General features: G+C 37.4%; 1 protein-coding gene and 1 pseudogene across 1 annotated transcript; both read right to left on the bottom strand.

Moving 5' to 3' along the window:
- Positions 1-29195: 29195 nt before the first annotated feature.
- Positions 29196-30130, bottom strand: LOC116877598 (annotated as a pseudogene).
- An 11281-nt stretch (positions 30131-41411) lies between these two features.
- On the bottom strand, positions 41412-42350 carry LOC116877597 (olfactory receptor 6C2-like). Its single transcript, XM_032874356.1, has one exon. The coding sequence runs from the start codon at positions 42348-42350 to the stop codon at positions 41412-41414; it is 939 nt and encodes a 312-aa protein (XP_032730247.1).
- Between the last annotated feature and the right edge of the window lie 15074 nt (positions 42351-57424).

Genomic DNA, 57424 nt, shown 5'->3' with positions numbered 1-57424 from the left:
TCTTAGATTCCACAGGTAGACATTATATTCTTCTCTTAATGAGAGTACCCAAGTGTGTGGGGCTTACCTAGGAAGCATATTACCTTCCATCCTATGAATCCAAACCAGAATCCAATTATAGTACCTGAGAGACATAGTCCTTCACACATATAATGAAAAAGAAATAAACAAATTATCCTCATCCCAGCAATGACAGAAGAGTGGACTTTGATAGATGGAAAATTCCTTAATATTTCTGTTCTAAGGGAGATTATCTTGAAGTCAGAAGGCAGAGTTTGGACTTCTTTGCAGTTTCTATGTTAGGCAGAGTGACACAGATTTTATCTGCTCTTTTGAAAACAGTCACATGGGGATCAATTTCCTGAAGAAGATAAACATGCCCGGTGGACTTAAGTTTAAATGCTTCACATGAACCTCTATTGTTGACAACTTTGTGAACAAGTTGTAAACATATGGCTGAGGAGAGAAGGTCCAGAGAGACCTTAATATGGGTTTCATGAGAGAATGTGTCACAGACATGAGGTTTGTGAAGTTAAGAGCAATGGAGCGAGATCCCTGGGGATTAGTGTGCCTGGCCTACTCATTCTTCCTATTTTCTTTCTCTTTAATAACCCAGTTTGGTCAGTGCCCAAACCCGAAATAAATGAATTCACTTCACAGTGAATTACCGTAATCTTAATGCCATCATGGCCTCCATTAAGATCTGCATGCCTAATTTTACTGAAATAATAGGAATCAGCAACTGGAAAATATTTTACTGTTATAGATTTGGTTGATATGTTCTACTCTGTAAATAGTTCTTTACCTTTGAAGAAATGATACATTTTATTTATCTCCCCATGAGATATTTGGGGAACCTTGCTAATGTCCACACCTTTATAGATCTTAACCATGTTCAACTTATTCCAAGAACACAGGTATGACATTATATCGATAACATCCTCCTGCAAGGATATTCAAACTTTCCAATCGGGATAAGCCACTGCATGCTCCAAAATTCAAGGCACTTCTATTTCAGTAGAATCTCCAGACATGACTTGTCAGCCTGGGGATGATCTATACCTGGTTCAGGAAGGAACCAACTCTTCATTGACATCAGCTCTTACTACTTTAGAGTAGACTCAACATTTAGTGTGTTTATTTGGGTTTCAGAGGTGATATCTTCCTCATTCACAAACTTTCTTTAAATTCATTATGCTGTTACTCACAAATTGGCTCACTTTGAATGGGCCATCTAATGACAAAAAGCTGTAGAGCCTGTCTAAATTGCAATCGAATAGGCACTCCCATTGGTCTCCGCCCAGAAACTCCTTCACTGTAGAGGCTTTAGCAACCTCTTTGCATTCCTTCCAGAGTTTCTGGATCCACCACAGTGGTCATAAATTGTTCATGGGCTTCTGGTGCAAGAAACTGCTTTCCTTGGCTGAATCAACACACCATCAGGATGGCAACTGTTGGTTGTATAGTGTGCTCTTCTTGAGATAAATGCTTTCACAGGCCCTGAGCTTGTGATTCTTTGAACCCAGTTGTCCGTCTTGCCTTTGGTCATTGAGGAAGCACTCCACAAATTTGGCATAGCCATAGAGGCCTCATTAGGAAAAGGAAAATGCTGATTATGGAGCTAAACTGGGCCCTCTGGCATATCCCACCTGTAGGTCCTCAGTCCTTTGCTAGATGCAATGGTGCCAAGAGGTCACCCCTCTCCCATATCTGCTGGCTACTTAGGGACCCCCACGGGATGAACTGAATGATTAAGAAAGGGAGTCTGTAGTTGTTATAGGTGTCAGCACCACTGTCATGCTTGATAGAGCCACTGAAGAGCTGCTGCATCCCATTTCCTAAACTGGGACATCCCTAATCAAGGATGGGACCCACATCCAGCAGTTATCTTAGCACTAGAGGGTGTCCTAGCCAACACTTGGTCCCTTGACATTTTTATGGACTCCAGGCCATTGTCAATGGTGTGGTCATCTGGTCTGACTAATGGCAGCAACAACAATTCCTTATCTAAGGTGTTCCCCCCTCTCTGTTGGGGTAAAGAACTTTGGGAATTTCTTGCCTCCCAGATATCCAAAATACAAATCAAGCCCACACATATTCTCCACATACGAAAATTAACTTTTCAGGGGCTCATTGCAATGCAAAGGCAGATAGATTGGCTTTGATTTCTGAGACACATATTAGCACAACCTCAGATCTGATTTAACTTTGGACTGGTGGGCCTGAAATATCAGGCCACAGAGAAGCCACTGCCCTGAGGTCCTGAGAAGAAGGAAAGGGACTCTCCTTCTGAGCCCTGAATAATGTAGTGACTGATTCATGTACAACACGTGGGAAAATGTGCCACTGTCTATACAGTTGAGGAGACTCATTTCCCTGGGAACTGTCCATTAGTCAATGAAAAATAGATTTTATGGGGTCACTGACTCCGCTACTTACTATTTTTTGACCATGGTGGACACTTAGAGGGAATAGTACTCATCCATCTCTCTAGATATGCTATCATTGAAGCAATAACATGGTCATCAATAAGACACTTCTTATACCCTTCAGAGTTCTAGACATCACTGATAATGACCTCGGTATTTACTTTACTTCTCAAATACACAATGCTGGGCTTTTGAAAAGGCATTCAGTAAAACTCCCCACTTCCTCCCCACCCCCTTTACCAGCGTCAGGGTGTGGGCCTTAGAGAGTGCAGTAGAGGTTTTCTTTAAGAAACCTTGTTAAAATTACAGAACAGTGCATGATCTGCTCACTGACTCTCACTGTCATCAGCAACCTCAACTTCTTATACTTAGACCCCCTTGCTTTGTCTTGATCATTGGGCTTACTAGCATCTTATAAACAGAAACTTCTCCATACAAGATATTCTGTCAAAACAGTCACTTGTGTTAGGCTTTTGGTTTCATTGTTATGTACCCCACTTGTATCTCATACCCAGGCCTTACTCCTAAGATAATCTGTATTCTGTGTACCTTTTACACCAATATTTTATTTTGGCAACAGGATTTCCCCCAGTCTCAACACCAACATACTCTTTTCCTGCTAAGTGCTCACTTTGCTCAGGATCCTTAGAGTCACAGGCATTACTTTAGGTACATGCAACATCCCTGATGAAACTTACATTAGTAATGCCAGCTGGGAAATATATCTAAGATACTTTTTTTTTTTTAGTTTAAACTCAATTAGCCCACATATAGTATCTTATTTGTTTTTGATGTAGTGTTCAATGATTCATTAATTGCATATAACACCAGGTGATCATCAGATCACATGCACTCCTTAATGCCCATCAACCCCTTCCTTATGCAACCCTTAGTTTGTTTCCCAGAGTCAAGAATCTATCATGTTTTGTCTCCCTGTCTGACTTCTTCTTTCATTTTTCCCTCTCTTTCCGTATGGTTCTCTGAGCTTTTCCTTATGTTCCACATATGAGTGAGACCATATGATAATTGTCTCTCTGATTGACTTGTTCACTTAGTATAATACTCCAGTTCCATCCATGTTGACACAAATGGTAGATATCCATCTTTCTGATGGCTGAGTAATACTCTATTCTGTAAACAGACCATGTCTTCTCTGGATGTTGCTGCTGTGAACATTAGGGTACAGATGGTCTTTCTTTTCACTACATCGGTATCTTTGGGGTAAATACCTAGTAGTGCACTTGCTGGGTCATAGGTTAGCTCTATCTCTAACTGCTTGAGGAACCTCCATACTGTTTTCCAGGGTGGCTGTAGCAACTTACATTCCCACCAACAGTGTAAGAGGATTCCCCTTCTCTACATCCTTGCCAACATTGGTTGTTCCCAGTCTTGTTAATTTTAGCCATTCTAACTGGTATCAGGTGGTATTTCATTCTGGTTTTGATTTGTATTTCCCTGGTGGCAAGAAATGTGGAGGATATATTCATGTGTTGGTTGGCCATTTGTATGTCTTCTTTGGAGAAATGTCTGTTCATGTCTTCTGCCTATTTCTTGACTGGATTCTTTGCTTTTTGGGTGTTGAGTTTGATAAACATCACTTATCACTTGCCTGACTTCAAGCTATATTACAAAGCTGTGATCAACAAGACAGGATGGTACTGGCACAAAAACAGACACATAGATCAATGGAAGAGAATAGAGAGCACAAAAATGGACCCTCAACTCTACAGTCAACTAACCTTCAACAAAGCAGGAAAGAAGATTCAATGGAAAAAAGATAGTCTCTTCAATAAATGGTGCTGGGAAAATTAGACCACCACATACAGAAGAATGAAACCAGACCATTCTTTTACACTACACACAAAGATAAACTCAAAATGGATGAAAGACCTCAATATGAGACAGGAATCCATCAAAATCCTAGAGAAGATCACAGGCAGTTACCTCTTTGTCCTCGGCCACAGCAACTTCTTGCAAGACATGTCTCTAAAGGCAAGGGATCTAAAGGCAAAAATGAGTTGTTGGGACTTCATCAAGATAAAAAGCTTCTGCACAGCAAAGGAAACAGCCAACAAAACTGAAAGGTAACCTAAGAATGGGAGAAGATATTTGCCAATGATGTAACAGATAAAGGGCTGATATCCAAGATCTGAGACTGGTGGTGGGTATTAAGGAGGGCATGTATTGCATGGAGCACTGGGTGTTGTACATAAACAATGAATCTTGGAACACTGCATCAAAAACTAATGACATATTTTATGGTGACTAACATAAAACAATAAAAAAATAAAAAAATAAACAATTTAAGATAATTTTTAAACATGTGCAACAGCATTGTTCTGCATTGTATGAATTTACCATTAAAATTATTTAATCACTTTCCTATTGATAGAAATTTAGTTTTTTTTCCATTTCAGGGAAATTTTGTACATGTTGCCATGAGCACTTTTGTATATATATATGCTACAGCGTATGTAGAGAAGTTTGTTCTGGAAATATATTCAGGTTATTTAGGACTGCATTTAAAAATTTGCATACATTATGTTAATATTTGCTGGTTTTATTTTTCATATTGATTTCTGGCTTAATTACATGGTGGACAGAAAATAAATCCATATTTCCAATCTTTTGAAATTTCTTGAGATTTGCATTTTGGTTCTGTGATTATAGAAATGTCCTGTTTGTTTTTTTGTTTTTTATTTCTTTGTTCTTGGATAGAAAGTGAATTCTGAGTTTTTTGGTTGCAGTGTATTTTCTAGATTTTCATTAAGTCCAGATTTTAATCTTATGTCTTAAATCCATATATTTTTTCAGTGTCCTATTATTATTATTATTTTTAAAGATTTTATTTATTTATTTGAAACAGAGAGAGAGAGATCACAAGTATGCAGAGAGGCAGGCATAGAGAGAGAGGAGAAAGCTGAGCAGAGAGCCCGATGCGGGCCTCGATCCCAGGACCCTGAGATCATGACCTGAGCCGAAGGCAGAGTCTTAACCCACTGAGCCACCCAGGCGCCCTGTAGTGTCCTATTATTGATTTTATGGCTAAAAAATCCCAACATGATATTACATTTAACTATCTTTATATGTTTACTGACTTTTATTTTGTTAACTTTGAGGCCTAGTTGTTATATGCACAAAAAATTATCAAAGTCTATAGTTACTTAGTAATTTTACCTTCCTCTCAGTCAGTAAAGGGAATGTAGGGCTTTATCTCCATTTTGTGTATCTTACTTAGCATATTTTTATTTTATATCTTTATGCTCTATGTTTTCTTGAAACACAATACTATGTGTCTATTACTGATTTTGTAGATGTTCACTTAGATTAACCTGCATATTTACATTTTTACTTGTTATCCATTCTTTCTTTTATATAATTTCTTCCATTTTAGACCCTAATACAGAGAAATATCTCAGAGAGATCCTGTATATCTTTTACTAGTTTCCCAAGATAGTAGCATCTTACAAAACCATAGTATAACCAGGATATTGCCATTTTAATCCATTGACCTTTTTAAACTTGTTATAGCCTGGTTCTTCTAATGGCAAATTTTTTTTTATATATGTGAAAATCTCTTTATTTCATCACTTACTTTTTTTTTGTCCTTATTATTATTATTTTTATTTAAAAATATATATTACTGTTCTAAGGATTGTTTTTTTAAAATTTTTTAAAATTTATTTTCAGCGTAACAGTTACTTACTTTTAAATTTAATCTTTTATTTAAATTTAACAAACATAAAAAAGTATATACAAAAAAGAAGTACATAGATTGAGTAAATATCACATATAACTAACCAGCATCCCCAAATTTAATTGTTATGTGTCTTGTTGTGCATTTCTTTGGCTTTATTCTATTTGAAATCTGCTCAACTACTTGAATCTGCAGGCTCATGTGTTTATTTTGATTTTGGGAAGTTTTCAGTAGTTGTTTCTTGGAATCCTCTCAGCTCTACTCTCTTCTTTTCTTCTGGGACTCAAGTTTTACCAATGTTAGCATTTTTCTAATTGTCCCATGGATGACTGAGGCATTCCTCATTAAAAAAATATATATATATGTTTAGCCTCTGTTATTCCAGTTAAGTAAATTCTACTGATCTGTTTTAAATTTACTGACTCAATCTTCAGTCGTCTTTATTAATGAGGTCATCCAATGAGTTTTCAAAATTACTGTTGTTGTTTTTTTAAAATTTATTTTATTTTTTTAAATAAATATATAATGTATTTTTATACCTAGGGGTAAAGGTCTGTGAATTGTCAGGTTTATACACTACACAACATTAACCATAGCACATACCTTCTCCAATGTCCATAACCCCACCCTCTCTCCCAACACCCATTCCCCCAGCAACCCTCAGTTTTTTTTTGTGAGATTAAGAGTCTCTTATGATTTGTCTTCCTCCCGATCCCATCTTGTTTCTTTTATTCTTTCCCTACCCCCCAAACCCCCCATGTTGCAACTCCACTTCCTCATATCAGGGAGATCATGTGATAGTTGTCTTTCTCTGATTGACTTATTTCACTAAGCATAATACCCTCTAGTTCCATCCCTATTGTCGCAAATGGCAAGATTTCATTTCTTTTGATGGCTGCATAGTATTCCATTGTGTATATATACCACATCTTCTTTATCCATTCATCTGTTGATGGATATCTAGGTTCTTTCCATAGTTTGGCTATTGTAGACATTGCTGCTATAAACATTCGGGTGCACGTGCCCCTTCGGATCACTACGTTTGTATCTTTAGGGTAAATACCCAATAGTGCAATTGCTGGGTCATAGGGTAGTTCTATTTTCAACTTTTTGAGGAACCTCCATGCTGTTTTCCAGAGTGGTTGCACCAGCTTGCATTCCCACCAACAGTGTAGGAGGGTTCCCCTTTCTCCACATCCTCTCCAGCATCTGTCATTTCCTGACTTATTAATTTTAGCCATTCTGACTGGTGTGAGGTGATATCTTATTGTGGTTTTGATTTGTATTTCCCTGATGCCAAGTGATGTGGAGCACTTTTTCATGTGTCTGTTGGCCTTATGGATGTCTTCTTTTTTTTTTTTTTTAAATTTTTTATTTCTTTTCAGCGTAACAGTATTCATTGTTTTTGCACCACACCCAGTGCTCCATGCAATCCATGCCCTCTCTAATACCCACCACCTGGTTCTCCCAACCTCCCACCCCTCTCCCCTTCAAAACCCTCAGATTGTTTTTCTCATGGTTCACCTCCCCTTCCAATTTCCTTCAACTCCCTTCTCCTCTCCATTACCCTTGTCCTCCATGCTATTTTTTATGCTCCACAAATAAGTGAAACCATTTGATAATTGACTCTCTCTGCTTGACTTATTTCACTCAACATCATCTCTTCTAGTCCCATCCATGTTGCTACAAAAGTTGGGTATTCATCGTTTCTGATGGAGGCATAATACTCCATAGTGTATATGGACAACATCTTCCTTATCCATTCGTCGTTGAAGGGCATCTTGGTTCTTTCCACAGTTTGGCGACTGTGGCCATTGCTGCTATAAACATTGGGGTACAGATGGGCCTTCTTTTCACTCCATCTGTATCTTTGGGGTAAATACCCAGTAGTGCAATTGCAGGGTCATAGGGAAGCTCTATTTTTAATTTCTTGGGGAATCTCCACACTGTTTTCCAAAGTGGCTGCACCAACTTGCATTCCTACCAACAGTGGAAGGGGGTTCCCGTTTCTCCACATCCTCTCCAACACATGTTGTTTCCTGTCTTGCTAATTTTGGCCATTCTAAGTGGTGTAAGGTGGTATCTCAATGTGGTTTTAATTTGAATCTCCCTGATGGCTAGTGATGATGAACATTTTTTCACGTGTCTGATAGCCATTTGTATGACTTCATTGGAGAAGTGTCTGTTCATATCTTCTGCCCATTTTTTTTTTATATGATTGTCTGTTTCATGTGTGTTGAGTTTGAGGAGTTCTTTATAGATCCTGGATATCAACCTTTTGTCTGTACTGTCATTTGCAAATATCTTCTCCCATTCTGTGGGTTGCCTCATGTTTTGTTGACTGTTCCCTTTGCTGTGCAGAAGCTTTTGATCTTGGTGAAGTCCCAAAAGTTAACCTTCGCTTTTGTTTCCTTTGCCGTTGGAGACATGTCTTGAAAGAAGTTGCCGTGGCTGATATCGAAGAGGTTACTGCCCATGTTCTCCTCTAGGATTCTGATGGATTCCTGTCTCATGTTGAGGCCTTTTATCCATTTTGAGTTTATCTTTGTGTCCAGTGTAAGAGAATGGTCGAGTTTCATTCTTCTACATATAGCTGCCCAGTTTTCCCAGCACCATTTATTGAAGAGACTGTCTTTTTTCCACTGTATATTTTTTCCTGCTTTGTCAAAGATTATTTGACTATAGAATTGAGGGTCCATATCTGGTCTCTCTACTCTGTTCCACTGGTCTATGTGTCTGTTTTTATGCCAGTACCATGCTGTCTTGGTGATAACAGCTTTGTAGTAACCTAGATGAAATGGATGCATTCCTGGAAAAATATAAACTCCCAAAATTGAACCAGGAAGAAATTGACAACCCGAACAGACCTATATCTAGTAACGAGATTGAAGCAGTGATCAAAAACCTCCCAAAAAACAAGAGCCCAGGACCTGACGGATTCCCTGGGGAATTCTACCAAACTTTCAAAGAAGAAATAACACCTATTCTCCTGAAGCTGTTTCAAAAACTTGAAGCAGAAGCAAAACTTCCAGACTCTTTCTATGAAGCCAGCATTACCCTGATCCCCAAACCAGGCAAAGACCCCACCAAAAAGGAGAATTTCAGACCAATATCACTGATGAATATGGATGCTAGGATTCTCAACAATATCCTAGCAAACAGGATCCAACAACACATTAAAAAGATTATCCACCATGACCAGGTGGGATTCATCCCTGGGCTACAAGGATGGTTCAACATTCGCAAATCAATCAATGTGATAGAACAAATTAATAAGAGAAGAGAGAAGAACCACATGGTCCTCTCAATTGATGCAGAAATAGCAATTGACAAAATCCAGCATCCGTTCCTGATTAAAACACTTCAAAGTATAGGGAGAGAGGGAACATTCCTGAACTTCATAAAATCTATCTATGAAAGACCCAGAGAAAATATCCTCCTCAATGGGAAAAAGCTCGCAGCCTTCCCGTTGAGATCAGGAACATGACAAGGATATCCACTCTCACCACTCTTGTTCAACATAGTATTAGAAGTCCTAGCAACAGCAATCAGACAATAAAGAGAAATAAAAGGTATCCAAATTGGCAATGAAGAAGTCAAACTCTCTTCGCAGATGACATGATTCTTTATATGGAAAACCCAAAAGACTCCACCCCCAAACTACTAGAACTCATATAGCAATTCAGCAACGTGGCAGGATACAAAGCCAATGTACAGAAATCAGTGGCTTTCTTATACACTAACAATGAAAATACAGAAAGTGAAATTAGAGAATCGATTCCATTTACTATAGCACCAAGAACCATAAGATACCTGGGAATAAACCTAACCAAAGAGGTAAAGGAACTGTACTCGAGGAACTACAGAATACTCATGAAAGAAATTGAGAAGACACAAAAAGATGGAAGACCATTCCATGCTCTTGAATCGGAAGAATAAACATTGTTAAAATGTCTATACTGCCTAGAGCAATCTATACTTTTAATGCCATTCTGATCAAAATTCCACTGGTATTTTTCAGAGCTGGAGCAAATAATCCAAAAATTTGTATGGAATCAGAAGAGACCCCGAATCGCTAAGGAAATGTTGAAAAACAAAAATAAAACTGCGGGCATCACATTACCATCTGGATGTATTCTTTGCAGAAATGTCTGTTTATGTCTTCTGCCCATTCCTTGATTGGATTATTTGTTCTTTGGGTTTTGACTTTGCTAAGTTCTTTATAGATTTTGAACACTAGCCCTTTATTTGATACGTTGTTTGCAAATATCTTCTCCCATTCTGTCAGTTGTTTTTTGGTTTTGTTCACTGTTTCCTTTGCTGTGCAAAAGCTTTTGATCCTGATGAAGTCCCAATAGTTCATTTTTGCCCTTGCTTCCCTTTCCTTTGGCAACGTTCCTAGGAAGAAGTTACTGTGGCTGAGGTCGAAGAGGTTGTTGCCGGTGTTCTTCTCATGGATTTTGATGGATTCTTTTCTCACATTGAGGTCCTTCATCCATTTTGAGTCTATTTTCATGTGTGGTGTAAGGAAATGGTCCAATTTCATTTTTCTGCATGTGGCTGTCCAATTTTCCCAACACCATTTATTGAAGAGGTTGTCTTTTTTCCAGTGGACATTTTTTACTGCTTTGTCAAAGATTAGTTGACCATAGAGTTGAGGGTCTATTTCTGGGCTGTCTATTCTGTTCCATTGATCTATGTGTCTGTTTTTGTGCCAGTACCATGCTGTCTTGATGATGACTGCTTTGTAAAAGAGCTTGAAGTCCGGAATTGTGATGCCACCAACTTTAGCTTTCTTTTTCAATATTCCTTTGGCTATTCGAGATCTTTTCTGGTTCCATATACATTTTAGGATTATTTGTTCCATTTCTTTGAAAAAAATGGGTGGGATTTTGATAGGGATTGCATTAAATGTGTAGATTGCTTTGGGTAGCATAGACATTTTCACAGTATTTGTTCTTCCAATCCAGGAGCATGGAACATTTTTCTATTTCTTTGTGTCTTCCTCCATTTCTTTCATGAGTACTTTATAGTTTTCTGAGTATAGATTCTTTGCCTCTTTGGTTAGGTTTATTCCTAGGTATCTTATAGTTTTGGGTGCCATTGTAAATGGGATGGACTCCTTAATTTCTCTTTCTTCTGTCTTGTTGTTGGTGTAGAGAAATGCAACTGATTTCTGTGGATTGTTTTTTATCCTGACACTTTACTAAATTCCTGTACATATTCTAGCAGATTTGGAGTGGAGTATTTTGGGTTTTCCATGTATAGTATCATATCATCTGTGAAGAGTGATAGTTTGACTTCTTCTTTGCCGATATGGATGCCTTTAATTTCTTTTTGTCGTCTGATTGCTGAGGTTAGGACTTCTAGTACTATGTTGAATAGCAGTGGTGATAATGGACATTCCTGCCGTGTTCCTGACCTTAGCAGAAAAGCTTTCAGTTTTTCTCCATTGAGAATGATATTAGCGGTGGGGTTTTCATAGATGGCTTTGATGATATTGAGATATGCGCCCTCTATCCCTACACTTTGAAGAGTTTTGATCAGGAAGGGATGCTGTACTTTGTCAAATGCTTTTTCAGCATCTATTGAGAGTATCATTTGATTCTTGTTCTTTCTTTTATTAATGTGTTGTATCACATTGATTGATTTGCAGATGTTGAACCAACCTTGCAGCCCAGGAATAAATCCCACTTGGTCGTGGTGAATAATCCTTTTAATGTACTGCTGAATCATTTTGGCTAGTATTTTAGTGAGAATTTTTGCATCTGTGTTCATCAAGGATATTGGTCTGTAATTCTCTTTTTTGATGGGATCCTTGTCTGGGTTTGGGATCAAGGTGATGCTGGCCTCATAAAATGAGTTTGGAAGTTTTCCTTCCATTTCTATTTTTTGACACAGTTTCAGGAGAATAGGAATTAATTCTTCTTTAAATGTTTGGTAGAATTCCCCTGGGCAGCTGTCTGGCCCTGGGCTTTTGTTTGTTTGGAGGTTTTTGATGACTGTTTCAATCTCCTTACTGGTTATGGGTCTGTTCGGGTTTTCTATTTCTTCCTGGTTCAGTTGTGGTAGTTTATATGTCTCTAGGAATGCATCCATTTCTTCCAGATTGTCAAATTTGTTGGCATAGAGTTGCTCATAGTATGTTCTTATAATTGTTTGCATTTCTTTGTTGTTGGTTTTGATCTCTCCTCTTTCATTTATGATTTTATTTATTTGAGTCCTTTCTCTTTTCTTTTTTATACATCTGGCCAGGGGTTTATCAATCTTATTAATTCTTTCAAGGAACCAGCTCCTAGTTCTGTTGATTTGTTCTATTGTTTTTTTGGTTTCTATTTCATTGATTTCTGCTCTGATCTTTATGATTTCTCTTCTCCTGCTGGGTTTAGGGTTTCTTTCTTGTTCTTTCTCCAGCTCCTTTAGGTGTAGGGTAAGGTTGTGTATTTGAGACCTTTCTTGTTTCTTGAGAAAGGCTTGTACTGCTATATATGTTCCTCTCAGGACTGCCTTTGCTGTGTCCCACAGATTTTGAGCCGTTGTGTTTCATTATCATTTGTTTCCATAAATTTTTTCAATTCTTCTTTAATTTCCTGGTTGACCCATTCATTCTTTAGAAGGATGCTGTTTAGTCTCCATGTATTTGGGTTCTTTCCAAATTTCCTCTTGTGATTGAGTTCTAGCTTCAGAGCATTGTGGTCTGAAAAAATGCAGGAAATGATCCCAATCTTTTGATACCGGTTGAGACCTGATTTAGGACCGAGGATGTGATCTATTCTGGAGAATGTTCCATGTGCACTAGAGAAGAAAGTGTATTCTGTTGCTTTGGGATGAAATGTTCTGAATATATCTGTGATGTCCATCTGATCATGTGTGTCATTTAAGGCCTTTATTTCCTTGTTGATCTTTTGCTTGGATGATCTGTCCATTTCAGTGAGGGGAGTGTTGAAGTCCCCTACTATTATTGTATTATTGTTGATGTGTTTCTTTGATTTTGTTATTAATTGTTTTATATAGTTGGCTGGTCCCACGTTAGGGGCATAGATATTTAAAATTGTTAGATCTTCTTGTTGGACAGACCCTTTGAGTATGATATAGTGTCCCTTCCTCATCTCTTATAATAGTCTTTGGCTTAAAATATAATTGATCTAAGGATTGCCACCCCTGCTTTCTTCTGATGTCCATTGGCATGGTAAATTGTTTTCCACCCCCTCACTTTAAATCTGGAGGTGTCTTCGGGTTTAAAATGAGTTTCTTGTAGGCAACATATTGATGTTTTTTTTTTTTTATCCATTCTGATACCCTGTGTCTTTTGATTGGGGCATTTAGCCCATTAACATTCAGGGTAACTATTGAGAGATGTGAATTTAGTGCCATCGTATTGCCTGTAATGTGACTGTTACTGTATATTGTCTCTGTTCCTTTCTGTTCTACTACTTTTAGGGTCTCTTTTTGCTTAGAGGACCCCTTTCAATATTTCCTGTAGAGCTGGTTTGGTGTTTGCAAATTCTTTCAGTTTTTGTTTGTCCTGGAAGCTTTTTATCTCTCCTTCTATTTTCAATGATAGCCTAGCTGGATCTAGTATTCTTGGCTGCATGTTTTTCTCATTTAGTGCTCTGAATATGTCATGCCAGTTCTTTCTGGCTTGCCAGGTCTCTGTGGTTAAGTCTGCTGCCAATCTAATATTTTTACCATTGTATATTACAGACTTCTTTTCCTGGACTGATTTCAGGATTTTCTCTTTGTTGCTAAGTCTCGTAAATTTTACTATTAGATGATTGGGTGTGAATCTATTCTTATTGATTTTGAGGGGGTTCTGTGCACCTCCTGGATTTTGATGCTTGTTCCCTTTGCCATATTAGGGAAATTCTCTACAATAATGCTCTCCAATATATGTTCTGCTCCCCTCTCTCTTTCTTCTTCTTCTGGAATCCCAATTATTCTAATGTTGTTTCGTCTTATGGTGTCACTTATCTCTCAAATTCTCCCCTCGTGGTCCAGTAGCTGTTGTCCCTCTTTTGCTCAGCTTCTTTATTCTCTGTCATTTGGTCTTCTATATCACTAATTCTTTCTTCTATCTCATTTATCCTAGCAGTGAGAGCCTCCATTTTTGATTGCACCTCATTAATAGCTTTTTATGATTTCAACGTGGTTAGATTTTAGTTCTTTTATTTCTCCAGAAAGGGCTTTTATATCTCCAGAGAGGTTTTCTCTAATATCTTCCATGCCTTTTTTGAGCCCGGCTAGCACCTTGAGAATCATCATTCTGAACTTTACATCTGACATATTACCAATGTCTGTATTGATTAGGTCCCTGGCCTTTGGTACTGCCTCTTGTTGTTGTATTTTTTTTCCCATCTTTATTTTTATTTTTATTTTTTTATAAACATATAATGTATTTTTACCCCCAGGGGTACAGGTCTGTGAATCACCAGGTTTACACACTTCACAGCACTGACCATAGCACATACCGTCCCCAATGTCCATAACCCCACCCCCCCTCCGACCCCCCTCCCCCAGCAACTTTCAGTTTGTTTTGTGACATTAAGGGTCACTTATGGTTTGTCTCCTTCCCGATCCATATTTTTAAGTTCTATAATCTCCTTTTCTTTTTATAACTTTCTTTGTGAGATTTTCTATTTTTCCCCATTTATTTAAAGAGAAGTGACAATTTTATTGAAGCATTTTTATGATGTTTGCTTTAAAATCCTTGTGAGATAATCTCAAAATTTGATTAATCTCAACATTGGCATCTATTGATTGTGTTTTCTCATTGACGTTTTGGTATTTCTGGTTCTCTCTGTGATTAGAATTTTTTTTTACTGTTTTCTTGACATTTTGGATACTTTAGTATAATATTTTGAATTCTATGTAATATATGTTTTCTTTAGCAGCTGGTCTCTTTGTTGAGGTATAGCACAAGGCCACATGAGTTCATCATTTCAATCTCTTGCTCAGCTCTGCCAACACTGTCCTGGCAAAAGTGGAGCACTCTATCCATGCTACTGAAAATAGGGCACAGATTCACACTCTTTTTTGCCTTTAAGTGGGAGTGTACACTCAGCAGGGAAGGGCAAGCAGAGATCTGATTCACCCCACTTTGTTGCTGCAGTGTTAGGTTTCCTGGTACCCTACTACTTTTTGCTGGCCAGGGAAAATGGGCAAGTGGGGGCCAATTGGCCCGCCTGACTCCACTTTATACCACATCGTGATGACAGGTAGAGGTGGAGGGTCAGCTCTCCACTAGGCCCTGCTCACACAGGGAAGGGGAAGTGGAATACACACTACCTCTACCTCACACAGCATTATTCTGTCTTGTTAATGCCAGATGGGACTGGAGGGTCGGCTCTCCACTGCCCCACTTATACTGCAGGGGATCAGGGTGTTTACTAGCCCTATTTTGCACAGCCTCATCCAGTTTTGTTGCTCCTAGGTAGATGTGGATATTTAATTTTCCATCAGACCCCATGACAGTAAGGGTGGAATAATGTAGTATGTAGGTCCAAATAACACCACCTCCATGTGGAAGTGGAGGCCGGCTCACCACTGGATCCTGCTGGTCCTACCCTGTAGGGGGAATTGAAGCATTGACTATTTCCACTGGACGAGAATGAAAGATCAGTTCCCCACTCAGCTCACTGATGGCACCCTGTTTGGCAGATCAGAGAGTGAGCTGTTTTCATGGATCAGGGAATGGAAGATCTGCTCCCTCTTGGTCCTGCTCACACCACTTGGTGGAGGAGTTAGAGAGCCACCTGTTACAACCAGCTGCCTCCTCAGGTCCAGCAACACTGCTTCATAGAGTAAATTAGTGCAGTGCCACTTATTTATGCAGAGTGACAAGGTAGAGTCAAAGAGAAGCTCCCTGGCTGGTTCCCCTGAAGCTGCAGAAGATGGGGTGTGCATTTTTTTCTGTTGATGTTTGGCTGGAGGAGAGCAGCTATTATGCAAAGTTTCTCTCCACTGTTATGCCACCTTTTCCCTAGTGCTTTGGTTAGGAGAAACAGGCCTTTTTTGGAATTTTTATACTTTTGTGCCTGTTGGTGGTTCTGGATCGAAAGCTTCTGAAGTTCCCTGTCTGGGATATATAAGTAATAGTAAACCCAGGGGTCTCACTGCCATATTGTCCCTCTATTCCTGAGGTTCCTAGATAAGTCTTCCTTTACTTTCACCTTTCAGACTATTCTTATGCTTGTTTGTTGTGTTATCTCCAGTTTTTTTTTCTTTTTCTCTTATTATTATTATTTTTTTTTTTTTTGGTTGTAAGATCTGCAAGGAATGCTTCTCCTTCATCTTTGCTGGAAACAGAAGCAAACTTTAGTTTTTTTTTTTTTAAGATTTTATTTATTCATTTGACACACAGAGAGAGATCACAAGTAGACAGGCAGGCAGAGGGAGAGGGGTAAGCAGGCTCCCTTCTGAGCAGAGAGCCCAATGTGGGGCTTGATCCCAGGACCCTGAGACCATGACCTGAGGCTGAAGGCAGAGGCTTTAACCCACTGAGCCACCCAGGTGCCCTTCATTGAGTATAGATTCTAAGGTGGCAGTTTATTTATTTATTCATCTTTGTGTGCTGATTTATTTACTTATGCTGAGGTGTGATGGGCATACAAAAATGCTGTATGTATTTAATGTATTCATCTTGATGAATTTGAAGTATATACTTATGAAAATGTAATCATAAAGAATGACATAAACTTAACTATCACCTCTAAAAGGACCCTGTTTCCCTCTTTTTCTCCCTTGTGATAAGAATATTTAACATAAGATCTACTGTCTTAACAAATTTTTAAGTATTGTTAACTGTAGGTAATGTACTCTATAGTAATCTCTAGGACTTATTCATCTTCCATAACTGAAACCATGTACTGTTTGATAAACACTCCCCCATTCTCCCTCCTCCAAGCCCCTGGCAACCATCATTCTACTCTCTGTGTCTATTAATTCAGTTTTTTTAGATTCCACATATAAATGAGATCGAACAGTATTTGTCTTTCTCTTTGTGACTTAACATATTTATATATGTTTATATATATGTGTTTGTGTATATATACATATATATATGTATATATACTCATACCAAAATCAGTAACCATTTATTATAGCATTACTTTACAGTAATTGCATAAAGACATTACTTTCAGGAGGAATTAGCATTTTCCCACTTAAAGAACTACCCCTTGCCATATCCAGCTTATAAAGGTAAATCTTAACATCTACAAAGCTCTTGTTGGATGCTTGTCAAGGCAGAGTGCTAGAAAATTCCCGACTTTAATCAATGATGCCAAGCATGACTATCCTAGAATAATTTGCCAAAAATGTTTCTTGGCTTTTACTGTGCATAAAAATAGTCTCTCTTATACTCAGCACAAGTTGAACATGTTTCCACAATTTGCCATATCAAATGTTGCGTTGTTTAATATCCATCTGAGATTTTTTTTTTCTGCCAGAAATATGTCCTTTACTAATGCTTATAATCTGGGCCTTCAAGGTGGCAAAGTATTTATTTTTTTTGTCTGAAAAATCTTTAATTTGCTTTGATTTCTTTGCTTTGAAATAAACTTTTAAATTTAATTATGACATATATAAGAAAAGTGCTGAAAATGTAATTATTGCAAAGTGAACTTATTTGTATAATTGCCACTAGATAAACAGAATTGACTAATACCCTGAAAGTTTCCCATCTCCCTAAACAAATGATTATGCTCTCTGTCTTACCCAAAGGTAATCCATATCCCGACTTTTAATACCATTGATTAATCTTTCCTAAGCACTTTACAAGTGAAATCTTATGTATTTCCTTGTGTTTGGTTTCACTCATTATTATATTCATGAGATTAATATATGTTTCTGCATGTGGCATTATGGTGTTTATTTTCATTGCACAGAGTACTCCATTGTATGGATATACTTCATTCATATGTGTATTAACCATTTGGATGTTCTTTTTTGTGAAGAACTGTTCAAATGTCCTGACAGTTGTTTTAGAGTCATCTATCTTCTTAGTGATTTGTAAGCATTTAAAATATATTCTATGAGATCTTTGTAAGTTGTATATTTTGTATATATTTTTTGTATATATTCTTCCACTCTCTGGGTTGCCTTCTATTCTCTAATGTTTCTTGATGAGTGAATTTGACAAGTTGTAAATTGATGTAATTGTAAAGTAGTCCAACTTACCAGGCTTTTCTTTAATATTTTGTGCTTTTTGTTTTCAGTTTGAAAAATATTCTTTATCCTAAGATTGTGGAGATACTCTCCTAGTTTTCATCTAGAAGCTTTTCTATTTTTTCCACATTTTTTTACAGTCAAGATTATTTATTAAGGAGACTGCATTGAAATGTTATAATAAGTTAATTGTCATACTCACTTTTCCAGATATATAGTCATCAATATCAAAGCAGCAGGTGTGTATGTACTTGACAAGAAGCATATTCTAGAAGGAAATAAGTCTGTGCATAGAACTTCAGATATTATTTCTTTTTTTAAAACAACTTTATTGAAGTATAATTGATATATAAAAAACTGCATGTATTTAATGTATACAATTTGATGTGTTTGGACATAGGCATATACTCATGAGACCATCACCACAATCAAGGTAGAAAACCTAATCCATCACATCCAAAAGTTTCCTTATGCCACTTTAGGTTTTTAAAAAATGTGGTAAGTGCTTAATTAACAGGAAACCTACCCTCTTAATAATTTTTTAAGTGCATAATACAATATTGTTAACTATAAGCATTATGTTGTACAGCAGATCTCTAGAGCTTATTCATGTGCATAAATGAAAATTCATACCCATAAACAACTCCCTTTTCCCACCCCCTAGACCCTGATAAGCCCCATTCTATTCTCTACTTCTATGAGTTTGATTATTTATTTATCCCACATAAATGAGATTACACAGTGTTTGTTTTTCTGCGACTGGCTTATTTTATTTAGGGTAATATCCTCCAGGTTCATCCGTGTTGTCCCATAGGGCAGGTTTTCCTCCTCTTCCTCCTTCTCTATTGGTTTCAGGAACAGAATTCAGTGGTTCATCACTTACAACATCCAGTGCTCTTCATAAATTCCCTCCTAAAACCCATCACCCATCTAGCCAATCTCACCCACCTTCTTCCATCAACCCGCAGTTTGTTCTCTATTTTTAAGAGTCATTTATGACTTGTTTCCTTTTCTCCTTTCTGTGCCTTTCTCATATGTTCATCTGTTTTATTTATTAAACTCCACATATGAGTGAAATCATATGGTATTTGTCTTTTTCTGACAGCCTTATTTCACTTAGTGTAATATACTCTAGTTCCATCCACGTCATTGCAAAAGGTTAGATAGAATTCATTCTCTCTGATGGCTGAGTAATATTTCATTGTATATATGTGTATACACACATCTTCTTTATTCATTCATCAGTTGGTGGACACTTGGGCTCTTTCCATAATTTGACTATTGTTGATAATGCTGCTATAAACATCAGGGTCCATGTGTCCCTTTGTACCAGTATCCTTTGGGTAAATACCTAGTAGAGCAATTGCTGGATCATAGAATAGTTCTATTTTTAACTTTTTGAAGAACCTCCACAGTTTCCAGTTTCCATTACCACCAGCAGTGTAAGAGGATTCCCCTTTCTCTGCACCCTCACCAACATCTGTTGTTTCCTGTGTTATTAATTTTAGCCATTCTGACAGGTGTGAGGTGGTTTCTCATCATGGCTTTTATTTGTATTTCCTTGATTATGAGTGATATTGGCCATCTTTTCATGTGTCTGTTAGCCATGTGTATATCTTCTTTGGAAAAATATCTAACCATGTCTTCTGCCCATTTCTTACTGGATTATTGATTTTTTGGTTGTTGAGATAAGTTCTTTTTTTTTTTAAGATTTTTAAAAAAACTTATTTGTGGGGCGCCTGGGTCGCTCAGTGGGTTAAAGCCTCTGCCTTCGGCTCAGGTCATGATCTCAGGGTCCTGGGATCGAGCCCCGCATCGGGCTCTCTGCTCTGCGGGGAGTCTGCTTCCCTGGCTCTCTCTGCCTGCCTCTCTGCCTACTTGTGATCTCTCTGTCAAATAAATAAATAAAATCTTAAAAAAAAAACTTATTTGTTAGAGAGAGAGAGAGAGATTGAGAGAGTGAGCACAGGCAGACAGAGTGGTAGGCAGAGGCAGAGGGAGAAGCAGGCTCCCCGCTGAGCAAGGACTCAGTGGGACTCAATCCCAGGATGCTGGGATTATGACCTGAGCTGAAGGCAGCCGCTTAACCAACTGAGCCACCCAGGCATCCCAAGATAAATTCTTTATAGATCTTGGATACTAACCCTGTATCTTATGTCATTTGCATATATCTTCTCCCATTCTGTAGGATGCTTTTTAGTTTTGTTGATTGTTTCCTTTATTGTGCAGAAGCTTTTTATCTTTTTTAAAAAATTTATTTTAGTTTTTAAAATTTTTTCAGTGTCCCAAGATTCATTGTTTATGCACCACACCCAGTGCTCCATGCAATATGTACCCTCCTTAATACCCACCACCAGGCTCACCCAACCACTCACCCTCCTCCACTCCAAAACCCTCAGTTTGTTTCACCATTGAGGATGGTATTAGCTGTGGGTCTTCTTTACATGTTTGGTAGAATGCTCCTGGGAAGACATCCAGTCCTGAACTTTTATTTGTTGGGAGATTTTTGATTCCTGATTCAATTTCTTTGCTGGTTATTCATCTGTTCAAATTTTCTATTTCTTCCTGTTTCAGTTTTGGTGGTTTATATGTTTCTAGGAATTTCTCCCTTTCTTCCAGATTCTTATACTTGGTGACCTAATTTTTCATAACATTCTCTTACAGTTGTTTGTGTTTCTGTGGTATTGGTTGTGATCTCTCCCCTTTCATTCATGATTTTACTTATTTGGGTCATTTCTCTTTTCTTTTTGATAAGTCTGGCTAATGGTTTATGAATTTTATTAATTCTTTCAATGAACCACCTTCTAGTTTTATTGATATCCTACTGTTTTGTTTGTTTCTATATTGTTTATTTCTGGTCTAATCTTATTATTTCCCTTCCTCTGCTGGCTTTAGGCTTTATTTGCTGATCCTTTTCTAGCTCCTTTAGGTGTAAGGTTAGATTGTGTATTTGAAATTTTCTTACTTCTTGAGGTAGGCTTGTATTGCTATATACTTACCTCTTATAACCACTTTTGTTGCATCCCAAAGGTTTGGGGCTGTCATATTTTCATTTTCATTTGTTTCCATGTATTTTTAAAATTTCTCTTTTAATTCCTTAATTTCCATTCATTTGTTCTAGCATGTTCTTTAACCTTCATGTATTTGTGGTCTTTCCAATTTTTTCTTGTGGTGGACTTTAAGTTTCATAGCATTGTGGTCTGAAAATATGCATGGTAGTGATTTCAGTCTTTTTGTACTTCTTGAGGCCTGATTGTGACCTAGTATGTGATCTATTCTGGAGAATGTCCCTTGTGCACTCAAAAAGAATGTGTGTTGCTATGAACATCAACAGATGAATGGATAAAGAAGATGTGGTCCATATATACAATGGAATATTATGCCTCTATGAGAAAGGATGAATACCCAACTTTTGTAGCAACATGGACAGGACTGGAGGAGATTATGCTGAGTGAAATAAGTCAAGCAGAGAGAGTCAATTATCATATGGTTTCACTTACTTGTGGAGTATAAGGAAAAACATGAAGAAGGAAAGGAAAAGTGAATTAGGGGAAATTGGAGGGGAAGACTGAAGCATGAGAGACTATGGACTCTGAGAAACAAACTGAGGGTTTTGGAGGGGTCGGGGTGGAGATTGGGTGAGCCTGGTGGTGGGTCTTAAGGCGGTGAGTATTGCATGAAGCACTGGGTGTGGTGCATGAACAATGAATCTTGGAATACTGAAAAAAATAAAATTAAGATATTAAAAAAATGAAAAAAATGTGTATTCTGCTGTTTTAGGATGAAGTGTTCTGAATGTACCTGTTAAGTCCATCTGGTCCAATGTGTCATTCAAAGCCATTATTTCCTTATTGATTTTCTGCTTTAATGATGTGTCCATTGCTTTAAGTGTGGGTGTTAGTCTCCTACTATTATTCTATTGTTATCAGTGCATTTCTTTATGTTTGTTATTAATTGATTGATATATTTGGGTGTTCCGAAGTTGGGGCATAAATATTTACAATTGTTAGATATTCTTGTTGGACAGATCCCTTTATTATGATATAGTGCCCTTCTTCATCTTTTGTTGTAGTCTTTGTTTTAACATCAAATTTGTCCAATATAAATATGGCTACTCTGGCTTTCTTTTGACATCTGATAGCATGATAGATGGTTGGTTCTTCATCCACTCACTTTCACTCTACAGGTAACTTTAGGTCTAAAATTAGCCTCTTGTAGGGATCATATAGATGGGTCTTGTTTTTTTATCCATTTTCATACCCTGTGTCTTTTGATTGGAACATTTAGTCCATTTATATTCAGAGTGATTATTGGTAGAGGTTTTTAGTGCCATTGTTTTACCTATAAAGTCAGTGTTTCTGGAGATTTTCTCTGTTCCTTTCTAGTCTGTTGCTTATGGTCTTTCTTTCCCTCTCAAAGAGTCCCTTTAATATAACTTGCAGGGATGGCTTAGTCGTCATGAACTCCTTTAGTTTTCATTTGTCAAGGAAACTCTTTATCTCTCCTTCTATTCTGAATGATAGCTTTGTCTGAAAATGTATTCTTGGGTGCATATTTTTTCCCTTCAGCACATTGAATATATCATGCCACTGCCTTCTGACCTGCCAAGTGTTTGTGGAGAGATCTGCGGCCAACCTTACTTGTCTTCCTTTATAGGTTAGGGTTTTCTTTTCTCTTGTTGCTTTCAGGATTCTTTCCTTATCTCTGTAGTTTTCAAATTTTACTATAATATGTCTTGGGGTTGGCTTGTTTTAATTGGTTTTGATGGGAGTTCTGTGTGCTTCCTGGATTTGGATGTATTTTTCCTTCCCCCATTAGGGAAGTTCTCAGCTATAATTTGCTCAAATAAAACCTCTGCTCCATTTCCACCTTTTCTTCTGGGACTCCTATGATATGAATGTTATTTTTTTTTTTTTTAAGATTTTATTTATTTATTTGACAGACAGAGATCACAGGTAGGCAGAGAGGCAGGCAGAGAGAGGAGGAAGAAGGCTCCCTGCTGAGCAGACAGCCTGATGCGGGGCTTGATCCCAGGACCCTGAGATCATGACCTGAGCTGAAGGCAGAGGCTTTAACCCACTGAGCCACCCAGGTGCCCTATGAATGTTATGTTTTATGGAGTCACTGATTTCCCTAAGTCTACATTGATGGTCCAATACTTTTCTTTTCCTCTTCTTTTTAGCTTCATAATAATGTTCAAAATGATATTCCATAATTTTATATTCTATCTCACTTATTTGTTCTTCTGCTTCTTCCATCCTTGTTGTTATTATATCCAGATGATTTTGCATCTCAGTTATAGCATTTTTTTTTTTTAAATTTCAGCCAGACTAGTTTTTAGGTCTTTTATCTCTGCATTAAAGGATTCCCTGGTATCTTCTATGTTTTTCTCTTGTCCAGCTAGTATCTTTTTTTTTTAAAATTTTTATTTCTTTTCAGTGCAACAGTATTCATTGTTTTTGCACAACACCCAGTGCTCCATGCAATCCGTGCCCTCTCTAATACCCACCACCTGGTTCCCCCAACTTCCCAGCCCCCACCCCTTCAAGACCCTCAGGTTGTTTTTCAGAGTCCATAGTCTCTCATGATTCACCTCCCCTTCTAATTTCCCTCAACTCCCTTCTCCTCTCCATCTCCCCTTGTCCTCCATGTTATTTGTTATGCTCCACAAATAAGTGAAACCATATGATAATTGATTCTCTCTGCTTGACTTATTTCACTCAGCATAATCTCTTCCAGTCCCGTCCATGTTGCTACAAAAGTTGGGTATTCATCCTTTCTGATGGAGGCACAATACTCCATAGTGTATTCCAGCTAGTATCTTTATGATTGTTGTTTTAAATTCCAATTCAGGCATATTAATTATGTCTGTTTTGATTAGATCTTTGGCTGTGACCTCTTCTTGTTCTTCCTTTTGAATAATTTTTCTGTCATGGCATTTTATCTAGATCTCTGTTTTCCTAGTGTTGGAAAAGCCAAGTTTCCAACTGTTATATTCCTGCTCCTGAGAGTAATGGCTATATTAAGAAGCAGTCACATACTATCCAAGGCCTGACGCTTCAGGAAGTGTTTTTGGTGTGTGTTATGTGCAGTCTGCTGTTGTGTTTGGCTGCTGTTTTCTGCAGGTTAGTCCTTTGCAGAATTTCTCCTTACCTGCAGCTGGGAGCGTCTGGATCTTGTCCACTGTGTGGTGAGTTTTAAATAGGTGTGCTTTGGTCTGCTTGATGAGAGGCTAGATTCTATTTTTCTTAGTGCTGAACTTCCAACAGTCTATGATCAGCAGACTTAGAGCATGCAAAGGGTTTGTGCTGGTCTTCTGGGGGAGGGCTCCACTGCTGCTCTGAGTCTCAGGCACACTTGCCCTGGTTCAGAAGCACTCGCAGATTGCAGGGTGGTGGGGCTTGTATGTAAGTGACTCAAGTCTCCACTGTGGGGTGCTGTTATGCACACTGAGGTTTATCTATGCTTATGGGCAGGGGTTGGGTGGGAGAATGACATCATCCAGCTCTCTTGTCCCCAGAGAAGGGAGTCCATGCCCACTTCTGTTCATGATGCCTTCACAGAAGAGTGAAAAATGTCTCCTTATTTGTCCTAGGTTTCTCTCAGATCACTGCCTCCAACCTCTCTGTATCTGAACTGTCTGCTACCTGGCAGCACAGTGCTCCTGTTTTATCTCAGGCATGCTGGCTGGGTTTCAAAACTCTAAATTTTAGAGACCTGGCTGTGATTCTCTGAGGGACGGTTTTTCTGGGCTGTGGCTGGTGCCAGTTTGTCCCAGAAGAACAGTCACATTAATGTGCAGGGGCTTGGAATTTATGGTAATGTACAGGAAAAAGCTGGTATCCAGAGTAGTGCACTCAGCATGAGTCTCTGCTCCTATGCTAATGAACTGTACAGGGCAATGGAACCCACTGGTTCTTTTGTTCTGAAAGGCAGTGCCACCTCTCCAAAATGCACTCCAAGAAGTGCTACTGTCTTGACCAGTGTGACCCAGGGAAACCTCAGACCACACTGTCTGCTCCCAGGGCTTTACACTCTTCCTCCACAGGAGAACCTCTGTACCACCAGGCTCTACTCCAGTGATGGTGTGTACTTCTAAAACTTCAGACTTTGAGCTCCACTGCTTGTAAAACTTGTGGTGATCATCCCCTCTCATTTTCCCTGTCAGTGGCTTTGGGGAAGTATTTTTCTTGCTCAATGCTCTGGGCTCTGCGCTCTCTCTCTCTCTTTCTCTCTCTATCATCTCTGTCTATCTGTATCTCTATCTATCTTTCTCTTCTCTCCTGTCTTTCTCTCCATCATCAGGGCTCCCTCCCCTGTCTAGACTCTTTTCTCCCCTAAATCAATCTCTGCACCTTCTACCTTCCATGATGTGTCCTTTTTTCTCCCTCTAGTTGTGCAGTTTTTTCTCTCAGTCCTCAGATGAAGACTTTTTTGGGTGTTCAGAATGATTTGATATTTACCTAGCTGTGTTCAAGGGATGAGGCAAGCATAAGGCCCACCTACTACTATGCCATCTTAACTCTCCAGGTCAAATTCACAATTTGGGTATCCAAAATATATGTTTATTCCAGGGAGCATGAATCTCTGCACTCTGTGGGATAGTATATATATTAATGTGATAATCTTTAGAGGATGTATAGCCTACTACATAGTCTAATTGTTAAAACTTTCAGTATTGGTGAATTGATGTGGTATATTCCCAGCGAGGGACATAAACCAGCTGGTGACATGTATCAGGTGTTTGAGAAATATGATGTAAATGATTTCTATAAGGCCAATGGGATGGGACAATGTAGGGGTTAATAATATATGTCAGTTGGTTGGGCCATGATACCCAGATATTTAGTGACACATTATTTTGGGTGTTTCTGTGGATGTGTTTTTTTGGAAGAGATTAACAATTAAATTAGTAGACTTTGAGTAAAGCAGATTACCCTCCATAATGTGGGTGGATTTCATCCAGCCAGTCGAAGGCCTTAATAGAACAAAGATTGACCTCTCTGAGCAAGAAGGAATGGTGCTAGCAGACTCCCTTCAGACTTGAACTGCAATTTTACCTGGAGTCTCCAGCTTGCTAGCTTACCCTTCAAATTTTGGACTTATCATACCTCCACAATTTGTGAACCAATTCCTTATAATTAATCCCTTTCTCTCTATACACATCTTATTGCTTCTGTTTCTCTGGAGAACCCTAATGCACATGATATGGAAAACAGACCCTAGTATGGCACTCAATAATTTCCATCTCTTGCTTCCCATGCCTTTGTGTAGTTCCCTCTCTTTGAGAACAGAAAGAACCATTTACTTGATTCTAACCAACAGATATGAAAAATATAGTGGGACTGCTACTCCTTTGATTTGGTTGTGTTATGTAACAAAACTAATGGGATGCCACTCCCATGATTATGTTATATCATATAAGACTCTATCTTAACAGGCTGAAGCAAAATATTCTCTTGCTGGCCTTTAAGAAGAAAGCTGCGTCCAGACTGCTGACCCATAGAAACTGTGAGATAATAAATGTGTGCTGTATTAAATTTAAAAAAGTTGTGGTAATTTGCCTGAGAGACAAGGCCAAACCATCTTCACTGGAGAGTTACACACCTTTTGAAAAAAAAAAAAAAACCAAAATCCTGGTGTGCTAATGGGCCTTGGTAGATACAGAGTATATGACCATGGGATAGCAAGTGGTCATTCTTCTGGAATCACCAATCAAGAGCTGGGTTTGGACAGACCAACCATGTTTTAATGTTGAAGAGCCTGACAGCAATCCATCATAAGATGCAAGTGCTGCATCTTGGATTGAGCAAGAGCTTCTCTTACACAAGGGGGGTCAGGGAGGACTGGATGACACTCATGTCCTTGATCAGGAGGGGTCATCTAATCATATGGCAGGAATACAGAAGGAAGGTGTGGACAAATATTTTTTTCTCTTTTTCCTTTAACTTATTTCATTCCACATGTGGTTTCACCATTTGAGGTACTTACTAAGTTATGAATTAAAAAAAATTATGAATTTTAAATATATACTTTCTTACTTCCATAGCAATCTTGAACTACATTCTTTTCCCCACCTTACTATTGACATGTATAAAAGCTAGTTTAACTATATCTTAGCATAGAGAATCACTAATCACTCATACATTAATAAATATTAGTGTAGAATAAAATCTAAGTAATATCAAGTTATCAATATTAATATTAAATTTATATTATATTATATTAATATATTAAAGTTATATCACTTTAACTCTAATTGCCTGGACAAGCTTCTCCATGGCTTTGGTAATACCACGAGACCTTTGTATTACCTGGGTTGGGGCTAGGGTGACAATGGTTGAGGCTATCTTCAGCTCAGTGGAAGAGGTACACAGAGTTTAACTCTATTTGAAATGCAGGTGGCAAGTAAAAGTAGACACAATCTTGGACTTTATGGAGTTTCATATTTAGTGAAGAACAGACCCTAGTGTCTAGAGAAGGAGAAATCAATTAATAAAATAATAGGAACAAATATGTCATATGGTTAGGAGATTATTCATTCTCAAAGTTAGGTGAAAAAGATAAAAATATCATTATCTTCAGCTATACCTTTATTTTTACCTAACCTTAGCAAACTGAATATATCCTTTAATTGTTCTTTTAGCTTGCTAATCTGACTTAAGAACCAAGCTTTGCTTAGTGCACAGTTCAGAATTCCCACAAATCTTTCTTTCTCATTTTATTTTAAAAAGCATTTTTCTGCAGCTGGTGGGTGATTTCCAGTGGACAGACTGTGAATAGGATTGGGGGAATGAAGGTTCATTTCCCTTCATGTAATTTTTAGTATAAGATAAGACTCATTAATTGTTTACCTCTGGTTCCATAAGGCCCAGCTTTTTAGTCTTATGAATCAGCATGGGACAGTGCCCCCAAATATAACTGGGAATTCTTTCCTGTTTTCTAGCTACCTTACTCCCCCAACTTATTACATCCTGAAATAGAAAGGGATGAGGAAAGTTAAAAGATTTGTCTGAAGTGGTGGTAGTAAAAGCCTGACTGCAACCTGGACTTTCTGATTCCTGATACAACATGTATCTTTCTTGAGCATCAGGTAAACAGAAAATTATGATGGAAGAAGGAGGTAGTGGGGACAAGGCACTAAGTTGAAAGGTAAAAACTGGGGACTTAATTATTCTTTCTTCATTGGTTCATTTTATAAGCTTTTGTGATTGAGTTTGAAATTTTTATACCTAGAAAAGTCATTATAGTGAATAACTTGGATTGCAAGAACAGAATGCAAGCATAAGCTGTCATTTACATTTTGTCTGTTCCATCAATCTTTTTAAGCCTGTTAAGCTGACATTCTAAATATGGAAACAAGTGCACATGGACATACACAGAGACACACAGATGATAAGAATATGAAATTCTATTTAGAAAAAGAACTTGTACAACTTTTAAGCAAATATTATTAGAGGAAAGTTTTAGCCTATATTTAAATCTCCCTGAAAAGTGGGAGAGATAGAATAATGGTTTTTATCTAGTGGAGTGATCATTAGGCCATTCCTGTAGACATAGATCATCCTCAATGATGTTCCTGGGAAATTTGGTACTCAGATCAGGACATATCAGTGCAAGAAGGGTAGCTGAGTACTAACATTGTAGTAAATTGATACCATCTAAATTTCTTGGTTCTGTAAGTAATAACAGGTGTATTCTTAAAGTGTTTACTGCATATTTATTCCCATCTATTTCAGGGAATAGATTAAGCTAAGAATTTAATATGCGTATTATAGTGGGCACTAGGTGTAACAGAATGGGGCTGTGATATATGTAAAACTATGAACAAAATACAATTAGGGAAAAATAAAATGGAGATCAGGAATTCTTTTATAATTTGTTATTCTGTCCTCACTAGTCGTTTAGTTCTTTGAGATAGATGCAACCCTTTTGATCATGTCTTTGAAAGCTTGTACCACTTGCTTGTTCCTCAGAGTATGAATGGAGGGATTCATCACTGGAGCAACTGAGGTGGTAAGCACTGACACCACCTTATTAATAACAACCCCTTCTTTTGCATGAGGTTTGATATAAAGATGCAGCTTCCGTAAGTGTTTGAAACCACAATTACATGGGAAGAACAAGTAGAAAAAGCCTTTATCCTTTGCTGGGGGGAAGGGAATCTGAGAATGGTCCTGATGATGTATGTGTAGGACATAATTACACACACCAAGGTGAAAATGAGTGTCAACACGGCCAGGAGCAAGACAAATCACTCTATAAACTCTGTGTCTGAGCAGGTAATCTTTGGGATGCGAGCAGCATCACCCCCAAAGTGATCTATGACATTTGAGTCACAAAACTCGAGCTCAAAGCCCATGTCAAGTGGCGGGATGTCAATGATTAGAGCAATCATGTAACATCCAATAAGGAACTTGATGCAGACCATTTTGTTCATGATGGTCATGTAATGGAAAGGTTTGCTGATGGCCACATAGTGGTCATAGGACATGGTCTTCAGGAAAAAAATTCAGTCACACCCGGGATGATAACAAAAAATAATGGAGTGGCACATGCATTGTAGGTAGCAGTGTTGTCCCCAGATGCCATTGTGTAGAGGAATCTAGGAATGCAGACCATTGTAAATGACACTTCCAAGATGCAGAAATTCCAGAGGAAAAAATACATGGGTGTTTTAAGTTGGGAATCCACCAAGGTGAGAGTGATGATGGTCAGATTCCCTACCACACTCAACAAGTAGGTTAGAAACAGAAAAACAAAAAGCAGAATTCTATAGATTTGGGTCATCTGCTAGTTCTACCAGGATGAATGTTATTATTGCTGTGTAATTTTTCATCACTGATTCCTGACTATGGCCTCGTCTGTGTGTAAAAATAAAAGACAAATTAGATCAGAGAGAGACTGTCAGCATGTTAGCAGTGGGTTAAAATGCTAGCTAAGCCAAGATTTTATTGTATTTGTCACATGCTAATCAGGAATGTTATTGGTGTGGTATTTGATTGATAATCAATAATGCTATTGGATTCCCACAGTTGACCATTATTTTGGATACCAGCGAGAAGGCTCTTATTAAAGATTTTTATTACTATCTTGATGCAGTGTTAAGTCAGTAGTGAAAGGATTCTTTAACAACCCCAGAAATGAGGCTATTTTACATTATCTGTGTTAATGAATAGAAAAACCCTCACATAAAAATATTCATGGTTTGTAACTTCATGACAATAACTCAAGTTGTGTTTGTCATCTTGGTTGCATGTGAGGCAAATGGGTTGACAATAGTTAAGTTTGTGAAGTTAAATTTTCCTCCTCTCAGCCTCTGGTTATTACTCACTGTGGTAATTCATATTCTCCTCTAAAGTACCTCATGCCCTTCTGCTCTTTTCCCTTTCTAAATTACACAAAAACACTCTTGCAAGCCCATTTTAAAGACAGAACTGGTGATCTTTAAAAGAGTGATCTTTTAAAACCATACATGGGGCCCCTGGTTGGCTCAGTCAGTTGAGCATGTGACTCTTGGTCTTGGGGTTGTGAGTTCAAACTCCATATTGGGTGTAGAGTTTATTTAAAAAAAAAACAACAAAAAACTATGTATAAGATCCATTTCTGTGTTAAAGTCTCTGAATAGGGTTCTATTTCCTGTGGAATAAAATTCAAACTCCTTACTCTGTTTTATATGGTCCTTTATGACTTCATGGCTGTGTAATTATTTTTTAAAATATTTTATTTATTTATTTGACAGAGAGAGAGAAAAGCACAAGTAGACAGAGCGTCAGGCAGAGGGAGAGGGAGAAGCAGGCTTTCTGCTGAGCAGGGAGCCAATGCAAGTCTTGATCCCAGGACCGTTGGGATCATGACCTGAGCCAAAGACAGCTGCTTAACTGACTGAGCCATCCAGGCTCCCCTGGCTGTGTAATTCTAATTCATCTCTTGTTTATCCCGCTGTATTGGTCTTCTTCAGTTCCTTGAATATGTCAAGTTTTTCCCACCCCAGGGCTTTTGCAATGTTTTCTCTCTTCTTGAAATGCTCTGCTTGCATTCTGTCATGGCTGGATCTTATTTTTCAGGTGCCAACTTAAATATAATCCCTTCAAAGATACTTTCCTGGGAAATCCTATCTGTGTTCTCTTCATCCCCCACACTGTGAAAAGAAATGATCCCTTTCTTTCACTCAGAGAACTTATTATAATTGGTAATTATAGATTATTTTACCTTTTTACCTCCATCTCCTAATCAGTAACAAGTTCCATGAGAACACAGACCATATCTATTTTGTAAACCACTGTAAATCCAGGACTAGAGCTTTGTCTGGTACATAGTAGATAATGAGTTTTTACTGAATGAATAAGACCAGGCATTTTATCCTTGACACTGATTGTCTAACTATATTTAAAGTGTAATCTAAAGCTTACATCACCTGTCTATTTACATTTTAGGATTTAAAGCTTCATTTAAGGACCTTGACATATTGAGGCAATTTTAGGAATTAGGATGATAGATGGTCACTTTTAATCGTAATCCCCCATAATTACAGTAAGCTATTTTATCTGTACCTAAGAATAAATAAGAATTAGTCTTTTAAGAGCTGGTTGGGGTTAAGAGTAGTATGGAGGGGAGTTGTAGATGGAAAGGGTAACCTGGAAGTAAGGTTTCCATTTTTGTTCATCCCTTTACACTATTTTCTCTGAAGGAGCTTGGCTGACACTATTTGAGATGTGATCCTTAGGTCTCCTCTGAGAAGGACCATCTGGGTAAACTGTAAGTGGTACAGGGTAAGAGTGTGGGCTCTGGAATAATAGATCAGGACTTGAGACTTGGGTAAAACATTTAATGTCCGTGAAACCTTGGGAAGTTAAGTAATAGATTGTTTCCTGGTCTGTGAATGAAAATAATAAGCGTTATGTTTTTCACAGGTTAGAATAAAGATTAAACAAACTGATTCTTTTAGGCTGTTAGCATTGTGCCTCATACAGGACAGATACTAAGTACATTCTGTTTGCTTCTTCTATTTCTTCTCCCAGGACCTGCTCCCTACATGAAGGAGTTCACATATTCTATATCTTCTTTTACGTTTCCGAGATTTGCCTCCTCCTCCTATATTTCACATATGTATTTTAAGTTTTCTGCTGTCCTTGAAGTTAGATACAAAATTAATGGTTCTCTTACATTCCAAAAAAGTAATATTTGTTGATTGGTCTTTTCATCATGATGAACAACTACATACAACATAGAACTTGTTCTTTCTGAATCTCTTTTGTATTTTCTAACATGATTCCCTGCCAAATCTCTTAGTTCAAACATTGGTCCTTGAGATGTTCTTTCCCTATCTGCTCAGTAACCACAGCTTTCTTTCATAGTCTCTTCTGAGTTTGTCTTAGGGCTCTCTTTCATCATGTTGTATTACTTTAGAATACTGCCATGCAATTCTTTCTTTTAATTTATAAGAAATCTCTTTTATGCCCTAGACATGTTGCCCTGTCTCTCAAAAAAGAAACAAACAAGAAATGAACAAGAAAGAAGCAAATCTCAGCCAAATGGGTTTCAGGTTACTATGAATAAAGTGATCAGGAATTAAGAGAACTATATAAATGGAGAGAGAAAGCTTAGTAGATTATTTTAGCCAATCTCCTAGTTTTGAAGATGGAAATCAGAGGGTCAGCTGTCAGTAAGCTTGTTAGGAACAAAGTCTAAGGAAGAATCCACATTTCCTAAATCCTAATTCCATGCTTTTCCTCCCACTCTGCCAAGTTAGGGGAGAGTTTTAGGAATTTTTTCTGGGTTTTCTTGGTTTCCACTTGTCCATTAGGAAGTTTGCCATTCCTACTCCATTTCTTTGTCTTTTAAAGATACCCAGTCTGTTCCAACTCTTCTCTTAGTCTCTGTATTACTTCTGGGTAAGCTTCCCATCAGTGCTGTAGGAGATCTGGAAAATACATTCACCTAAGATCTTAGAGGGTGATAATCATATTTATGTTATTCGTCACAGGCATATTTCTTTTTAAAATTGAAGAACACATTCTAATGAGTAATTTCCTGGGATAAGAATAGGTTTTCGTGGGAGATAGTAGGACAAAGAATCCCCTTTGGTTGTATTCAGCTTAATTCACAAAACTTTCCAGGATGTTAATGATCATAGGTAACATTTTTAAGGCAGTTACTAAATGTCAGATACAATGTTAAACACTTAGATGAACTCCTTTAATTCTCAAAGCAACTCTCTAAGATTGGCTGTTATTTAATAGTCATTTCACAGTTGAGGAAACTGAGTCCAGAAATATTAAGAATTGTGCCTGAGGTCATTGACTTAGGATGTTGTGAAGCAGGAATATGAATCCGAGCAGTCTGACTACAGAAACTCAGCTCCTGGGTACTACAAAACACAACCATCTCAACTATTTATTTTTCTGATTTATTTCTCTATTTATCTTTTGAGAAAATGACTGACCTCTTCTTGGGTGACCCTATCTGTCAAGTAACTTCTTTAGGGAACTAGATAAATCAACACCCAGGGCTGCCTTATTTCTGAGTTAGGGGCTCTAGTAGATAGTCTTCAACACTAATAATTACATTTGTAGCACCTGAAGTCTTTCCCATTTGCAGTCACTCTATCTAGGATTGACTGTATCCCAATGATTGACCCAAAAGGATTGAACTGTTTCTAAATAACTTAATTGTATCATAGAACAAACCTCAAGAATATTTATAGAAACACAAAAATATTGAGGACCCAAGGTAAAACTTAAAATGTCTAGAATTCAATAAAAGTTATCATACATGCAAAGAAGCAAAATATGTGTGTGTATAAAATATGCACATATGTTTTATTATATATATATATATAAATTTACATATCTAAAACATGAAGAAATAAATTAGTCAGTTGAAAGTGACCCTAACAGACACACGTTAGAACTGGCAAACAAGAACATTGAAACAGCTATTTTAATTTCACTCCAGACATTCAAAAAAGTAAGTAGAAGCAAGGAAAATATAAAGACCCAAACCAAACTTAGAGATGAAAACTATAGCATGTGTAATAAAAACATATACTGGATGGGTTTACATACAGATTATACCTTGCAGAAGAAAATATTGGTAATCTTGAAATCCAAAATGAAACAGAGAGAAAAAAGAATTTTTAGAAAAGATCATCAGTGAGCTGTGTGACAACTTTGAGTGACCTAAAACACATGTAATTGGAGTCCGTGGGGGATTGGATTAAGGGCAGAAAAATGTTTAAAGAAAAAAAGTGGCTGAAAAATTTCCAAATTTTATGAAAACTATAAAACCCTAACCAAGAATGTCAATGAACACTAAGCAGAAGCAGCATAAAGAAAACTCCACCAAGGCACATCATAATCAATTAGTATCTACAAACACAAAGTGAAGCAACCCAGTGTTGATAAGTATGTGAGTAAATATACAAGATATTTTTTGTTCATTTAAAGATCTCTTTAAAGATAATTGCTCATTTAAAATGAGAATTTTTGGGGGGTTTATATCATATGTACAATAAAATGTGTTACAACAATAGCACAAAATATGTGGAAAACAGAAGGGACAAAATCAAAGTATACTGTTATAAGATTCTTACACTATATTTGAAATGGTGTAACATTATTTGAACACAAACTGTCATAAGTTAAATATGCATTAACCCTAAAGATGTGCTGATCCTAGAGTACCCAATTAATAATTAAAACAAAACCTTGAACGCATATTGGTAAGTTAAAGAAGCCAATATGAAAAGACTACATACCACATGACTCCACCTAAATGACAATCTGGAAAAGGCAAAACTATGGAGACAAAAAAATGAACAGTGGTTGTCAGGGATGGGCAGAGGAATTTTTGGACAGTGAAAATAGTGATCAGTGAAATAAGGAAGGAAAATACAAAAACCTTATGAATTGGACATGAAGCACTAAAATAGTTTTATTCTCAGGGTCTTGGGATCGAGCCCCACATGGGGCTCTCTGTTCAGCGGGGAGCCTGCTTCCCCCTCTCTCTCTGCCTGCCTCTCTGCCTACTTGTGATCTTTCTCTCTGTCAATTAAATAAAAAAAAATTTAACAACAAAACAACAACAACAACAACACACACACACACACACACAAAACTATAAATCATTGTAGGAGGATTACAGAAGGCCTAAGTGAATGGAGAGATGAAACTTGTTCATGGATCCAAAGACTTAATAGTGTTAGGATTACAATTTTCCCCAAATTGATATGTGGAGTCATCACAGTCCCAATCAAAATTTTAACAGGGTCTCTTTTCAAGGAGAATTTAACAAGCTGGATTTTAAAATTCATACATAAAAGCAAAGGCCCTAGATACACAAAACAATTTTGAAGAAGCATGAAATTGGAGGGCTTAAGATTCTCCACATTATCTGTTTGTGTCAAGAACAGTGTATTTCCAGTCATCTAGATTTAAACTCTACAAGTGACTTAGACTTTGCTTTCTTCTCACCTAGTCAGTAAATACCACTAACTAGTTCTAATTTTTATATTTACTTTCAGTATTTTGCTTAGATAGAAAAATTTACCCTGGAGTTTTGAACCACATTCTTAGTAGTTTGTTTAATCCAGCGGTTTTTTTTTTTTTTCCTTTTTTGGTAAGAAATGCTCTCTGCTTACTTTTTACATTTCTAAGTTTTTTTTTTTTTCTGGGTGTAAGGAGCATTCTCTCTTCTCATGGGGCCTGCCAGATGGGTAGCAGTATTGTGTTCTGGTCTTATATGGACTCTGGATCCAGATTACTTGGGTTCAAATCTCAGCTTTTCTTTTTTTTTTTTTTTTTTAAAGATTTTATTTATTTATTTGACAGACAGAAATCACAAGTAGGCAGAGAAGCAGGCAGAGAGAGAGGGGGAAGCAGGCTCCCCGCTGAGCAGAGAGCCTGATGCAAGGCTCTATCCCAGGACCTGAGCTGAAGGCAGAGGCTTTAACCTACTGAGCCACCCAGGTGCCCCAAATCTCAGCTTTTCTATCTACTAGTTTTGTGTGTCAGGTTCTGTGCCTGAGTTCCCTTATTTGCAATACAGGAATGATAATGGTAGTTTGTTAATAGTAATTAATAATATATGGATGATAATAAGATATAATATATAGGGATTTTAGTCTATTATTACTATATATATCTTAGAATGATGTTGCACCTAGTAAATAGCATAAATGCAGTTACTATTTCCCTTGACCACAGGGAACTCTCTTCTGTGTTGTAAGCACACATGATCTGTGTCACTTATGTGGGACTTCAGTATATGTTGCCTGATGCATTTCTTGTATTGTCAACTTTTCATGGCTGTATATTTTATATACTGTTTTGCTGTCCTGGGGGCAGATTTACTTTGCTGTATTCTGTATATTGCATAGCAAGATGTTGGACATACATTCAAACATTAATTAAACTATATACAAAACTTGTGTTGAAGGCCAGAGAATTCCTAGAGCTCTTTCTCTTCTTGGAGAAGTGATGACCTGAATAAGAGACATTAGCTTTTGGAGGAGCCTTTTTTTCTTTTTTTGGAGGCTTTTCCTTCTTTTTTTTTTTTTTAAATTAATTTTTTCTCTCTTCAGAGCATCCACTTTGGGATCAATTGTGCTGACAAACAATATGTCCCTGGGGGTCCTGGTTCTGAGAGGCTAATAAAGATCCTTTGTTGCCATCTTTAAGAACAAAAGTTAAGGAGATGTTTAAGAGAGGTCATCCCAGAGGGACTGGTGAGGATGGTGAGGAAGTTGCAATGGGAGATCAAACACAGGTCATCAGCAGGCTAAAGAAAAGAATGAGAGAAATCAAACAATGGGGTGAATGGCATCTTTGTGTTCAGTAGCCTGCAAGAGAGATCTTAAAATTTTCTTTCAAATCCATCACTTAAGTAGCTGTACATTTTTTCAGCATGAAGAAAACAGGTGTCATTTAACTTGAGGACAGTATTTACTTTTTAATAGACCCTTTTTTTTTAGAACAGTTTTAGACTTACAGAAAAATTGAGTTGGTAGTGTAGGTGGTTCCCATACATCATTTGTCCAGTTTACCCTATTATTAACACCTCACATTAGTACAATGCATTTGTTACAATTAATAAACCAATACTGATACATTATTATTAAGTAAAATCCATACTTAATAATTACTCAGATTTTTTGAGTTTTCACCTTTCAAAATCTTTTTTCTATTCCAGGATTCCATTTAGGATATCATATTTAGTTGTTATATTATCTTAGTTGTTTCTATTATCTTTTGTTACATTACTACAGTTGTTACATTATCTTAGGCTCCTCTTGACTGTGACAGTTTCTCGGACTTTCCTTATATTTGGAGACCTTAACTATTTTGAGGATTACTGGTCAGATATTCCCATAGAATGCCCCACTATTGGAATTCATCTGATGCTATTGGGAAGAAGACCACAGAAGTAAAGTGGTATTTTCATCACCTCATGTCAAAGATACATACTGTCAAAATGACTTAACTATTGCTATTGACCTTGATTACCTGACTGAGAGATTGTTTTTCTGTTGTAAAGTTTTCCCTTTCTTTATGATGAAGTCTACATAAATTATTAGGAATACTTCTGCAGAGGAGATTTGTCTCTTCTCCCTCATTTATTAATTTATTCAATCATTTATTTATATCACTATGATTCTTAGATATTCATTTTATTCTTTGGGTTATAATCTACTACTATATTATTTATTTTGTTACCCAAATTGTTCCAACTTTGGCCATTGGAAGCTCTCTCAGTTGCTTTCTCTGTTCTTGGACATACCTCATCAATGTGATTGTATTTATTTTTATTTTTCAAGAAGCCATGCTTAAAGAAGGGTTCTGAGAGACCAAGGGAAGGAGTGAATCTGGGAGGTTCTGTTTACATATAAGCATTATCTTTTTCTTTCTTGAGGGTGGAATACAAGTTCCATGAGGCCAGAAACTGTGTCCCATCTGTTCATAAAGAGTACCTGGCACATAGTAGTTACTCAGTAATTGTTAAATGAATAAATGAAAGAATGAGGACAGGTCTTGGATGGAAGTATAAGAAATAGTGTGAGCAAATGTAGTGTGTGGTTTGATGTCAGATCACACTATGTCTAATCAGGAAGGGAGAATGTGGTTTCATTAGAATTGTTGGAGCAAAGTTAAGGCAAACAGTGAGGAAATAAATTATAAATATTAAAAGCATTCAGTGTCATATATTATTGAACTATATGACACTTGTTATAAAAAGAGTTCAGGTTAGGCAGTCATAGCTGTACAACTGATACCTAGTGTAGAGGTGATAAACTGGCATTTATTTAAAAAAAATAAAATACTTTCTTTGTCAAAGATATTTATTTGCCCTTCAAGAATTATAGAGACAAGATAAAACACATAGAACATAATGCAAACCAGTTGGGGAATAATGACAAAATATGTGGAGTTAACGAATTCTTATGGGGTATATGGAAATAGAAAATCATTTTGGGAAGAAAGGATGAAAGGAGGAAAATGGAAGATGAATTTGAGCTGGAACCTTAAAAAATCACTTAAGTTTGAATGGTGTATAATCAGGTTTGACTAGGGGAAAAACGAAGGATATTTCATGTATATGATGATCCTGTGAAAAGCTTAGATTTTGGATTAAAGTTAATGCTGAGGGTTGTGGGAAATGTTTGGATTAGTGAAGCTGAACATAGATGTCATCTATGAACATAGTTTGGCAAGTCCGGCTTGCTAAGGGAATGAGTTTCAAAATAAAGAACTAAAGGCTCTAGAAGATTTAAAGCAAGAAGCACACTAATTAAAATAGTGTTTTAGGGGGGGCACCTGGGTGGCTCAGTGGATTAAGCCGCTGCCTTCGGCTCGGGTCATGATCTCAGTGTTCTGGGATCGAGCCCCGCATCGGGCTCTCTGCTCAGCGGGGAGCCTGCTTCCCCTTCTCTCTCTGCCTGACTCTCTGCCTACTTGTGATCTCTCCCTCTGTCAAATAAATAAATAAAATCTTTAAAAAAATTAGTGTTTTAGGAAAATATATATTGTGATATTGCTTAGGCTAATTCAGAGAAAAGATTAGAAATAGGATATCAGTAGGTAGTTGTCGAGATAATTCTGGTTGAGAGATATAATTTCAGATTAGATGTATGACAGGAATATGAGATGTGTTAACTTTTTGAGACATAAATAAGAACTTTTTGATGGAGGAAACTGATAACATCAAATGACTGAAATAGGGGACTTAGAAGGAAGAGCTGAGAGAGAGCAGGCTGGTGCAAAAATTTGTCCCTTCCATGTCAATGTGCACGAATTAAGTTTCAACAAAGTTGTAAGTTCAACAAAGTTCAAAAAAGTTCTGAATATTTTCATTGTTGAAGCTGGGCCAAGTGAAAAGCCATGGTCAATTTCAGTAATATATTAAGTTATGTTTAGGAACTGAAGTTGGGTCAAATTGTGACCTGTTATTTGATGCACTACCTCCAGCTCCAAAGACCTGACACAATGCAATCCTTTTCCATTTCCTCTTATGGAGTAAGTGAGGAGGAGACTCTCTCAGTATCCAAATCAGAGGTAGAGGATTACCTTTCATCAACCTACTGAATTTCCAGTGTTGGATTTATCTAGATGCACTTGGTGTTTGAATGGGAAATTAGGGAGGATATTTCTTTTTGAATCTATAATATTCTTAATTTTCTTGTCATCATCCAAAGTAAGCGATGGGATTCCTAGACAAACTCTGCTTGCTAAGGATTCACAGTTCAGGTGAAGTAATCAACCCAACTACTAAGTAAATACATACCACATATAGATGCATGCTTAAATTAATTATCAGAAGAGAAGCTGGTGAACATGTAGTAGGATTTTATATGTTTTTTAGAAATTTTAAATGAAAAAAAAATTTATTTATTTGTTTAAAAATTAAAAAATTTTTTTTTATTAATATATAATGTATTATCAGGCCCAGGGATACAGGTCTGTGAATCGTCAGGCTTACACACCTCCCAGCACTTACCATAGCACATACCTTCCCCAATGTCCATAACCTAACCAGCCCCCTCCCACAACCCTCAGTTTATTTTGTGAGATTAAGAGTATCTTATGGTTTGTCTCCCTCCCGTTCCCATCTTGTTTCATTAAAAAAAAAAAAAAGAAATTTTAAATGAAAAAAAGAATAAAGGCCTTGGAGAATAGATTTCCATTTTCCCTGAATATCTTTGAAGTATAAAAGAAACTTATATGAAGGCCATTACCTTGTATGAACAATTAACAATAAAGAATACAAAATAAAAAATACATTTGAGCAACTGGATGATAGATAGAAGCATAGATAATGGTTGAATATGTACTATGAAAGCACACAACTTTACTTTTACAATTAATGTTTCTGCCATTTAATAGAAAAAAATTCCAATTATTTGGTCCAAGGTTCCTGAATGACTGTTACTTCTTTCCCCATGTCTCTCCCTTTTTTCTAAGTCTATTATTTTTTTCACACTATACCTGAATTTTATCTTCAGTAGTCAGTCTGCACTAACCAGATGTTCCTTCTCAATTTAGTAACATTTTTGATGTTTTGATCAGGACTCCTAGTCTCTAACATTCTTCTTTTTAAAAATATTGAGGTAAAATTGGTGTATAACATTATATAAGTTCAGATATACAGCATTATGCTAGACATCGGTATATGTTACAAGGGGATCACTACCGCAAATCTAGTTACCATCTGCCTCCGTTCACCTGACCCCCTTCACCTATTTTGCCAATTGCTCACTAACATTCTTCTTAAATTAAGTCTAGATATTGAATTTATCTATGCAGGACTTAGTTGTTCTACCCCTAAATTCAGTCTTGTTCTCCTTGAGTCTACGTTTAAGCACCATCAATAGCAATGTCAGTAGAACACATTCAGTACTTGGAGGTCTTGTTCTTTCTCTTCTGTAGTCATACAGTATTTCATGAGACAGTACACTCAAAAAAATCTCCAGAATGGGCAATAGAAACATTTCTGTGGGTAAATTGGCTTAAAGGAAAAAATTCAGTTAACTTAAGCCACTTATTTGGCAAATTCATGAATGTGGCTCATGGGGTATTCTGATTTAAATTTAATTTAACTTAACCTCAAAAAACATCAATGGTCTCTTACTTCTTTGTGAGAAATACAATGCGCTTTACTGTGTCTTCGAAGGCATCTTTCACTTGTTTGTTTCGAAGTGTATAAATGAACGGATTAAGCAAAGGGGCCACTGAAGTAGTGAGCACAGACACTACTTTATTAATCGCTACTCCTTCCTTTGCTGAAGGTTTGATGTAGATGAAGATACAGCTGCCATAAGTGATGGAAACCACAATCATATGGGAAGAGCAGGTGGAAAAGGACTTTTTCTTCTGTTGGGCAGAAGGGAATCTTAGAATGGTCTTAATGATGTAGGTATAGGAGAGGACCACACACACTAAGGTAACAATGAGTGTCAGCACAGCAAAACTCAAAACAATTCTCTCTATTAACACTGTGTCTGAGCAGGTTATCTGTAAAATAGGAGATGCGTCACAGCCAAAATGATCAATCACGTTGGAGTCACAGAATTCCAGCTGGAGGCCCATGCCAAGAGGTGGGAGGATGATTAACAGGCCTGCAAACCAACAGCCAAGAACGAGGGTAGTGCAGACTCTGCTGTTCATGATGGTTGTGTAATGCAGGGGCTTACAAATGGCCACATAGCGGTCATAAGACATGGCGGCAAGGAGAAAAAATTCTGTTGCTCCAAAGAAGACAACAAAAAATAATTGGGTGGCACAAGCATTATAGGTAATGGTATTATCTCCAGTTGTCATAGTATACAGGAATCTGGGAATACAGACAGTGGTGAATGAGACTTCTAAGAAAGAGAAATTTTGGAGGAGAAGATACATGGGGGTTTTAAGATGGGAATCCAAAAGTGTGAGGGTGATAATGATGAGGTTTCCGGTCACACTCAACATGTAGGTAAGAAACAAAAATACAAAAAGCAGAACTTGTATTTTTGGGTCATCTGTCAATCCCAGCAGGATGAATGTTGTTACTGCTGTATGATTTCTCATCACTGCCTTGCACCAGGTCAAGAGGGATTCTGTCTGGAGAAAGAAGTGTCATAAGAAGCTAGTATTCGAAACTGCAGGAAAAATCCTGGCAAGCCTGCTCACATGCACTTTTCTTCTTTTACTTAATTTCATTTGTGAACACAGAGACATCTATAGGAAATATCTAGTATGGATCTTGTGCTTATAACTCTCTAACTAGAAAGCATATTTACAAAAGTGTTAAATAAAAACAAAACAAAACAAAACAAAATGAAATGTAAATCCTATGTCTGATTTGCAGTTTTTCAGCAATATTGCCTTGTTGTACAGGTTTTACTTGTCCTTATCCTGGAGACAGTTGTGTCAGTTTTCAACCACCGCCCCGCCCCACCATCCTTATTTTCTTTTGTTTTTCCACACCGTACTGAAATGGTCCATTTTCAAAATTAAGAAGGATCTGTTAATTAGTATTTTTGGTGTGTTTTAAAATTAAAACTTAATTTTTTTAGAGCACTCAAAGGATCAAAGCAAAATGAGGGGAAGGTACAGAGATATCCCATATACCTCCTGCCTTTACAAAGGCACAGCCTCCTGTGTTATCAACATCCCCCACCAGAGTGTTACTTTTGTTACAAATGATGAACCTTCATTGACACATTGGAGTCCATAATTTATTATTTTTTTAAAATTTTTAAATTTTTTTTTTTAAATTTGACAGAAAGAGAGCACAAGTAGGCAAAGAGGCAGGCAGAGGGAAGGGGGGGAAACAGGCTCCCTGTTGAGCAGAGAGCCTGACTCAGGGCTTGATCCCAGGACCCTGAGATCATGACCTGAGCCGAAGGCGGAGGCTTAACCCACTGAGCCACCCAGACACCCCCAGTGTCCATAATTTATATCATGGTTCACTCTTGTACGTTCTATGGGTTTGGACAGATGTTTAACTAGTATTTTATATTGATCATCTTATGTTGTTATGTTGAATTTTAACAGTAGCACATTCATTTGTAGTTCTGCTCTTTTTACTTCGAATTATTTCTAAATAGGGAGATAAAGAGTTTAAAATACAAAGATGTAGTTTGTTTTTCACCCTTTGTTTAGGCAAATGAAAATATTTTTAAGCCAGTTTGGGACTGCTTAGGCAGAAGTTTCTTGAAGTAATAAAATAAATTTTTTCTGGAACTTGAATATAAACGCTATTTATATATACTTTGTGTATAAGTCCTGTTGTGGAGCTCTGGGTCATGAATGGGGTCCGGAGGGAGTGATCTGTGGTATTTGTTTCCTTGCTAGCCTGATCAGTCTGACCAACCCTGTTTTCTTCACAGCATTTAGCCTTTGGAATCGGTCTTAGGGTTTATCTTAGTGATCTCTTTGAGCAACTTCTGCTGATTCCCACTTCAAATCAACTCTCCTCAGTAATAAACCAGCTCCCTAACCCTGCTGCTTATGTTTTCTGGCTTTTGATATACATAACTTGGCCAAGCAACATCCAGAAACAAATGGACACACGTGAGGCAATCTTCATAAGTGCGTTATTAAGTATTTTACCTTTCTCAATGACATTTGTAACTGTTTACTTCTGCACCTCCCATGAGTGTTGTTAAGCCTCCCTGTACTCCAGTTTACATTTCTTTCCCCGAGAAATCCCTTTAGATCGGTGCTCAGAAAATTCCCCTGCTCCTTCATGTCAAAATAGCCTCATTGAGATTCATATCAAGCTGCTGCTCTCAGGTATCCATCCTGTAAAACAAGATTCAGTAAATACATTCTCACTGGAGATATCAATAGTTAATAATAACTTAATATATGAACCTATAATAAGGTTTTATTAGGGGGAATTGATTGTTACATGAGCAAATTTAGGCTTAACTCAAGTGTTTGTAGGGAAATCTAATACACTTCTACATGAGAGTAAAAACTAATTTCTTATATTTTAAACAATTGTCCCTGTTGTATCCAGTGTATGTTTTCTGGATAGAGAATCAAAATTACATTGTTACTCCTGTATTGCTCAAGTAAATAACTGACATTTATTCATTCAACTAAATGTCTAAAAAGCCTGTTGTTTAAAGAACACAATATCAGAACATAACATAATCTTTAAAGATCACAAACTGACTGGAGCTCCAGTCATTAATAAGTTGCTCCCTCAAGGAGCTTTCAGGCTACCAGTAGGAGATAATATTTCGTTTTGGTGCACAATATTAACAGTGAAAATAGAACTGTGGATTTCAGATAACTACTTCATGCTTGTTCCTTGGCAATCACTCTTAGCTATTAGATAACTATTTATTAGATATGAATGACTATTTATATTTTCCTATATTCACTCAGTTTCTCTGGGTTTTTTTCTTTTTACGGCAGTTTGCTGTGATATTTGTCAACATAAACTGAGTCAGCAAGGTGTACTGCTAAAGGTTCCCAGACATGATTTTGAAACAGAGACAATCCCCTCCCCATTTAGCTAATGGGAAAAATGACTTACTGGAGAGACGGTGCCTTGCCATGTACTTGCCAGGGGAAGATTCTGATAGATCAAACCGGATGATGGGTCAGGTTCATTTCTGCATTGCTAATTTTCTTCCCTCTCTCCCTTACACTGTAGAAGAGTTTAAATCCTTGTACTGGGTCTTTACTTGTACTTGTAACTCCAGTTCTCTCTCCCTTATGAAGTTCTTAGGATCTAAAATTATTCCCTTCCTCTTATCAAAACATGAATTCTTCTATATTGGTAGAAAAGACTGATGAACTCAGTCATATTAACACTTGCTGATCATGAATTTAATAATTAAAATGCTTAATATAATATGTGTTAATCCTCAGTGACATTGTGTTTTTAATTCAGGAAGCTTGTTAAATAAACACTACTTTTGATAATGCAGTTAAGCCTATGGGGGCAGATCCTTTGGATAGAAGACTGCTTTGTTTTGGTTTTTACCAGCAATCATACTGATGTTCTCTGTTTTATTGGGAAGATTTCTCTGGGAGACTAAAACTTATTTACTTAAGTTTGAATTCAGATCAATTAAAGTTGGAAACAATTTCATCAAATAAATAATAAAATTCACCACTCTCTTCATGTGTTCTCTCTCTCTCTCTTTTTTAAAGATTTTATTTACTTATTTGACAGACAAGAGATCACAAATAGGCAGAGAGGCAGGCAGAGAGAAGGGGGGAAGCAGGCTTCCCGATGAGCAGAGAGCCTGATGTGGGACTCGATCTCAGCACCCTGAGATCATGACCTGAGCCGAAGGCAGAAGCATTAAGCCACTGAGCCACCCAGGCGCCCCTTCATGTGTTTTCAATTAATGTTCACCGGTAAGCCTTGAAGACTCACCTGTGCAAAACCACCTACTCTCACTGGCACTTTGAAAATTAGATGAGTGACTGTGAGTCAGTTTATTCTTTCATCGATTCCCTATGTAGTGAATATATTTGAGACACTTTGACCCTCCTTTAGTTTAGAAGTTTAGTTTAGAAAAAACTTCATTCAGTCTTCATTCGGGACAGAGAGTGCCCATGGACTAGATGGAAGAGATGCAAGAAGAGTAAATGCTGCTATCACTCTCCCCTTCCCCCGAAAGAAAAGTGGTGAAAAGGACCTTATTATTTAGGTCCTTTTATTTAGAATAAAGGGAGGTTCCCTGAAAGGTAGTTTATAATTCTGATATTATTTGATTTCTGTGACCCTAGTGGTTATTATTGGCTGGCAGTGTCTTTCCTGTTGCTCTTAATTTTTCTATCTCTTAAGCTTCCTCAGTGTGGGGTGTCTGGGTGGTCCAGTTGGGTTAGACTCTGACTCTTGGTTTCCACTCAGGTCATGATCTCAGTGTCGTAGGACGGAGCCCCGTATCAGGCTTGGCACTGGGTGTGGAACCTGCTTAAGATTCTCTCTCTCCCTCTCTTTCTGCCTTCCCCCAAACCCCACTCTCTCTCTCTCTCAAAAAAAAAAAAAAAAAAAAGAGCTTCCTTAACTCATAGTTGTAAAATAACCATGACTGAAAATTCTAGTCTCATATTCTTCATAATAACAACCTATCAGAAATGATGGCTAAATACTTTTCTGCAGTATCAATTATAATGAACTGAATTCCAGATTTTAAAAACTAACTGTGCTTATCTTCTGCCCATGTTTGGAAAATTTGGAAAAAATATGTCAGGACAATTACTTACTTTTCTGACAGTTCTTTTTCAGAGGCCCTTGAGGGAGCCACAATTTGAGCAGCATTTAGTTGGTGTAGGCTTGTGTGTGTACTTCTGTTCCCACTCTCATATCACTTATCACAGTCCCCCACCTCAGCCTACACACAAGCACGTGTGTGTACACACTGCTTCACACTCGCAAGGCTGATAGACAGACCCTTACTATATGTCTGTAGCTCTTGACATAATGAGCCCAGCTTTAGTCTCCGCTTCTCTCACCAAGGCTAAAAAATGGCACTAGATTTCACAGTTGCTCTGTTCATTTAAAGGAAGAAAAGGAAGAAAAGATGTAGATATAAGAAAGTGTTTCTCTACTTTTGTCAGAGGACAGGGAGGCAGGCTTCCCTGCAAGTTCTGTAATAGCAACATTTCTTTTATACCTTTGGTTTGTTACCAGTGCACAGGGAACATCCCGGTGAACAACAAAATAGTCCTTGGTGACCCAGTTTCAAATGAATTGGTGGTAGTCTAATCAACAATGTAAAAACACATGTAGCTTTGGGAATAATGTCTTCAGAGACAGTGAGGATGGTCTGATGCCCTCTGAATTTTTTTTTTTTTGTATTTCTCTGTTGAATCTCTATATTTCTCCTATAATTAGACATTCTGGCATTTTGGATATATTATGTATTATTTATCTTTGACATAAATCTTAAATTTAAAAAACCCCAAACTATCCTCATTTTACAGAAGAAGTAACCGAGGAGCACAGAAATGACTGGTCAGAATGCCCTACAGAGGTGGAGCAGGTTTTGGATGAAAGTTTATCCAAATACAGAGATCCTTCTTCTTCCTCCATGCTAGCTATTTGTCCCCATATTAAGAGATGTGACCACATTTAATTTTCAAACCTGATGATCTTTTAGTGCTACCTGGCCTCTATTTTCCTCGTTTCTCCTTCTACTTAAGACTTTTGAGGTACGCAATGAAACGACTTTTGGTATTTGAAGCAATGGAGTTTTGCATCCCAAATACTGAATAAAAAATTGCCTGGTTCTGGGATATGTTTCTGGTTTTGCTATGGTTTATTACTGCCCAGTGAACTTGAATAGAGCTTTTTCTTTGATTATCTCTGCTGTCATTTCTGGACATTCTTACTGTTGCTGCTCATATTGATCCTGGTGTCAAGTGATGGAGCAGAGGTGTATTCCTGCTGCCCCCACTGAAGCAGGTGTCTTTGCTGTCCCTGGACTCAGTCCAGCCGGTGCTCCTGTCCTGAGGTTTCACATCTGACTAGCCACATCTCATCCCACTTCTGTCATCCCACTTCTGTCATCCCACTGTTGGCTGAGAGGGATTGAAAATCTTCCCTGGCAGAAGGGTAGGGTAGGCTGGGGAGAAAGGAGATCACTCTCTCTATTTATAGTAAATTTTTTGAAGAATGTCCTGATGAGCTATGGTAGGGACTGGTAATGTCCTGTTTGGTATTTCTCTTCCCTTATCCACAGCAACTGAACTTCTATTTTATACAGAGTGCAAAGTGCCCAGATAAAATACTACCCAGCCTCTCTTATACCTCATATGGCTATGTGACTAAGATTATGGCCAAAGATACACATTATAATTATTTTAATCACTATTATTGCTACAGAGCCATTAATTTCCTGACAAATAGTGTTTTAGCTGTATCCCACAAATTTTGATATTTGTTTCCCAGCTATGGGTGTTTCTCAGGAAAAATTGTTACTGATTTCTGATTTAATTCCATTTGGCCAGAGAACCTATTTTGTATAATTTGAATCATTTAAAATTTAACAAGGCTTGTTTCAGAATCCTGAATATTGCCTAACTTGATAAATATTACTTATGAATCTTAGAACAGTTCTGCTCTTTGTTTTTGTTCTTAAAGTGTTCTGTAAATGTCAGATCATGGTGATAGATAATGTTGTCTTCTGTATACTTACTGGATTTCTGAGTAATAATTCAGTTAATTATTGAGACAGACATGTTGACATTTCTTATTATAATTGTGTTGTTTTTCTTCTTGTTTTATCAGCTTTTATGGCATGTATTTTGAAGCTCTTTATTATATGCATAAGCATTTATAGTAATTTTTTATTAATTTATAATTTTTATTTTATTTTATTTTTAAATTTTTTAAATTTAAAAAAATTTCTTTTCAGTGTTCCAGAATTCATTGTTTATGCACCGCACCCAGTGCTCCATGCAATACAAGCCCTCCATAATACCCATCACCAGGGTCACCCAACCTCCCACCCCACTCCCCTCCAAACCCCTCAATTTGTTTCTTAGAATCCACAGTCTCTCATGGTTCATCTCCCCCTCCAATTTCCCCCAACTCCCTTCTCCTCTCCGTCTCCCAGTGTCCTCCATGTTATTTCTTATGCTCCACAAATAAGGGAAACCGTATGATAATTGACTGTCTCCGCTTGACTTATTTCACTCAGCATCATCTCTTCTAGTCCCGTCCATGTTGACACAAAAGTTGGGTATTCATCCTTTCTGATGGAGGCATAATACTCCATAGTATGTATGGACCATATCTTCTTTATCCATTCATCAGTTGAAGGGCATCTTGATTCATTCCACACTTTGGTGACTGTGGCTATTGCTACTATGAACATTGGGGTGCAGATGGCCCTTCTTTTCACTACATCTGTATCTTTGGGGTAAATACTCAATAGTGCAATTGCAGGGTCGTAGGGAATCTCTGTTTTTTTTTCCTTTTTAAGATTTTATTTATTTATTTGACAGACAGAAATCACAAGTAGGCAGAGAGATAGGCAGGGAGAAGGGGACAGGCAGGCTCCCTGCTGAGCAGAGAGCTCAATACGGGGTTCGATCCCAGGACCCTGAGATCATGACCTGAGCCAAAGGCAGAAGCTTTAACCCACTGAGCCACCCAGGTGCCCCTTAACTTGGATCTTTTAAATAATTTTTATGTTTTTCTTATCATGGTCAATCTTTCTTCTCTCTTCTTTAGCACATGAAGTATAGTTATTGTTACTGTTTTAACTGTATTTTGTTTTAATTATATTATCTGTTCTAATTTAGGTCTATTTATACAGATCACTATCATAGGTTCTTTTCCTGCTTTTTTGCATACCTGGTGAATTTTAATTTTGTCAAGCCTTATATTCTTATAAAGATTCTGGTTTTGTTCTGGTATCACTTGAATCACTTGGAAACAGTTTTGACCTTTCAGGTTTTGTGTTAATCTGTATTAGACTGGACTAGAGCAGGGTTTAATTTAGTAATTTCTTTCCCCCAAACTGAGGCAAATCTTTATGAATAATACCAGTAAATTATGAGATTTTTAATTATGTTTGGTGTGAATAGAATTTTCATTCTCATGTGAGCTCAGAAGATTGTTTTCTGCAATCATTTTGGGTGGTCTTTATCTCAGTCTGGTAATTTTCTTACATGTATATGCTGATCAATACTTAGGTGAATGCTCATGATGGGGCCATCTGTAGATCACCAGATATCTCTCCTATGCCTCTTCTACCTCTTGGTATTCTTTCTCATGAACTTTAGAGTAGTACCTCTTGGTACTCTCTGGAGTACCACCTACATCTTCTCAACTCTGGCAGACTGGTGGGCTTCGCACAGGTCCCCCCACCACTGTTTTGAGGAAATAAGCTGAAGTAATCACCTTTCAGGTGTCACTTCCCTTCATTGCCCCATGTCAGTTTTCTGAAAAATAGTGACTTGAATTTTTAGCAGTGTGAACTGGGAGATCATATATGCTCCCAGTTACTCCATTTTATCTTGAGTCTATTATCTTTTTGTGCTCTTTTTCTGAATATAAAACACTTTCTAAAGTTCTAGATTTTGGAAAATCTGGAATGATTAATAATCATAACTTGCTTCTTTGCTTATTCTAAATATTCCTGTAAACATGTTTTTTCTTTAGTTATGATTATTTTTTTTTCTTCTCTTAAAACTGTTTTTATTTGGCTGCATTATATGTTTGGTCCCTCACCTTACAAAATGAGCAGTACTCTTTGTTACCAAATAGAATTTTATTATCATTTGGGGTGGATGTTGGTGGCAGGAATAGCAGGGAAGGTAGGAATGAGGTAAAATCCAAGATCTTGCAGTATAGTTTTAGACAGAGTCAAGTCCCCATTAAATGTTTGCTTGTAGAAATATCCATAATACTTTGCAGCACATCTATAAGTAGATGGGTTTTGTCACTCCTTGAATGTATGCTGCCACATATATCATTGAATATTTTAGTGGAAAATGAAGAATATAAGAACTGTAACTTTGGTTGGTTGTTTTGAAGTATCTGGAGAACTTGGAGAAAGAGAAATGATTCTCTTAGTATTTTAAAGTTCCATCTCAAGGTATGAAAAAGGTGTTAGAAAACTATGACTTCCCTAAAAAAATCCTGTATCTCCAGTAACTACAGGATTGAAACTTTTGGAAACCAAACCAAGTTTAGTCTGCGGATGCAAATTGAATTCACAATCTCCAAGTGTTACCAGTAGACATGTATAAGTAGATTTTACTGAAGCTCCAGAGAAGCAGACAGTTATTATCCTGCTCAAGGGCATGACCTCTTCTTGCCTAAAAAATGTGTAAGGGCCTCTTTTGAAGTAATTTTCTTGCAAGATAATGCTGAACTTGTTCGAGATTCACCCCACCTTATCTCACACTAGATTTCTATCTAGTAGAAACACATTTTTAAACTTTTATTTGATTGTCAGTAATCTGATGTGGAAGTGATTGCATTGGGCTTCATTTCCCTGGACCCTGCTTTACCTTGGTCTTCAGAATGTGGTTTATAGAAAATATCCCCCTGAAGTTTCATTTCCTCTCCAGTCGTAGGACCAGTTTTAAAGTAGATAGAAAAATGCCACAAGGATTTCACAGTCCCCTGAGATTAGGGCAGCCATCATGGTATCTTCAGTCCTCAGTGTAGAGAAGGAGATCCATAAATGTTAATAAATAGAAAAAAATATATATATAATTTTTATTTCCCCCCAGTCAGGACAGCATATCAGCAAATCATTCTCACACTCTATTATAATATTATACCACCAGTGGCTTAGTTGTATTATTTTCCATGCTTTGCAACACTTCAAACAATCAAAGGAATTGTTCCCTTCAAACAATTCCTTAATCTCTCCAACATCCTAGAAAAGCTTCTACTGTGTGGGTGAACTGGGAGCAGTATTACAGAGTTACCATGAAATTTCTTGAGTCCCATATTCCTCTAGAATTTCTTCTTTGCTCTCGTTTTATACTTCGCTAAAATATTTGATTCTCTCCTTCCAATGTATCAGTTTAATCATCCTCTGTTGTTTCCTTTCCTGAATTCCTGTTTCAACATCCATTTGTTGTCTAGCATTCCACCCATTCCAAACCTTGCCAGAATACTGACAAGTGGAATGTTCTGATGTCAGATGAACAGAATCCTGTCCTTAGGCTTCCATGATCCATATTGGGGTTCTGTAGTTTACACATAGACATTTCAGCTTCCAAATGCCTTCTAAGGCTACTTGCTATCTCCCTTAATAACATAAAATCTAGATCCTTCAAGATGGGCAGACATAAGGGAATACCATTGGGTAAGGAGTTGACTTCTTTGTCATGGTTCCATTCTCTGAAGGCTCACTTTGCCCTTGGGAATGCTTCTAATCATTGCTGTCCCTAGCATTGCTCCTCAGCACTCTGGCCTAAGGATAGTCTCAGCCTGTGCTTGTTTCCCCACAGAACAGTTATTATTAGGCATTAATACTTAAAAAGGGTTAAATATGACATGGAGAATAAATAAACCTTGTTATTAGATGTGGATATTCTTAAAAACTGAAAAATCACCACCCTTATGAATTTCCCTACAAAACTGCCTCACCATGTTGCTTCTTCTGAGGATCCTGTCAAAGAAACCATTATCATCACTTTCCAGGAAGCCATTGAGTACTTTCTCATTTCTCACATTTCCTTCCTGTTTATGTATCCTTCCCAGCAACTGTGGCAATACTATTCTGCTAAGAAGTGTCAGAGATGGAATTTGACCCAGGTCAAACTGGATTAAAATCAAAGTGTTTCCAGAAAATCTACTATTTTAGGATTTTGGGCAATTGCTTATACTTAGTGAATTCTAATAATCACAAATTAATTAAAATGTAAGCTTTTTGAGTGTTTCCTAGTCAGAAACAGTGTGTCTGGGGCATCTGGGTTTCTTTAATAAATGACTCAAATGAAATCTCATGAGATACCAATTATTTTATAAAATGAATTTTTTAAAACGTGTTTCCTAAAGATTTTCCCAATAAAATACCTTAAGTGTTGTTTCCTTCTGTGCTTAGGGAAGACATCATTTCTTTTCCATTGAGGAGATTTGCCACAGTGTGACAGGGTTTACAGAAGCATCATAGGAAAAGGCAGCTGACCTAGGCTTATGGGATAAAGTGTGTCAGCAAATAAATAATGCATGCTCATTCAGAGATTGCTTTCCTGGACTAAGACATGAAAATTTCCTTAGAACCACACATATTTTCATGTTGGCCAGTATACTGACCCCCAATTAATATGACTGGGCAGTACACCATTACATATCATAAAAATACATAATCTTATGTCCTCAACTCAGAAGAAATGTCTGAAATGAGATTTGTAAATAACTTCATATCATTGGATGATTACTATAAGAGGAAAGAAAGAAGAAATTATATTAAACACTGAAGTTCTAGGCCATGACTATTTTACTTCTTGCTGTCAAGGATAATTCTAAATTATGAGGAGTTGCTATTTATTATTTTCTCCTTTACTTATGTTTTTAAAAGATTTATTTATTTATTTGAGGGGAAGGGTCTGGTAAGGGAGAGGGAGAGAGAGAATTCTCAAGCAGACTCCCTGCTGAGCATGGAGCCCTATGCAGGGCTTGATCCTAGGACCCCAAGATTATAACCTGAGTAAAAATCAAGAGTCAGATGCCTAACCAACAGAAACACCCAGGTGTCCCATTATTTCTCCCTTTAAGTATAATAACATTACTTGTTCTAATCATGAGTAGATATTCATTGCTATATTCATCTACAACCAATAGAAAAGTATAAGGAAGTTGAGAGGCATCATGGGGGGCTTGGGGGGTAGGAAAAGAATAAATGAAACAAGATGGGATCGGGAGGGAGACAAACCATAAGAGACTCTTAATCTCACAAAACAAACTGAGGGTTGCCGGGGGGAGGGGTGTAGGGAGAGGGTGGTTGGGTTATGGACATTGGGGAAGGTATGTGCTATGGTGAGTGATGTGAATTGTGTAAGACTGTATAAACCTGGCGATTCACAGATCTGTACCCCTGGGGCTAATAATACATTATATGTTAATGAAAAAAATTAAAAAAAAAGAATAACCTTTGGATTCATAAGCGAGTGAATTAGCATAACAAAAGCTTACTTCTCAAAAGCCATTGTCATCAAAGAAGGAAATGTTTCTAGGATCCTCAGATTTGAAATCTGTGTCACCATCCTCCTTGTCCATAAACATGGTCGCCATTGCTAATTGATAGCCACACTTTTCCCTTTTAAGCTTAACAAATTCTCAGAGTCCTCATTAGCGCTGCATTGGAGTTGGCATGCATGAGACAACCTATCTGGCATCATGAATTTAATTTTTATCCTAATAAGAAGAAAGATCAAAAGCTCTGGAATGAGTTGCACCATATAGGTAACAAGTTTGGACGCAAGAAACATCTTGATTTCCAAACTAAATTTAGCACTATCCAGAGAGGAGAAGAATGTAAAGTAATATCCATTTATGTGAAATCTAACCAGGGTGCATGGTAAGCCTTAAGCAGGAAAACAGAATGAGGATAAGTGAAGTTGATAAAAGGTGTTAATGACCAGTTGAATCTCCAAATCAGATGCAAAATTAAATCAAATCAGGGCTGATGAAAAAAAAATGCAGGATCTGAATCAAGAAATGGGAAGAAGACATGAACGGACATTTCTGCAAAGAAGACATCCAAGTGGCCAACAGACACATGAAAAAATGTTCAACATCACTTGGCATCAGGGAAATACAAATCAAAAGCACAATGAAGTACCACCTCACACCAGTCAGATTGGCTAAAATTAACAAGTCAGGAAATGACAGATGTTGGCAAGGATGAGGAGAAAGGGGAACCCTCCTACACTATTGGTGGGAATGTAAGCTGTTACAGCCACTCTGGCAAAAACAGTATGGAGGTTTATCAAAAAGTTGCAAATAGAGCTATGTTATGACCCAGCAATTACACTATGGGGCATTTACCCCAAAGATACAAATGTGATCCAAAGGGTCACATGCACCCCAATATTTATAGTAGCAATGTCCACAGTAGCCAAACTATGGAAAGAGCCTAGATGTCCAACAGATGAATGGATAAAGAAGATGTGGTATACATATGTACAATGGAATATTATTCAGCCATCAAAAAATGAAGTCTTGGGTGCCTGGGTGGCTCAGTGGGTTAAGCCGCTGCCTTCGGCTCAGGTCATGATCTCAGGGTCCTGGGATCGAGTCCCACATCAGGCTCTCTGCTCAGCAGGGAGCCTGCTTTCCCCTCTCTCTCTGCCTGCCTCTCTGCCTACTCGTGATCTCTCTCTCTGTGTCAAATAAATTAATAAATAAAATCTTAAAAAAAAATGAAGTCTTGCCCTTTGCAATGATGTGGGTGGAACTAGAGGGTATTATGCTAAGCAAAATAAGTCAATTAGAGAAAAACAATTGTCATATGATCTCACTGATATGTGGAATTTGAGAGACGAGGCAAAGAATCATGGTGAAAGAGAGGGAAAAATGAAACGGATGAAACCAGAGAGGGAGACATAAAAGACTCTTAATCTCAGGAAGCAAACTGAGGATTGCTGGTGGAAGCGGGTGGGAGGGAGGAGTGGCTGGGTGATGGACCCTGGGGAGGGTATGTGCTATAGTTAGTAATGTGAATTGTGTAAGACTGATAAATGACAGACCTGTACCCCTGAAATAGATAACACATTCTATGTTAATTAAGAAAAAAAAAAGAATGCAGGATCCGAGAGTGTTGTGCTCAGTATTTTATCATAAGTCTAGGGATCACCCTTACCCTTCTGCAATGCTCAGCAGTGCCAGCTTTTCAAAAAGCCTGGTAGCTGAGAACTAAGAAATCTGAACTGAAGTTAGAGAATTGACATGCGCATGTAACTGACTTAGTGGCTCTTAGCCCTAACATGAGACCTTTCCTCTAGAATGTGCTGTATGCCCCTGAAAGAAAAGTGTATTCTGCTGCTGTTGGATAGAATATTCTATGGATGTCTGTTAGATCCATTAGGTGTAATATATGTTTTTTTGCGGATTATCTGGCTGGAAGATCTCTCCATTGCTGAAAGGAGGGCATTGAAGTCAACTATGATTATTGCATTGCTGTCTGTTTTTCACTTCAGATCTGTTAGTATTTATTTAATATATTTAGGTGCACCAGTGTTGTGTGCGTATATATTTACAATTATTATTTCTTCCTGATGGATTGACCCCTTTATAATTAAATATTGGCTTTGGCTTAAAGTATTTTATGTCTGATATAAGTATAGTTATCTGCTTTCTTTTGGTTTCTACCTGCATAGAATATCTTTTTCTTATTCTTTCACTTTGAGCACCATATGTGTCCTTAAAGCCAAGTGAATCACATGTAGGCAGCATACATTTGAGTCTGTTTTTTTTTTTTTTTAAATCCATCCAGTCACTTCATACCTTTTGATTGGTGAATTGAAACCGTTTACATACAGGCTAATTGCTGACATGTAAGGACTTACTGTTGCCATCTTATTAATTATTTTTTAGTTGTTTTGTATTTCTTTTTTTTTCCTGTTTCTGCCTATCTTTGTAAATTGTTGGTTTTCCAGTGTGTTAGGTTCTGTGTCCTTTTTCTTTATCTTTTGTGATTCTACTCTAGGTTTTCGCTTTGTGGTGAAACCAAGGCTTACATAGAACATCCTCTAGACTAAAAAGTCAATTTTAAGCTGATAGCAACTTAACTTCTGTTGCATATAAAATCCCCATTCTTTTGCTCGTCCCTGTTTTATATTCTTGATATTGCAGTTTACCTCTTTACATATTGTATATTGTTGACAGATTATAATAGTTACAGTTATTTTTAATACTCTTTTTCTTTAACCTTTATACTATAGCTGAGTAGGTAATACACCATCCTGTTACAGAATTAGAGTTTTCTAAATCTGAGTGTATATTTACCTTTACTAGTATGTTGTTTCATGTCACTAATTAGTGTATTTTCATTTCCTTGAATATCTTGCATTTCTTGCAAAGGAGATCTAGTGGTGATGAACTCCCTCACTTTTTGTTTCTTTGGGAAAGTCTGTATTTCTCCTTCATATTTGAAGGGTAGCTTTGCTGGAAAGAGTGTTCTTGGTTGGCAATTTTTTCCCCTCCAACCCTTTGAATGTGTCATTTCTCTCTTTGGCTGTAGGGTTTCTGCTGAGAAGTCTGCTGATAGCCCAATGGGGTTTCCTCTATAGGTCATAATCTTTTTATCTCTGCTAGCTTTCAGGATTCTTTCTTTACATTTTATTTTTGATAGTTTTATTATAATGTATCTTAGGAGCAGGTCTTTTTGCACTGAGATAATAGGGTGATCTGTTAGCTTCAGGAGCTTAGATGTCTACATATGTCTCCAGGTTTAGGAAGTTCTCAGCTATTCTTTCTTTAAATAAACTTTCTGCTTCCTTGTCCCTCTCTTTTTTGGGAACCCCATTTATTTGAATCTTGTGTAGGTGATTACATCTCATAGATCATGTAGACTTTCTTCACTCTTTTAAAATTCTTTTCTCTCTGTTCACTTCTGATTGGGTTATTTCAAAACTCCTTTTCTCTAGGTCACTTATTATGTCTTCTACATGATCTACTTTCTGCAGATGATCTCTATTGCCTTTTTCATTTC

This window comes from Lontra canadensis, unplaced genomic scaffold (genome assembly GCF_010015895.1).
Source record: "Lontra canadensis isolate GAN:19392208 unplaced genomic scaffold, GSC_riverotter_1.0 scaffold53, whole genome shotgun sequence".
In the NCBI taxonomy this organism is placed as follows: Eukaryota; Metazoa; Chordata; class Mammalia; order Carnivora; family Mustelidae; genus Lontra; species Lontra canadensis.
This window is presented reverse-complemented; position numbering and strand designations above follow the sequence as displayed.

Excerpts from the sequence above, each read along its gene's own strand:
- LOC116877597 (XM_032874356.1), bottom strand. The coding sequence starts at position 42,350 with ATGAGAAATCATACAGCAGTAACAACATTCATCCTGCTGGGATTGACA.